Source organism: Falco rusticolus, chromosome 6, assembly GCF_015220075.1.
Source record: "Falco rusticolus isolate bFalRus1 chromosome 6, bFalRus1.pri, whole genome shotgun sequence".
Lineage (NCBI taxonomy): Eukaryota > Metazoa > Chordata > Aves > Falconiformes > Falconidae > Falco > Falco rusticolus.
In genome coordinates, this window is record NC_051192.1 from 68,045,234 (window position 1) to 68,112,858 (window position 67,625).

Sequence of the window (67,625 nt, forward strand, 5' to 3'; positions counted from 1 at the left end):
TTATAGTGACCTAATCCATTGAATTTGCTGATAGGTGGATTTTTCAATACAGGGTTTTTTCGTTCTTTCAATTAAGGTGTCTGCTACTATGGGTAATAATTGGGTGTGGAGCCAATGCTGTCCATTCTTCTTCCTCTTCATTCAGAACATTGCTGCAAGCCTCACTTTGCCAGTCCAAGCACTGCTGTAGTCACTGGATTTGTTAAGGAACTAGAAGCATTTTAACAGCAATTTGCACCCCATTTATTTAACTTAACTAATGTAATAGTTGTGGACTTGCTTTCCTGTGTGACCCTAGATGACCTAGGTAACCTTGACAGTGGGTGGTGATGGCTGGCATCCATTAATCACTCCTTTACCATGGTTACAGTTTTGCTACCCTTCAGGAAACTTCCTGTAAGTATCTACATGGATGCTACCTGCTTTCTTGGAGAGTTTGAAAGACGGGTTCTAAAGTCAGAATTTGGTTTATTACTGCGCTGAGCTCTTCACCCATTGTGCTGACTGAAAGTCTCTTGATTGGGGACTGCAAGGAACCATCCCTCCTGCAGGCAGAATGCAGGCTCTGAAAGGACACACCATTGCCTAGGAAGCTGCCCATTACTAAAGATGCAAATAATGTGAAAATCAGGGAAAGGTATGGAGAGAGCTGAGAGGGACCTCCCCTAGCCTTTAAATTGAGGAGGAACATAGGTGACTTAAAGTTGCTTGTAAGAAGTTAAAAGGTTTGGAAAAAGCAGTATCTGTAATTTTCAGTTGTTACAGCTGTCAGGTGACAGGAGTCAGGCTTAAAATTCCTTTCCTTTTCACCACTTGCTGCCTTGCTCTTCTGTAGCAAAAAGCTGCTGAAGGATGGCAGTAGCTAGGATGACAAGAAGCAGGACTCTGGTTTGTAGTCCTGTATTCTAGAGGCTTCATTCTGCACTCGCAGGATGGTTGAAGGTGGAAGGGACCTCCCTGCTTAAGCAGGGCTAGCTGCAGTGAGTTGTCCAGAACCATGTCAAGATGGCTTTTGAATATCTCCAAGGAAAAAGACTCTGCCAGCTTTCTGGGCAACCTGTGCCAGTGCTTGGTCACCCTCACAGTTACAACATGCATTTCCTTGTGTTCAGAAGGAACCTCTTGTGTTCCAGTTGGTGCCCAATGCCTCTGGCTCTTTCAGTGCCCGGTGACACAAGCCTGGCTCCATCCTCTTTCCACCTTGCCTTCAGGTATTTATATACAGCAATGAGATTCCTCTGAGCCTTCTCTTCCCAAGGCTGAACAGGCCCTGCACTCTCAGCCTCACCCCACGGGAGAGCTGCGCCAGCCCCCTAATCGTCTTCATGGCCCTTCACTGGACTCCCTCCAGGAAGTGATTCCACATCTCTCTCCGAGTACTGAGGAGCCCAGAACTGGACACAGCACTCGGGTGAGGCCTCACCAGTAAAGGGGAAGGACTGCCTCCCTCCACCTGCTGGCAACACTCCTCCTGGTGTAGCGCAGGATATCACTAACCTTATATGTGGCAAGGGCACATTCAATTTGGTGTCCACCAGGACCTCCAGCTCCAAAAGCCAGTAAGGTAGACTTTCAAACTTTTTTCTATGTACAAAAAAAACCCCAAAAAACCACAACACATGGGCATGCTTGCCCTAAGAAGCATTTCAGTGCAAGTATATACATTATTTATTCTTTTTTACATATTAAAGACTGAGTATAGAATCACACTGTCATGAGCAGTGTTAACCTTTTAACACTTGGCAAAACTCAGCTTTGGGAGTCATTCCACAAGCTAGTTAAATATTTAGTGAATATATTACTTAAACTAGACACATAACTTATACCATGTAGTTAGTTCTAATCAAGCTATGCTATCAGATGCATAAGAAGATAAGAGTTTAATTGTATCACCTAAGCAAAAAGCTAAGGCAGTAATTTTGATCAACAGGATTTGTATTGTGGTGGTTGGTTTTGGTTGGTTTTTTTTTTTTTAATTCTGTTCATGAGATGGAAAGGGGAAAGGACTTCACCTTCAGGAAAACAATCTTGTTAATGTCTCGCCTGTAGTAAAGAATGTATTTTGATAACTGGAATCAATCACATTGCTCTTTACACCAGCACTTACTCATGCAACCTGAAGTGTTGTAACCCATGAGAAGGGTTATGCCTTAAAGTAAAACCTCCTGTCTTTGGGCTCCTGTGTGCTGGCCGTCATATGCAAAGAGGGGCAGGCACATTCTCCTAAAGCAGGAACGGTGCCTTGAAATATGTACCAAATCTACAGCTTTCTTCTGCTCCTCATCTTTTGTCCCAAGACCTGGATATACATACAGATTTTGCAGTGGCAAAGGTAAGAAACCATGTTCTAACTGTGGCCCCTACATGATTACTTCACGATCTCAGGTGATTTGGGTTTTATTTCATTCTAGTCCTGAAAAACAACCACCGATTCAAAAGCAATAGAGGCATTCTCTACTGCAGTCCACAAGGAGCCTGAAATTACAATTTTGAAAAATGGACCTTCCTTCCCCCTCCCCAACACCTGCCCCACTGGGAGTCCTTACCTCCAAACCCTGTCTCTGAGAGACTCCCGGCTTCTTGTATTACATTTTCTCCCAACAGTTTTGTTCTCCTGTTTCTGGGACAAGACAGTAGGCATGGACCTGTTCAGAAAGCACCAAGTGAGCCTTTCCATTTTGATGTCAGACAGGACTAAGTCTGGAAAAAGCAGAAGTGCAGAACCCTGCTCTTTCCCAGGGATGGGGAGCAGAGGAAACAGAAATTCATAAACTCACTTTTGGAGAAGGAAGAAGCAGAAATGTGAGAACAAAACTAGCTCAAAGAGATACCCCCTAGGAAGAGGATTGACAGACTTGGGGCATTTTGTGTCCTGGAAGGCAGAAGCAATGCAGGCTAGCAGAGAGGGGAGAGTGGAAGGGAGAATAGTAGCACAATGTTTTAGATTTGCCTGTTGCACAAATTAGCATATCTGCAGCTTTGTCAGTGGCAAAGAAAGAACTGTATTAGCTAAACAGTCTAGTATGAGTGTGTCTTTGAGCCAATAATAAGCATGAAAGCTCTTCATTCACTTGTAGAGAAAGGAGGCAATGAATAGGAGGGAAAATTTATTAATTTTGCATTTATGCTATTGCTCTCTAACCTCTTTGTCATGTATATGTACATATAGAAAGTGAGGCAGAGTATACATACTTCTTAAGCCACATCACTTGAAGTTAGACAACTGCCCTAGAAGCCGATTTCATCAAAAACCTTCAAACTTCACAAAATTGGTCAACTTCAGCATCTGATAAATCTGGGTTATGGGACTTCTGTGTAACAAACTAAGTACTTCATAGCTTCTGAGAGAAGACACGGAGTCACTCTGCAGTGGCTAGAGAGAAACAGGACAGTACGTCAAGCAGCATCCTGGAAACGGCCTCAGGTGCTTACCTTTCGCCCAGAGAGTTGAGCAAGACTTACCTCCAGCAAGGTCAAGCATACATGTCTTCTGGGAGCTTATCATCTGCACTCTTACTTTGAAAAGCTGAGGAGACCTCACCTCTTTCAGAGTCCATGAGAGGTCCTGTTTCATGCCAAATTTTCAGTTAGAACACGAATTTGGGGGACTCCCTGTCCTGAAAGCTACATTTGAGACTGTGTTGTATCCCATGTCACATTCACCCTCCTCTCCCCTGTGCCATGGCAGGCAGTGATGCAGCATCAGCCAGTCAGTTCAAGTTGCTGATCCAACCAAAATGAGATAATTATTTTTAGGGGTAATATTTGTGGAACCATTCTTCCTCAGTCTTTTCAGCTGAACCTACTGCACTCCCACATAGTAATTAATTTTCTTTAGCCCTCAGTCAGTATTTAATCACGGGGCTAGATGATTAAGGGTCAGAACATCACGGCCAAAAGTGGGCAGCACCTGCCTAGCCATGTGGCATTGTATGACGAAGCATATGTCCTTAGGAGAGGGGACTACAGTCCCACCTCCTGTTTTCCCAATAAGCAGTCTTGATGAAAAGAATTTTTTTTTCCTTCTATACGTTGGGGGTCAGTGTAAGCCTAGACCCTTAACATCCAACTAAGGCTGCCAATTCAATACAAAGATACCACATCAATAAAGCAAACTATCAAATGTTTGTAAATAGTTGTTAAATTTTGGTTCAGAATATTGAAGTATTAGCTAATTATGCTATTCATTTGCACTGTTTCTATGCTTTCAGCTGCAAGGCTCAGGTCCAGCCCCTTAAGAGACACTGAAACTTAATTCCCAACTCCTGCAAAGTTCGGTAGGATGAAGGTTACCTTTAAAGTTTAGTTTCTGTACCCGAGGACATGACAGGTAAGTGGATTCAGAATGTGAGAGGTGAGAATGCCAGTGAAGGTGGGTTTCTTTTGGTTCCCATGGGCTGTTCTCTGTGCAACGCGCAGATTTGTCCCCACTGCCTTTCAGACATGGTGGCAATGCTTATTTCCCACAGGTTTATGTGTACATTTTTCTACAAATATGAATAAAACATGTTCAGCTTTACATTTGATGTACTTCATGGGTACTTAGCCATTGCGCCTTCAGCTGAAAGCCCTTCTAACAATTTTCAAAGCATACACAAACAGTCGTCACAATTCTAAATTTCCTTAATTTTTATATGCTCTTTCCACTTGAATACTATATTCCTATGGTATTTATAACAAAATAATAATGGAAGAACACTTAATTTGCTGAAGTCAGTTGTCATTCCCACATAATGCTTAGATGACAGAACAAACTTCTGCATGCTTGGAGCACCTCTCCCCCCGTTTCGGTCCCTGTTACTCCCTCAGACATAGCAGTTATTTTTAGACTTTTTCCTGCTGGAGACTTGTAAAGCTGTAAACCTGTAGTCCTTTTCTTAACTTGATGGTGTCCCTTTAGAACTTGGCTAATTTATAAAAGCAATACTTTGGCAGTATTTTCCTAAGTCGCCAAAACTAGATATACTCTACTACACCGCGGCAGCCCTGTAGCGGCGTACCCCAGCCTGTGACTCTGCTGGGTTTCCCTACTCGGCCTGATCCAGCGCCTTCAGCCGCAGCCCCTCTCCTCCTCCTGCACTGAAGCATAACCGTGTTCAAACAGCCACTGGGCAGAAGTGAGACCACCACTAACCAGGACGGTGTTGCTCCACTGCCTAGTTAGCCATTTCGCATCAAGCACAACAACTTTTAACAAGTGAGGTGGCGAGCACCCCGACCTGGAACACCTGCGCACTCCCCAAAGCCTGCGAACAAGGCTCTGTGTGCGAGGCCTTCAACCGGCTGCAGGTACGTGCATCATAGCCACAGGGAGAGACATCGGGCCACCCACCTCATGCACTTCTGCCAAGGAGGCTCTCACGTGTATTTTGAGAATCAGGCTCCACCAGTACGTCTGTGAGGACCCTTCGTCCAGCTTCTGATTGCTCGAAAGAGCATGCCTGGGGCAGGAGGTGGAAGCCAGGCGCAGAGCACTCAAACCACCGTCTTGCCCATTCCCAAACTGTCAAGTTCAAAGTGATGCTTCTTAAATTTCCAGATTCACAGGTTTAGAGGAATAAAACAAACCAAACCCAACCAATGAAAAATCAACCTTTAGCATGTCATTCATCTGCTAAGAGGGGGGAAAAGAAACATTATCCCAACGCTAACGGGGAATCATCAGGGAGGCCAGGAAGGAGACGGAAGGATGGAGAAAGCTCTTAGAGATCTCAGGAATCTGGTAAGACAGCAGAGAAGGGGAGGAGGCTGAAAGTACAGTATTTGAAGAAGAAACAGGATACTGGATGGAGCCCTTTAGTTCAGCTACAACTTCAATAGTTTAATCTCACCAGCACTTAAGTTCTTACTGCAGGCTGGCCAGATATGCTTTCTACTAATCCCCCATCTAAAGGTACAGTCTTCTACCACCTGCACTCACCACCTACATTTTTGATCAATTAAGTCTAATTTATAGGCATAGTAGTATGGAACAGATCTAGAGAAGTCCTTGCTGTGAGTTAGCGCACCGACGTTAAAGGCACCCAAAACCTTCGTTTTGTACCTGTGCACAGGGCACATTCTTTCCAACTGCTCATCACTGCCAAAAATCATGTTCTTGAAGAGGATAATCAAGAAAAAACACTGGGAAAGAGGACTAGCTGTATGCTAGTTCTGATCCTCTAACACTAAAGCCCTGGCCTAATAGCGAAGATTAGTACTACCCACCCTAGGAACACTTTCAGATCTTCTGGACTTCTTACTTCTCTTTATACCATGCTTTATTCCTCAATGCCAGAACATCTGCTCCTTCACTTGTCTTGAAAATCTTCTCCTGTCCCCAGTGCAGCCAGTTCTCACCACAGAGGTCAGGAGCTCAGATCTTCTACTGTGGCTAAAGATGCCAACAGGCCGTCCACCTTGGCAAGAAGGGTTTGGTTCAACATGCATGAGCTCTCTGGCAGGCAGCAGCATGACAGCCACACTGTACGGGCAGGTTAACATGCTTCAGGAGATGGTAGAGTTTATAAAAGGAAAAAAGAGCAAGGAGGTATTTCATTAGGTCTCCAATTTTCACAATAGCCTATGTGCAGCATTACTGTATCTGCAGAATGACTTCTGAGAATCTTGTGCCCCATCCTATCAAACAATAGTTTACTTCCTAATGGGAAATGATGCTTGACTTGTTTTCCTTTGTTTGTCCTGCCAAATGCTGGTTGCCAAGTTTCTGTCTAAATGTTCAAAAGATAAACTGTTCACAGGCGTTAAACTGAAGGCAAGTCTGCCTAAAAGTGGGTGTCTATCATGACAGAAACAGCAAAGACTAGGTCTTTATGTAATCAGAGAGGACTGCCTTTGTATATGGGGACAAGTACAAAAATAAAACAAAGCAAAGAATAATTAATATTCATTATCTTGCACATAAGGAAGCTTTAGCAGTAAAATAATAACAATATACCAAGTACAGTACTTGGATTCTGCATACATGAGTCTCCCCTCCTTTCTCCAGCATGAACACACGCACCACAGTATTTTCTCCATCTCTCCAACACCAGAAGCCTTTAGCACCATAATCTTATGCAGAACTGCAAGACTCCTGAACAAACCAGATGATCAAGACAACAGCATTTGGGGGTTCAAGGAAAGAAGTACAAGGCAAGACAGGCCAGAAGACAGAAAGGAACCGTTCTGTATCAAATCTGAACTGGTTTACTATACAACCTCAAATATTTAAACCAGCCAATTCTCTGAAAAAATTATTTTAACTCAACTGTGTAGTCAGTCTTCCCAGTACAAGGGGTTAGAACAACTAGAAAGCAAAATATGAAATCATTATTTTCAATAATGGACAAATTAGTTTTACAAAATACAGCTGTGCATTTTTCTCTGCAGAAAGTAATGCTTTTTCTTTTCCAATAGCAAACTCAGAGTTCAAAACATGTTATTAAGCTTTCACTAGTGTTATTTGGGTCTCAAAAGCGCAAAAAAATTAAGTGCCAGCCTAGCTTTTACTTATATTATGGCCTTGAAAAGAATATAGTCACTTTCTTGCATCTTTTAGTAAATACTAGACACAGAACAGGAAAGTTTTCTTCACAAATACAGAGCAGGTATTTCTTTAATCAGTAGCAGTGATAACAGTTGCTAAGTATCATATGAAAAACATCATCTCCTCACACTTTGTTTACTATTATATTTTTCATATAATTTTCCATTATTGAAATCCCAATTTTCTGATTGTTTTCATACTCTTTTATTACTTTGTAACTATGTAAGAAACATTTTCTTTCCACTATTATGCTGGTTGCATTTACAATAAATGCCACTCTCAATTTCTACACTGGATTCTTTGCCTATCTGTCCAATTCCGTCTTGTATGCTACAAAGCAGTCATGCTACAAGAAATTTTTGAGAGACAGACAGATATCTAATAATACACACCTTTGTAAACTATCACCAGTGACTAAACCTTTTAGGAAATCACTTTTCTTCTTCATAGTGCTGGTTTCATTTCCCAGATACATCAGAAACCAACGAGCAGGCATTTAGGAAAAAAAACAACCAACACACCTTCATGTTCTTTTCAGACTATACAGAGGCAGGGACCTATAGTTTTGTCACGTGACATTTATATAAATTAACAAGCACTTCAAAATTTTTCAAAATTGAGGCAGATGCCAGGCCAAATTCACCTGGGCTGTGGGAACAGCTACGCTCAAAATTTGGCAAGGTCCTTGACTACCCAGGATCTGGAAATGCAAGTCCCTCCGCTTCCTTTCGCTAGCCCAGATGTACGCCTGACCCACCTGGGTACAGTCAGAGGCATCTCGATATAAGGGGTTTTTCCCCCTAAGAATGTAACTTGTATGAATAAAATTTTCTGTTTCCGCTAGTTCACACACTCTTGGTAAGAAACATTTTGCCTCAATGTCCCCTGCTAAGTCTATTTAAACAACAACAAAGCCAGCGGACTAAAGTGGAAGAACGAGAAGCTGACAATACACTTCTTTCTATAGCTGATCTACTGGTAACAGCAGCTGCATCTCACTTCTGTCACAGTCCAGGACGTGCAGGTCTCACCTCATTACGGGGCCAGTGTATGCAAGAGCATTCCAGGTCTTCCAGTTTACATGTAGCTGGTGAAATCCTTAGGGAAAGAATGCAGCTCTGCCCAAGCTTTCATAACAGCCAATAAATTAAAAAAAAAAAAAGTTTAAACCAATAAATACCGGCAAAAAAAAAAAAAAAAAAAAATTGCTGTTTGTCAAACCCAATGACTTCTTTCCTGTGAAAGCAACGCATCATGCTTTAAATTGAGGATGCCGCAGCTTCTGAGATGGCATGATGCGCTGAGTTTGGACAATCACAGCTATTACTTCCTTGGCTGTATTCTACAAAGATGCACACAACGTCCACACAGATGGAAACAATTCACATGACAAATAAAATGGGACAAAAAAAATAATAGAAGAATAAGGCATTTCAGTTCAAACTAAATCTTTATTCATATGGAAAATAACTACTTTTCTTTTTGCAAATGATGCTAATAAATAAAAATACTCAGAAAGAACTTTGCTTAGAGTTAAGTGACTAGTTACAGCCACATGAAGCTTTTAATTCCCGTTAAAACCACGCCAACAATCATGCAGATTGGCTATGAGAAAGCAATATAAACTATATTTTATTTTGTGCAATCTTATCATAAATCTTAATGCTACCTTCCTCTAAACCATTTCACATAGATTGAAATGCAACTTCAAAACAAATACTAAGGGACATATTCTACACTTATTCCACATATGGAGCCGTGTATAGCTTAAGCCCGTAAATGTATAATGTAGTCAAGCATCTAAAAAAAGGTAAAAGAAAAAGAGGACCCCATTCTGAAAATTCAGACAAGTTTATAAACATAAAAGCTCACACCAGTGAGTTCTCAACAGACAAATACATTATTAAAGCATAACAATAAATTATATTAAATTTAATAACGTTCATCCTTAGAATGGTTATTTCTGAGAAATACCACTTGAAAAGCACACCAAAAACTTTCATCACTAGGATTAAACCTTAAGTTTACATATCTCAATTTCCCACTTCGATGCAATTTTGTTTTACAATAGGCTTCAGCGTTGTGAGCATATTCTTTACCGTACATTTAAAAACAAATTGAAAAATGCTGCAGTTAAGCTGTGCATCAAACACATCATCAAGGTGAGAAACAGGCACTTGACAGTATAATGTGCAAGGCAAAACCTTTACTCATCACAGTATAAATAGTTTCTTCAGGAGTGAAATTAAAAGTTCTCAGCCCATCTTTGAGAGCAAAACATTGAGGGCTGCTAGCAGATCTTTTTCCATTCTTTTAGGTCAGCACCAACAACCAAATTAAATACTAGCTCATGCCTTAGAGGGTATTCCATGAACTATAAAATGCAGCATACTTTACCCAAGAATACTCATTCTTTCCTATAATTAACCTCAGCATACGTACTTGCCAAAGGCAAATACAGAGTTTATTCACAGACTAAATGATGCGATATAAATGCTAACTCTTTCTCCTCTAGTCGTATTTTTCTTAATATATAATGCCAATTTTACAAATACATTTGCCAGTTATAAGATCCTGTTTTGTAACACAAAACGCTGATGTTCTTTTATATAAACTTAAGAACATTGCCTTTTAATATCCTACTAATACTGGGGGAAAAAACAAAGCCAAAGACATTTTGCTACAGTTTCCCTCCAGGCACATCTCAACAGGAATCTCAAAAAAATAGCTATGCAGGAACTGTAAGCCAGAAATATTTACGTGAAATGGAAGAGAGAGGTGAGATCTAAGAAAGGGGTAATGTGGCCGTAACAGAAACATGGTACAACCTTAGAAGAAAAGTGCATGCATCCCTTTTCATCAGCATAAGCTTCTTGCAAAAACACGTTTACAAGACATCCATTACACAAAGGTAGATGGTTTCTTTCAAAAATGCTGATTTTCTCCGAAATGCTAACCTGACCTTCCGACTGTACCGGCCATACTGCTAGGCAGTCAACAAGTTTTCAGTTCTGTTACACCAGTTTAACAATCAGGGGAGAAAAGGCCTACTGTTCATTTTTTCTGAAACTTTTGGTTTGATTTTTTTCCATGAATGTTAAAGTAGTATTTATATAGGTCATATAAACAAAATGGAAACCAACTTTGGATCTGACATCAGCCGCGCTGCTAATGAGAGACAATATGCTAGAAAGAGGCACTTTTAGTATCGTATATACATTTCAAATCTCAAGTTTAACACTTCACCTTCTTTTACCAAAAAATTAAAGTATCAGTAGCTAGTAAGACAGAGCTTTATAACAACAATGCTTCAGAAGTTGTATGCATGCACATACTTGCAATGGCTCAGTTACTCAGTTACCCTGAAAATGCGGGAGTGTAATTCAATCACTGCTTATGGGGCAGGAGGGGAAGGAACAACACAGTACAAGACAAAAAAGTTGTTTATAGAACAAGGATCGGCTACTGTAAAAAATGAAAATGTATGCCCTTCCATAAGAAGCAACTTATCCCTAGATTCAGCACTATGGGTACTGAATATAGAGATCATCTTATACTCTACTAACTGCTGCTTTCCAAATTTTCAATCATTTTTATTTTTGGCATAACACGTGTCTTAAAAAGTGAGAAGCTTAGCTTTGTCAAACAATGTTCAATATATACATATGTTAAAAAAAAAACCAAACAAAAACCCCAACAAACTCTGGAAGACCCATTTGACCTGACTATTGGTGAAGATCCTGTGGCGGAAGGAGTTACATTAGAATAGTATTTTCCTATTTCATACGCAGTATAGCACATTGTGACAGTTGAGCATCTTGTTTGCACAAGCTGAAGCATATGCTGAGGCTGAAGATTTGGAAAACAGTCTACTAAGTATAAGCATTCTCCCTGCAAGCGACATATCAGTATTCTTAGTTAAAAAGGGACAGCATCAAAACTAAAATTTTGAGTGACCCTCAAACACCAGAAAAAAACCCAGGACCTCAAGCTAGTGGAAGTTCCTACATAAGGCAGTCAAATTTACAACCAGTGTATACATTCACTAAGGAATTACATTTTTTTGGTAAAACCAACAATCCAACATACTGCAGAGTCTGAATGTGAAATATAGGCACAAAATAGATTCTCTGTTTTTTCTTTAAGTGTGGAAAACATAGCTATTTAACAATGTAATAGGAAAATTTACTATCAGATGAGCAAAAATTTGTAACAATCTGAATAAAACAAAGTACTGTATAAAGGTGCAATATTGAGCAGATTTGATTTTGGTTTAACCATACAAGTAAATCATGGAACCTTTCTCTTCTTATCTATAAAGCATTTCACATTACTAGTATCATTCTAGTTCTTCCCAGTTGTCAGTAAGGTTACCTTTGCTTTGACGTCTAATACTAACCAGCTTTCCAGCTGATTTGATACTCCACCTGGAACTGTTTCCTGAGCTGGCCAGGTTTGTGTATTTTGTGGAGCCTTTGGTTTCATCTTCCCAGCCTGACCAGGCTGTATAGTCATTTAAAGTAGTTGCTGCATCACTGGTAGAGTCAGCAGTGGTAATCTGCGGTGGTTCCCATCCCTCAATCTCATCTGGTTTCCTAGATGGGACATTCTGCTTTATCACCAAACTGTCCCAAAAACCTGGCTTCTTTTCAGACTTCGTCTCCTCCTTTAACTTTAGATTTGTTCTAGAAAGTAAGTGATGAGGTGATTAATTTCTTCATTTAACAATGCACTTAATACCCCACCCGCCCCATGAATTACACAGAACTGCCTTTGGAACTGTATTAAGTATTTTAGCCTGCGTTAGAACAATTTAGAACTTTAATCAAACTAACCCAAAAAACAAACCCAGAGGAAGGACAGTAGAAGGAATATGAAAATGTTTTTCCTACCACCAGCTTTAACAATCGCTCACTATGTTCCTCAGTTTCATATACCTCTTATCACCTTGCCAGTTAAACATTATATCCTAAAATAGTTGATGCACACAGCATTAGGGCTTTTAAAGATACCGGCATTTATTTCATAAAGAACTACACAATATTTTGAAAACAGTTGTTTTGTATTTATGGTAAGAATACCCAAAATTCCCCTCCCAAAAACAAGAGAAAAAACCAACCTTAGTTGTAATTTCTCTCTCAATGAGACATTGGAAAGGCTACTCATATTACCACCTTTCTTACCCCATTAAGCACCTTCAATCTGAATTATTTCATATTTACAGTGTGGAGTACTTAAAATACAGAATGTCAAACATTTATGCATAAGTTTACATGCAGGGTTATGTATGTAATCAAATAATGGACCATAAGGAAAGGCTGAATACCGGTGGTGAAACACACAGCTTTCAGGGTTCAATGAGCTAAACAGCAAATTAAAAACATTATCTGCTAATAGCATACAAATTCCTTCTCCACAAATAAAACCACCACTGAATTTTTTTAAAATATTTCTATTAAAAAAGCTTTTTTCCATTAATGAAAGCTTGACAGTAGCATATTTAAAAACAAGCAACTGAACCAACACTTTTAAATTACTTTACTGAATTCTGGATTTATGATTATTCAGAATTTTCATATTGCTAAAGCCAGTCACAGACTCTGAACACTCTTCTCATATTTTATGAGTAGTGCACTTGAAAAGTTGCATTTTTCTTTCAAAGTAAAGTAAAAACTATGATATACAATTCTAGGAAAATTTCCCCAAACTTAAAATACAGGCCATTTTCACAGTAATGCTAAAATAGCTCTCCACATTTGTGGTAGCTCTGTTTTCATACTTCTGCTCTCTCACCGGGTACTTGATTCTTATATTCAGCATCAATTGCAAAGGATCCTTCAAGCAACCTAGCGTCCTAATAACACCATAAAATTGTACAGGGACAGTAGCTGGGAACTTTTGGAAAGTTTTATTGAACAGGTTCAAATGGAAATGTATGTATTTACATTCTAAATCACTTTGACATATATATACACACACATATATATGTTTTCACACACACACACACATCCATGCACATATATATATACACACACATGCATACTGAAATATATATATTTCAAAGTAAACTGGAAAGAAAACATACTATAGCAAGTCTTATCAAAGCTAATATTTGGCTGGAACAGCTATACTGATGAGTAGCACATTTTTCCTATTTGTAACTAAGGTAGGTAGGTAGCATGCGTAGGTAAAGCCTACACGTACTTGTAACAGCAAAACTGTACTGGGAAGAGGTCTGTTCTGTTCAGAGAACAGCTCTAACCGTACCAGCAGTGCAACTGTTCCAAGCAAACACCTCAGCTCTGACAGGAAAGATTTGCGCATCCTGGCACAGCTACTTCACTTTTTTACATGTAGACAAGACTTCAAAGGAGAAAGTAAAGCATGTAAAAAAAAAAGGAATTTCTAAACCAAACCATCACTAATCCTTAAGAGGAAAGGGTGGAAATGACCCTTTTTACTCAGAAACCTTTACTCCTTTTCTACAGAAAAAAATCATCATGCAGCTAAATCCCCTTTTCTTCCTGACAGACCAAAAAAGGTTATCAACAATATCCATCCTGTCCTAATACAGCATGCCTTATTCATCGTAAGCTTAACATCTATGTGATTTGGAAATGCACATAAACCTTCTTCTGTGATTTAACTTCGAGAAGTTGAACACTACTGTTTCTCAGTGTCTACTTTCACTACTTTGCACAGCTATTTTCTGTTCCAGTTTGTGTATCTTAATAGCAGATAGACCAATTGGTTTGACTCACCCTTTGGATTTTGGAGATTTACATTCTGCTAGCAATTGCTGTTCATCATCTTTATTGAACATAGACGTCACTTCCTTCCAGCCTCGGAAACTCGCACCTTGAACCTATACAGAAAAGTAAACATCCTCAGAAATGTGAGTTACAGACTTACAAGCACAGAGTGCGGCTGCCAGGCAGCAGCAGCCCTACCTCTGGTGTGCTGCCCAGCTGGGGGCACAGCAGCTCTGTGCAGCCCGCAGAGGACAGCCACATCCTCGAGTCAGCTGGGTTACTGCAGCAAGAGCCCTTTCCTGCAGAGCAATGACTACAAAACCTTGCCGGTTTGCAGAGTGATGCAAGTGATGGTGCCAGTGTGTACAGCTGGGCTCCTGGATGCTCTTCTGCAGGCAGGAGCTGCTGGCTTCATTTTAATATATCACATTAAGAAGGGAATCTAGGCAGCTTAGGGAACAGTTTCAGAGGCTTCAGTAGACAGAAATTAAATGAACAGCTACTGCTAGAAGGGGCTACAACAGATAGGACAGCCAGATGAATTATGAAACTCTTAAGATTTAACCTGCTTCGCACTCAACGTTCCTATTTTTAACTCACCAAAACTACTACTTCTGGCCCCAGGAGCAAAAAGGGTGAGAGCACTGGCTAACCAGTGGAATATAACACGTGACACTGGTGCACTACTGTGTAGTCTCTAAATTTACTGTGACCATTAAAGGTGTAGCATAAATTACTATTTCAACATTATTAAAGGTTTTATTCCCTCTCCCCTAAAGCAAAATAAAACAGGTAGTGGCTTTTTGTATGTTGATAGCATGCTTAGGGACTCTTAACAGAAATGCTCGCGTGCATGTCAAGCACAGAGCATGAAAGCTGCTGTTCTTTCTTGCAGGATCTAGGAAGAATGGCAGAGCAAGTCTATCAATGTTACTTGATTACATTAAAAAATAAAACAATATATTATGAGGCATAATAAACAATCACAACAAAATCGTAGTTGTCGATACAAGCAGAGGCTAATTATTATACTTCATCCTTTTTGCAGAACTCATTGGTGCAAATAGTATCAATTTAACATTTAGGTTTTAACTGATTACAGTTTGTAACTGGTATGTCCGCATAGGCCTTAAAACACGTGAAACGCCACCTACAAATTGAGCACAAACACCAGACAGGAAAATACTGGTACCGCCAACTCCTCACCTGGAAGATACCCACAACCTCCACCATTTACAGCACCCTTGTTATTGCATGTTAGGCATGGAGTATTTCCATCTCCTGTTCCCCCATCTCACTCTGTCCTACACCTTCACTTCTCGCCCACCTTCCCTACTCACATCCGAACTGCCTCAGCCACTCCAGCTCAGGAGACATAGCAGGTCCATTTTAGGGTCAGGAGGGAGGTCTAACCTAGACTCAGTTTCACTTTGGTTAGATGCAAACATGGATCCAGCTTTGGGCAAAGCTCTGGAGAACTCTGGAAGAGGGAAGGCTGAGCAAGCCCAGAGCAATTTCCAGCTCTTGTTCATGATATATGGACAGACCAGGTGCATGAGAGACAGGTTCACCACAACCCAGGCCTCCACAACTGTGCTGCTCGCGTCTTAAACCCATACCTAGTCTCACCATAAACCACAGCATTCCTCATGGCTTCACAAGCAAATGAACAGCTTCTATGTATTTTTTCCCCACTATCACAATAAAGTGAGTACAGACATAATAAGCAAACTCTCACGTTTAATTTAAACATACACTTTCTATTTTTAATTGTGTTAAAAATATAGAGACAGCCAATTTCAACTTTGCATCCCTGTGGCTGAGTCGCCATACCCATCTCAAAGATGACTGGTACTGTCGATAGTATAAACCAAAACCTGACAAACTGCAGATGATACCTTCAAACAGGTACCTCGCTATACAAAATCCTTGTGTTTAAACTATCAGCCTCTCCAAGCAGTACTCAACATTCAGCGCTTCCGTGGTGCAAATAATGGTCTAAAACGTCAATTTCAGTCTATAAAAGGCTTAACCCCGTTATCTGTTTTTGTTGGTTCAGTTTAATTCTTGAAGAAGTCTAACATAATGACTTGTTACCCTGATTCGGCTTCCTCTTACTGGAGAGTACTTCATCCACAACAAACTTCCAAAAAAAAAAAAAAAAAAAAAAAAAGAAGAAAATAATCTCCAAGAAGTTAGCTCCTGAAGGATGAAGTTTGTTTAAAGAAAGAAAGAAGAAAAAAAAGAGAGAAAAAAGAGACACACCCTAGAAAGCACTTAGCTTTTCATACGTTCAAAAAATCCTTCACCTTCTGTTATCTAATTATACTATTTTAGGCCTTTTGTAGGAAGGAACCTTTGCTACTATAGGCAAACCCACAATTAAAAGCAGCACATAGGAACTTACTGCCTTAATCCTTTAGGCCTTTAAACTGGAAAAAGACCCAGTTATACCTCAGTGATCTAATTTATATATGTTTGTCTTTCTTCACTAATGATGTTTCATCAAGCCATTGCCACATAATATATCTGTAGATTAAAAAGAAAAACAAAAAAACCAAAACACCTTGTTACTGGTTTTCAGATCGCAATTTAATATAGAGAACCATCTTAAATCATACATGCCTTTACAGAACAGCATCAATGAAAGACTATTTGGATATAAGCATTCATTATTTATTGGGGTCCAGCAGAGGGCTACAAGGATGGCAAGGGGACTGGAGCATCTCCCTTGTGAGGGAAGGCTGAGAGAGCTGGGCCTGTTTAGCCTGGGGAAGGGAAGGCTGAGAGGGGATCTTACCGATGCCTGCAGGTACCTTAAGGGTGAGTGTCAAGAGGATGGGGCCGGGCTCTTTTCAGTGGTGCCCAGCAACTGGACAGGAGGTAACAGGCAGAAACTGCAACATAGGGAGTTCCAGCTGAGTAGAGGAAGAACTTCTTTCCTTTGAGGGTGGCAGAGGCCTGGCACAGGCTGCCCAGGGAGGCTGTGGAGTCTCCTTCTCTGGGGACATCCAAAACCTGCCCGGATAAGATCCTGTGCAACCTGCTCTGGGTGACCCTGCTTTAGCAGGGGGTTGCACTAGATCTCCAGAGGTGCCTTCCAACCCCAGCCATTCTGTGATTTATACACACACTTACACTCAATGTAAAAAAGGATATACCTACTTATACACCTTCTTTTAATCTAGAACATCATATGTACTTCACCGATACGATGCCAACCTTTGATGCATTGCTTTGTATACCCAAGCAAACCTCCAGGAAAAAAAGGAAAAAAACACCCCACAACCAAAACTATTTCATAATAAAAGCCTGTTAATATCTAGCCACAAGCTTTCCATATTTTTAACTTTAGATGTTTTAAAATTTAGGCCCTATTCTGACTTACAGGTATCTTTAAGAAAAATTATTAGAAAAGTTCTGTTCATCGTCAAGCAGATAGCATGTACAGGTCTCCAGCTAAAATTTTACAAACTCTGCACTCTTTCTACCGGTATGTAAATCAGTACCTATGTAGACACTATACCATTCCTTCAATATTCTCATAAACAAGTACTCTCACAATGGATACATGGCATTTGGTAGGTACATACAAGGTTAATAATTGTGTAGCAGATTCTAATTTATTTATTCTTTTGACAACTAGTCCTCAGGGGAAACAGACAATAAACCTTTAAGACATACTTCCACCACTTAATTATTTCGGGTTTCCAAAGGAAACACTGCCAGGATAACCTACATAACAGCACCAACGTCCAAGTAGACCATATTTTGCTAATATGTGATAAAACTCACTGCACAAAGGCTACTGCATATTAAATGGACTAGGCTTAAAAAAACCCCGTAAGTGCAAGAGTAAAACCAGAACCTCTGCCTACCACGCTTAAGCCTCCTCTTCTACATCTGCCCGAACCAGCGCTGATCTTCTGAAGCATCTTTTCACTCAACTGAAAAGAGGCAAACACCTCACTCTTGACAGTCTTCTCAGTGGTGCCATACTTAAGAACATAAATCTTAGCAAAGGAGGAGGTCAAAGAGGCTTTTTTCTAACTACTGAACTGTTTAAGACAACAATCCTTGGTTTTGACTAGGGCTGTCATCTAACTTTCTCATGCCCTAAAAAAAATTCCTCAAAACATCTGCATTTCTGTATTTCTTCCAGTGTTCTTCAAAGACTCTTAACCTACTGACAAGCACCACCACCAATGTAGCTTGAACAGAACTGCATCTGCTGGTAGGTGTAGCTGAGGAAGGAGATCTTGAAACCACCATTTTTTGAAACCATGTTTGACATGCAGCAGCTGCAAAACCAAAAAACGCAGGAACCATCATTTTTATTATGCCAAATTCAGACAGCAGACCCAGAAATGGATACTCTCTATTTAGAGGGATGCACCCCTCTAGTATCTCAAAACAATGACTCTTGATGTTAGGGGAAGAGGCTCTAGAAACTGGCTATGCTACGCTCTCCCTGAACAGCATCTCCCATCACCACAGTCAAAGACAGACTGCCAGAGTAGATGGGCCAGTCCCTCAATCAGCCAGGAATTTCTTACATTCTTACAGAGCACACAGAGAAAGACTCAGATTCTAGAACAACTGGCTTTCTTGCAATGGATTTCAAAGGAAGGTCATTTTAAGTAAAGAAGAGATGACACTTGAGTAAGCAGAGTCCTCACCACACCAGAGATTTTGTTTTATGTAAAAAGATTAAAGTTATGCAAAGTATGAGAATACAGTACTGATATGGGCTTAAAAGCATCAAGCCACTTGCAGAAGTTCCGTATTTCAATTTTAGGATGTAATTGTCTACACAAACCTCACAATTACTACTGCTAAAATTTTCAAAAAAGTTTATATACCTAACTATCTTGTATTCTCAAACCTTTGAGGTATTTTTGCATGTGTCAGAGGAAAAAGAAATAATTCAACATTCAAAGTTCACAGAATCACACAGCCTTTACAGCTGGAAGGGACCTCTGGAGACCATCTAGTCCAACACCACTGTTCAAAGCAGGGTCAGCTCGAGCAGATTGCCAAGGATCACACACAGCTGGGTTTTTAATATCTCCACAGCTGAAGAATCCACAAACTCTCTGGGCAACCTGTTCCAGGGCTTGACCACCCTCACTGTGAAAACATTTTTTTTATTATGTTTAAATTATGTTTCCTTTATTTCAGTTTGTGCCCATTGCCTCTTGCCCATTCACTGAGCACCACTGAGAAGAGTCAAGAGTGTATCTTTACACCCACCCCACTGCTGGCATACATTCAGAAACCCTTCTTGTTGCTCTTCATTTTCCTCACCAGATTTAACTCTAGGTGGGCTTCATCTTTCCTAACACCACCCCTGCATGCTCAAAGAGTATTTCTATATTCCCCCCAGGTCACTTGACCCTGCTTCCACCTCCTGTATGATTCCTTTTAAATGTTTGACATTTTTCAGGAACATCTTGTTCATGCAGACCAGCCTCTTTTGCCACCTTTGCTGCTTTCTCTGCTTGATGGTTGGGCTACTCTTAAGCCTGGAGGATGTGATTTTAGAAAAACCAAAGCTGATTGACACCACTAGAACAGAACCAGGTGTACAGTCAAAATTCCAGGTTAAAAATAATTAATAAAATCAAATGAAATGCACATAAGGGACTGCTAAGAAGAGAGCGCACTATTAAGAAGAACTAGCATTGTAACATCAGATGTTAGAAAGTCAAAGCCTTTAGAGGAGCAGGTTGGGTGCTGCAGTCTACTATTTTTCATAAATGCCAGTGAGAAACAAAGCAGAAAATTCCTGAGATGCTATTTCAGTATTCTGTGAAGTAGAATTATGGCTGGTCTCATACCAGTTTGACTACGAGAGCACAGAGCATGCCTGTCAGAACAGCCATTAATAAAGTTTCTCCCATATCTTCCATTTTAGATCATGAAAATCCATGAAGCTCAATGCCCTATGCAGTTATCTAAAAGGGTCAGTAGAAGTGAAATTACACCTGCATATTAATCAACTGGCAGACTACAGAAAACCCATCATCATTGTCTGTCCCAACAGGCATCTTAAAAAGCTCAAGCCCAGAGCACAGATTCTTCCCCTTCAGTAGAGGGAATTCCAGCTTATGAAGTACTCTTTCTCCACCATTTAAAGCTGCCATTTAATTAGCGTACCTTCTAAAGCTGGGAGTGCAAGTAGTCACTTCTAGAATATCATGTAAAGGATGCAGTCTGTATCACTAGTCAAACTGTCTGCTGTTTCTCCCTCTTCCTCCCCTCCCCTCTGTTTTGCCAATGCTTCAGTATCAGTGCCCATCTGTCAGGCAGATTCCCAAAGAGAAATCTCACAAGGTGGCAGATCTAGTTTATCAGACACTGCTGCTGAAAAGGGTCAAAAAAGTCCATTGCCTGCTCACATTAATACTGCCTTCCTTATGCTATGGTTTTGAACTTGTGTGATGCTGTGAAAAACCAGTTCAACTCAATAAGCCAGTAGAAATCTAACTCATTCATTTTTTGCATTCTTGTGGATTAGTGATAAGAATCAGCTCATTAAAAGATGCCAGTCACCAAAGAATGTGGAAGTTAGGGGCAATAGCACCTTTTCTGTAGCAGCAACTACTTTATCAGCTCAAGCACCCTCTGGAAGTTGCAGTCATCTATCCACTTTCTTCCATACATACAGCTTTGCACATACCGTATGGCTTCCCCAAACTGACCCCCTAAGCTTCATTCTATAAACTCAACCTTTATAGTAAGAGTTTTGTGCTCTGTTACCTATATTAGTTCAAGTGAATCACCTGTACATAAACTGTGTATGTTAACTACGATTTTCCTTTCTTTAGATAGAACAGGGAACAAATGTCTGCTGACAGTTAACTTTATGAAGTGCCACAGAAAGGGACAGCTCCTCTGAAAATGGAAGTATCCTACAAAACTGAGAGGTATTATTACCAAAAATGACTTTCGGTATACCATTTTTCACCGCATCAACAAACTCTGCTGATGTACGTGACTCTCAGCTTCCCACACTTGGTAAATGGGCAATGAGTAATAAAAGAACAATTGAAGAAGTCTACTGCAAAACAGTATAGCATCACTGAGATGACTTTTCAGTTAATTTTACCATCAAAGGTACATAGTTCATCTTTAGAGCTTTGCTAGAGGGCAAAAAGGTTCACAAAAAATTAGGCTAAAAGGCAACAAACCAGGAATACTAACAGTCAGGTACAAACTAAAGAAGCAGATCAGTGCTAAAAAAAATAAAAAAAAAAGTACACTGCACAAAAAAAGTATGTAGATATAGATGAACATGTACTCCAGAGGAAGACTGTGTAAATTTAAACTGAAAACTGTTAAATTCATCCATCAGATGGATGTGGTTAACATACATGAACACCTTATTCTGGGAGGAAAAGAAGCACAGAATCCAATCAAGTCAAAGAATAATAGCAAGGATTTGGGACGCTATGTGGAGGTACAAGACAAACAGTTTACATTTCAAAGCACGAGATTAAAGCCTGTTTGAATATGACTCTGACTTTACTGGTACCCACTTAGAAAGCAGCACCATTTTACTTTCAATACATTCCTGTTAAGACTTTTCTCCTTCCTAACTGCCTGGCAAGCAGGGCTCTGGAGCAAAGAAGTCATTCCCTGCAGGCTAGAACAACCCACATGACAGAGTCCTAGCAACCGAAAAAGAGCAATTACAGGGGATTCTTGCTGTATACCTGCAGTGAGAATCAGCATGTTCAATGCCATTGTGCAGTTAAGCAGCTAATCCCTAAAAGTCACTACTCAGCATGTATGAAATGAGATTTCCAGAAATTTATACTTGGGCCAAGTTTTAGCAGACCTTCACAAGTATTTTCACAGAGGATTGACAACTGGTGAATCAAAATCCTCCAGCAAAGTAGAGGCACTCCACAAAACACTTCCATTCTTTTTGTTTACATTTATATAAAAAAAATAAATCTGTATTTTCCTCTCAACCTTGCCTGAGAAGAAACAATTGTTTGTTCCACAGCTTCCCTCCCTCCTCCTCCTGAAAAAAATGAACCTAAAATAAAAAGCTAGAGATGGAATTTTCCATATAAGTACCTTACAGTTCAATAAAGTTACAACAAAGTGTTTTGTAATAAAAAAAAAAAAATGCCTGTCAGCTTTAATTAAAGAAGCATTGTTCCTACATTATAGGAAACATATTCATAACATGCAAGAAATCAAATAACAGAAATGTGAAAAAAAACCACCCCCTCCAAATTTGTCTTCCAGATATCAAAACATTTTGGGGGCTGGGGGGTGAAATTTCTCAACTGTCGGTGGGCAAAGTTACTCTATTCTGGGGCACACACACAAAGTGAATCTCCAAGATTTACCCCTACCAGAATGTCCCAACGCCTCCAATTTAGTTATTACAATTATCTACTTTGTTTCTCAGAACTCTGTGTCTTTTCAAAAGCTGGCCTAAAAACAACCATAGATGAAGTCTGTGCTGTGCTTTTAATACAGAAGCTCAGCACGCAGGTGAGACCCCCCAAGCCAAGCTTTGCAGAGACCAAAGGGCCAGGTGCAGCGTGAACATGGGTTCCAGAGTTCTGCATTTCGCAGAAAACCACTAGAGGGTTCACAGTTCCTCACTTCCAGATGTCAGGAGAGCCTTTTTAACCAGTTATACCTGCCTTTCAGGAGAGCTGTGAGGAGGGAACTAGAAAAATTCAGCACTGCAGTTAGCCTGTCCTCGCTGCTAAGTGGGCAGCTTCCTGCATGAGCAGAAACTAAGACCGTCTTCCAACCTCCACCTTCAGCTAGTAGGACCAGCTCCCACTTTTGCGCCTCCAAACCTAGGTCAAAGGTTTTCCTCAGCAAACGGGCATCAGGATTGTCCTAAAACTCGGGCTTTAAGAGACCAGGAATGCTGTCTCTCAGCAGGGCAGACACACCCTTTACCCACTGCCCCTTTCTTCAAGAACTTCATTGTTGTTCTTTACCATAATGGTTCAACACAAAAGACTTTTATTCATGACACATGCACATGGAAAAGGCCACACATATAATTAATCAGTATTTTATTAACATATTCAAATATTTTTGAACTTCTGGAATATCACTGTACTGACAACTTCTAAGACCACAGAACAACCAAATAAAATATAGAAGTGCTTTCAGAAACAGTAATAGAGAAGATGAGAAGGATAAGGTGCTTTTTCTGTGAATACATTTTTAAGACAACAGCGTTTTACTTTAAAACACAAAAGTACTGCAGCTCAGTGGTTTGCCTAAGTGACTTTTTTTTAAGTCAAGACACACACTTAGGAAGCCTTCCTGAATGACTAAGTAAGGGGCAAAAAAGTTTCAATATAAAATAGATTAATTTTAAGATTATTTTCCTAAACATTCATAATCTGGCATAAAATAAACAGTAATTTCTGTTTTCATTAAAAAGAATACATTTCTTCTAAAAAGTAGAAAAAGGTATAGTACAATCTGACTTTATTTTCAGCAAAAATCATGCTGCATCTGAAGTAGAACAAAAAGAAGTAGCAAAGACAGATGTTCAGTTTATACATATTAATGTAAACTATCCTATTACACTAATGAACCTATTTTTATATGCTTTTCTCTATACCTACGGAATTTCAAAACAAACTCTAGCATATCGTAACAACTTCCAGTTCTTTCATCTTCTACTCACGTATTTTAAGAACATTAAAGAAGATTCTTGGACACATATCAAGGTAAAATATTGAACTTGTATGCCCACACTTCTTTTCAGAAAGAGATAAGAAATAAAGTCCTTAACCTCTTGTGGTCAGAGAGTACGCTGAGCTACATATAATGGAATGAATACCCCAAATACCTTCTACATTTCATGTTTTCATTGCTAGCTATAGCTAGCATTTAGTGCTTCCTTAGACTTCATTTATTCCTGTGGCTTATTTTCATTTTGTGTTTTAATATCTATCATGTGGAAGAAAAAAAAAAAATTAAGATACCTTCCCCTCCCCATTAATGAAAGGAAATAAGGCAACTTTCTAACACTGCATTGCTAATATTACTTCAGTGAGAACCCCATGACCAAGGATCATACGTAATTACAAAATCATCAGTGAAGTACATAAACATCGTCCTTAATCAGGCTGTACATGAAGAACAGGTAGCTTCTTAACATACATTGACTGAAATATACATGATATAAAAAGTTACACTTCCAAAGAACAGATATTTACCTTTGTTGCAAGCTGTGACACTGAAGATGAAACTTCATCATGAAGAAGCTGGTCTTTATTCTCAAAAAAAGGATAAAGATAAAAAAGGCCCATAATCAGTTTTGGTTTGACAGTTAGCAGTGGTACATTTTAGAATATTCATAAATGCTTTTATTCTATTCAGCCCCTCATAAAAGAAAATTGAGAAAATACAATCACAATGCAAAACTAAGCAAAACCACTACTAAAATAAGAAATGTGAATAAAACTACACTTAGAATGATGAAAAATGCTGCACAAGATGTAAAAAGCAAAACCAAACCCCTACAAACCCCAAAATCCCCCACCCCAGAGATCAAGAAAACCCTTGCATCATAACAATTTCAGTATAATTGAAATTAAAGATTTAAATTGATCTTAATAATTCTGTCTGTATTTTCTGGATCTTCACTGATTTTCTGAACACCACACTAGATGGTGGTCTATGCAGTATCTGTAGGCTGGGGGAAGAGGAACGTCACAAAATTATTTCCTCCTTCACATTAAAAAGCATTACATTTCCTGAACTAAGGGACAGACTTTTGCCCACATTTTTTTCCCTGACATTTGTAGCTACAGGTTTCTGAAGAAAACCAGAGTACTGATGATGCCTGTGAAGGTAATTCAGTAGGATAGTATTTCTGTCCATCTCTGAATTAGGCTGGTGTCTTAGTATACTCAGGCCATCCTGTTACTGTCAACGTTCTCTTCAAGACAGGGAAGTAAGATCATTGTCAGGAGTACTTTAGAGGCCAAAGAAAGATATAGAAAATGGGGCATCATGTACAGGAATTATATAATTTTCTCTTTATTCAGTCTGTGTTTTAATGAGAAAAACATTACTTCCCCCCCCCCCCCCCTACACAGACCTCCAAATATAAACAGTCCCCAAGTACAAAACAAGAACAGCTACCTGTAACTGAAAATACTTAACTCCAGTTCCAAGAAAAAACAGAATTACAACAGAATGGTTTATGTAAAGCATCTCTGAAGTGGCAGTTTGACAGAATCCCCTTTGTTCACTTTGTTCATTTTTTGCTTATTTCAGCCACTTACTGTTTCAAAACCAAATTTATCAACTCCTTCCTTTCCAACTAAAGTATATGCTATGGAGTAGATATGGTCTTTACTCTGTAAGCTTTATTTTTGTTTTAAGGTAATTCCACACACATATCCCAAGACCCAAAACACACAGTATCCCAGCTCCAACATGTTACCAAAGACCTCCTTCACAGCATCAGAAAGAGGTGAGAAAGCTGGCACGAGAAGCATTAGGTACTTCTAGTCATGTGGGGGCCCAGATGTACCTGCTTCATCTTGAGAGACTATCTTCGAATCCCATGCATTTTTTTTTATTTAATTGCCTACTAATGTCTCCATTTACTTTATAGGCAATACTTTATATTTTACAAGGGACAAGGACAGAGTTTGGAGCGTTTCTAGAATGAGTATGAAGACCATCCCATTATAGTTCTATAATAATTGTATGTCGAAACAGAGTGACTTGTAAATAGCTAGCTTTACTTGTTGGGGTAGAAAAAAGTCAGGAACTTCTATTATCATCCAAAATGAGAATACTGCTTCCTGTGGATCTTAACAAGCTATTTAATTCCTGTATTTCAGTTAGCTGTCTTTAACACAGGAGGATATAATTGTAGATGGAATACCAAAAATGACAAAGTTAAGATTCATGTAGCACTCTTAAAATGAAACTAAATTACTTTTTCCCTTAGTTTGGTTTATGTATTTCCCTTTAAGAGAATCATTGGCAATATTTTAAATGGAACATACCATTTCAGAAGTTTCCTTATTTCTCTTCAACACTCTCAGCCCTTAAACTTTTGGATGACGTTGCAAAGCCTTAGACTGACTCTGCTTTGACACAGGGTAAGAGCTAGAGAATATTACATCTGGTTTGTACAGATTTTTCCAAAGAATAAAAAAAAAACCAACAAGGACTAGAAAAGCTTCAAGTGGAAGTATGTTAAGAGGAGAAATTATCTCAGATATCCAAAGCTGGCAGAGCTGTCTGTTTTAACAACCAACAATACTGTCTCCAGAACAAACAAGACACACTTAGTACCTTCCAAAGAAATAATGCCTCTCATTTTAATTCTTCCAGCTCTCCAAATATCTTAGGAAGGATAATAAAAATGTAATAGTGCATAAAGAGACTTCATGCTTGACTGCAGAGAAAAGATGGAAGCATGAAGGTGCATAGCTTTTAGCAAGCCAGAGCACAAGGAAGCAAGAGCACGAAGCAACTTTCACAGTGAAAGCATTTAGAGGAAAACCACGAGATGCAATGGGCACTTCATACGGCTAGGGAATCAGCATAATAAAATATGAATACCATTGTTGATAAAAGATGTAATTCACAATAAATAGCAGACAAAAAGGGGTATTTACTTGCTTCTTTAAAAGCATGACAACTAGGGCCGTGTTTCTCTGTTAATACAGTGCTACACCTACTGGGCGTACAAGGTGCTGCCTCAGAAGGAGTAAGAGTAGTTTGCAGTAACTATGCTCATGCAGCAGAGGCTGATGGTAAGAAGACAACACAAAGTTAAAAGATATGAAATATAAAGATTAAAAGATACAAAACCCTCAAGAAAGCAAATGGTGAGAATCCAATACCTAAAGTACATTTTTTTGCAGTGGAAGACCCATCAAGCATCCATAGCATTCTTTTAAGATACACTGCCTAAGAAAAGGAGACTTTGACAACTGCAGCTGCTTGTGATGTCCATCCCTACATCCCATGTGCTCAACAGTAACTCTTGATTGAAACTGGCCACTATGTTTCAATGCAGTAGTCTGAAAGAGACCAGATTCCTCACGTTTTGTGGAAAATCCATCACTAATGAAAGCAGAGAGAAGCAGACTAATGCCCCACAGCAGGAAGAGAGCGCGGGAGGAGCATGTTTGGGGATCTGGACCCAGCCATGGCCCACACTGCAGGGAGAAACCTGCATACAGTGGTGATGGGTTGTGCATTAAAAAAAAATATGACAGAGGGAAAGAGGAGAGGGAGGGAGGGGAACAGTGCAACCACTGGGAAGACCTGAGGAGAAAAGACAAGACCTCATATACAACCTGTCTTCACTTGTTACCCCCAGAATAGTTTCTGGTTTTCAGTGATACCCTTTAGTTCACCCTCTTCTGATACATATTCTCTATTTTTGTTACCATTCGGAGATCAGGGAGCCCATGATTTGTTTTTTCAAATTTGCTTTAGGGAACTGTACAGCTACATGTAGAGTAAAGATCAGTTTTCTTTATCATGCTGAGTAATGCATGCTGATGCTGAACACTTACAAATTATTTCAGTGTATTTTAATCTGGGCAGTTTACAATTATGACAATTCAATTTTTACTTCAATTTAAAAGAAAAATGCAAAACATTTAGTGTTTAGTAACTAATAGCTAACTAAATGCTAAAGCTAGTGGGAAATGCTGATCAGCAACTTGAATAGCCTTCCAGTTCTGGCAGGGGAAGGTTGGTATGTGCAGTGTGTTTTCATAAGGAAACAAGTGCCCTTTTGTTGGACATACTGCAAACCATAAGGTACTCAAGGGATTAATTCAACCAGCACACAAACCTTTTTGTACAGAGATCAAAATTGTAATCTGCTTCCCTCAGCTTCCTTTGTGGTAAAGTAATTAATTAAGTCTCTTTAGATCATTCACTTTCATAATTCAGGCCAAGAAGAGGAACATGGGACATGAAAGAGTTAAGGCAAATAATAACATCATCTCGCCCCGCATGCCCTTCTTTTGCTCTAGTACATAAAATGGTATATTATCGATTTTCTCTACCCAGTTGTGGAACCATCCTATCATACACACATTAGCTGTCAAAGCCAAGCACACATAAGAGTAAACAAGCTATTATAAAAAGAGTAGGTCCTTTTGGTGCAATTTCTCGCCCTTCTGCTGACCTATTACGTTGCCTCTGCCTATCATCACATCTCATCAAGGACTGAGCGCAATTTAAAGTCTAGATTACCATGTCTGTAAATGCAAATTAGATGATGAACCACAAACGTATAATTTAAGTGGAAAAAACCCAAAACAAACACCTCCTCAAGAGATACACTCCAGGGTAGAATTTAACATAATTCCCAGTATTCCACAAACCCCACTAAAAAAAAATAAATAAAATACAGTGATAGGAGAGGGGAAGGTTAAAAAAAATATATTGAAAAAAATCTCTCCGGAAATCACAAACCTGAAAGTTAACCTCTGCAGCTGGAAAGATTCCCAAAACACTGATTACAAACCAAACAGTTCAACAACTATATATACACAGCCTACCACAAAGGGCACCGATTCGGAAGAGGCGATCATGCTGCCAGATCATCATCTTAAAATACAGCTAACAAAAGAAACCATTTCCTTGGGTTTGAGTAGGATCTTGCTGTAACATCAAATGAAACAAACAAGACTAAAGCAGATTATTAATGAAAAGTCACTCTGCTTAATCTAATTTTAAACTGAATCAAAACCAATACAAAATGCACTCAAACATGGGTAACAAGGACATTATCAGCAGATCATCAGTGGCATCAGGCCTCATTTTCTTTGCTGCACCTATAATATACACCTGGAAAAATTCAACGCATGGGTATGCGCTTTCTGAGTCAAGAAATTGAGGCAACAGTCATCAAATGCAAATGGGCACTAAAAGAGCTATACTATTTTCAACATATTCTTTAAACATAGCTGAAAAATAGAGCTGAAATGTACGTGAACACTCCCACAAGACTGAACATGTCCTTTAAGGAAAACCAAGGTTTGCAATGTTAACAAATAAAGGATGCGTTACCCAGTCATACATAGCTTTCTTCTGGGACACGAGGCTACCTGTTCAGCAGATGTAACTGCCACGCTGAACTGTGAATTGCCTCTGCTCCTTTCTGCTGAGGTAGCCTAGACTGAGATCGAGACCATTAGTCTTGTCTGTATTTCATCTACTGCTAGATCTCAGTCTTTCATTTGTATGTCCCTAAAGCAAGTGAGTGAACCAAACTAGCCATCTGGGCAGGTGGTGTAAATTGAAAATTTCCTATTAATATCACCAATGAAAAATATTAACCTAGGCATTTCTAAAGTCTGTTCATGCACAAGAGTAATTTGGTATTTTAAACTAATTTTTCTCTTCCATCAAAAAATACTTTCCTACTCCAGATTGCAGACTACACTTAGAGAAACATCTACGTTAGACAATAACCCATTTCAAAATGCCACTGTGACTAAACAGTTTCTGGCAAGTGACTGGCAAGTTTCCTCTGCCAGTCTTTGGCAAAACTGAAAATACTTTGCCCATAAAGAAAATGTTAAAGAATGTTAAAGTGTGTTATAGAATTATACTTTCATCTTGGGATATATTTAGTAGACAATACTAATCTTGAAACATGCTTCTAAAATAGAATTCATCAGACCACTTCTATAAGAACTTACTTCACTCCCCTGACTTTAAAAAGTACAGGTGACTATTTCACATACAGCAGACAAAACCCATCCAATGTATTTAAAAATGTTTCCATCTCCTAGGCCCAAGTCTTTTGTAGCCACCTATTATCTACCAGACCAACTGGAAGATGAAAGGCAATATTCCTGTGTTTTCACCTTCCAAATTATTATTAATACTAAGTGAATGCAGATGATGCTCTTTCCTTCAGCATCCACAGCTGTGAAGAACTTGTTTAGCATTTTCACAAACCGTTTCGTTCAATCACTTTAGTTATTGCTTCATATTCCATTACATTTTAAAATAGATTATCTAAATTATTTCTGTATTTTTACTGCCAATTGATATAAATGCCCAAACATACTGGAGAAGATTACTTTCAGAATGTAAGTATTTACAAAAGAATACTTCTGCAGTTCTGCATTTCCTTACAAAGAGAAACATCAGCACACCAGATACCTATGCTCTCTGGTTTTACATCAATACACGATGTCATTCTATTAATTGTTCACAACTGTGCATCTCCATAGTAAGTGATTATAATACATCTTACTCAGATTTTGCTTCTCTCAAATATTTTTGGAAGAATGTTATTAAAGATTAAACACCTTAAAAATATTTTAAAAAGCTCAGCTCATTAAGAATTTAGTTTTGCCCAATTTAGAATATTCCAAACATTCTTCAAGAAATGGAAACAGCTGTATTAAGATCAAAATACCATCAGTGTCAAAGTTGAAATAAAGTAACAAGTTCAAATAATCGATTTCACTTCAATTGCTGTGACAATTCAAATATTCCAGTGAAGCTTTCAATTTTGATGAAATTTCTGATTGGAAATCTGACAATTATTTTTAATAACTTATCCATACTAGAAGTTCATATTTGCTTTTTTCTGATCCGGAAAACAAACCAAGGGATGCTAATTCAAAAGACATTAGCTGACATAGAATTTTTATTCAGTCATGGCATTTGCAATTAAATTGTGCATCTTTAAAAAAGCTCTTGCACGAGCAATTGCAATATTTTCATAGTATAGTTTCTGCAAAACAGGTTGAACGCATTATTTTTGGTTATAGTGCTCACCAGCACATGCACTGCTTCCTTTTGACACGCAGCTTTTATCAGCGCTTGCAGTGTTCACACAGACCCATCCTGGAGCTTCTCATAAAGAACCAGCAGCAAAACTTGTTGGAAATGTACCTCTGATGATGACAGAAATGAAAACCAGTCTATCTGGTAAAGTGTTCGGTAACTTCTAATAACTCTACTTATGTCATGGATGTCCTCACACAACCTGGCAAATAGTTTCTATAAAAGTGAGGAAAAAAAGTATAGACCTATTCCACTAGTAAAGAACTATATAGATTAAACAATTAATGCTTTCCCAAAAAGCAATATATTTTAGTTTGTATATTAATGGTAGCAAGTCCAGCACTGCCAGGACACCATGGCTCCAGAAACCTTGCAAAACCCCATGAAGATACAACAAATAGCTTAGGGAAAATAGACCTCACACGATGTGGAGGAAAAGACAGTGGTTTTGTGGATCAGTGAAAGGTGGTAATTCTGTATTAGGCTGGAGGGGAGGAAGACAGACAAGGCTGCTGGCAAACCGAGGAGACTGGAGCCAGTAAAGCAGAACTGGCTCAAGGAAAGATACAAGTGATAAAAATGACAAATGGGGGAAAGGAAGGGGATGTACTAAGAAAAACCCTGAAAGCAAGGACAGAGATTTAAATGTAAATTTCCTGAAACAAAGGGAGGCCTGCTGAAGAAACAGAAACCGAAGGGTAAGGATGACTTAAAGTTTATGCCATAAGCAACAGTATTAATACCAGCAATGGGATTTACAGGGACTAGGGGATGGGGAAACAGAGTAGGTATTAGAAGCTGCAGAGGAAGTAATTGCCATCAGGATGGGAAGCGAGGGTCTGCACAAGAATTTCAGCTGTCTAGACAGAAAGCAAAATAATAATAATTAAAAAAAAAAAGCAGACCTGGACTTTATAGAGGGAACAACAGTAAAGTATTGGACACAAATTCTCTTTTGCACAATATATAAAAACCACTGACAGCCTTCAGCTTACAGGCTTCACTGAAAGAAAAAATTAAGATACTGGTGTTGTCTACAGTAGGAGACAAACCAGACAGTATGTGCTTTGTAGGACTTATAAGATCAGAATAAATCAACTGGGGGGGGGGATACTAGATGAGAAGTAGATCTGATCTGGGTCAACTGTGTAAAGATGACAGTGTAAATTAGAAAGTGAAGCACCTCAGAAATGAAAGGGATTTAAGAAAAAAAGAAAAAAGAAAAAAAGAAAGCCTAAAGCCCCCCCAAAACATTGTTAGCTCTGCAGAGTTCCAGGAAGATGGTGAGAAACAGGACCCACTCAAGGAGCTGTGAAAAATGAATGTGACAAGCAGAAGGAAAAGCAAGAAAGTCAAGCCAAGGAAGGGCTCAGGAAAGTCTTCACCATCAGTCCCACAATGGTACGTTCAAGAGTGATGACATAATACAGGTGATGGATTTTAGCCAGCAAAATGTCACTAAAGTGTCACAAGAACAACTCTGATGAAAGGAAGAGAACAGGCTAACGGAAAGAAGAAGGTATGAAGGAATTGTAACAGTACTGCAGGTGATGCCCAAGACCCAGTGAAACAGTTGGAAAGTGAAGGAAAGGCATTAGCTGAGCTACATATAATGGAATGAATACCCCAAATACCTTCTACATTTCATGTTTTCATTGCTAGCTATAGCTAGCATTTAGTGCTTCCTTAGACTTCATTTCATTTATTCCTGTGGCTTCTTATTTCCATTTTGTGTTTTAATATCTATCATGTGGAAGAAAAAAAAAAAACTTAAGATACTTTCCCCTCCCCATTAATGAAAGGAAATAAGGATAAGCATTGACTGCTTTATTTTTTAATTAAAAAACTACCCTTATTCAACATATTAATAGAACATAAGAAATGCTGCTCAGCTCCCACTCATTCCTGCAGGGCCCGTCTGAGTTCGAGTCATTCCAAGATGAAAGCCAGTATTAAAATTGTACCAGAGACTTTAAATATCTTCATTAAAATAGATAACTAAAATTCTGTATAGGCAACTTTAAAAACACCCATTGAGCAAGTCTAAACAAATTTCAGTGTAAAATGTGGTTTTGCACATATTCTCTTTGAACATAACAAAAAAATACAATTAGGGAGAACAGATCAAGGCTAAGGATCTGAAATATTCTTAAATGAAAGATAAAAGTTCCAGCAGATAATATAGGTCAGCCCAACACCCAGCCACTACCCTAATATACAGATGTGTTTTAAAGTCAAGTGCCATTTTATGTCAGTTACATGAGATATTGACACAGCATTGACATCTCTGAGGACAGATTAGATGGTAGTAGGATTGAATCAAGGAAAATTTTGCACAACTGCCAAAACATTGCCTTTCCAGAAGTCAAAACCCAACAGTTTTCCCTTTCCACAAACACAACTATAGTTTGAAACATAATGACTATATTACAAACGAATGCAAGTTTGGCATGCATCACTGTACATTTCTAACATAATTTGAGACACACACACAAAACGCACATTGATTTCATTTTATACATGTGTACTATTCATGTCTGTTAAGTTGCCTTCATGTATTAATCGTAACTTTAGCCAATAAAGCACTTTCATTGCATAAATTAAAAATATTTCTGCTTCAAAGCAGTAATTAAAATTAACTTCTAAGATTCAGTCTAAAACTGTCTGATCTAAAAAAAAATATACAATAATCCACACATTTATTTAAACAAGTACTGTTTCAAAATTTACTTGTCTTTCTTATCTCAGGAAGCACCTTACTATTTTAAGTAAGTGTCAACAATCCAAAGTACTTGAATGTATGCAGAAACTCTTGCTAAAGACTGGCCAGAGGCTGACCATTCCCTCTCATTGCAATTTTCATGTTCTCAAAATTTGTTTTTGTTCTCCCCTGGAACAAAATCAAACCATTCCGTATTCCACAAAACCAGAACTGTCAAAACTTCTCTTTTTATATCAAACTATTTCTATTTAAAAACTACAAACTTCTACAGATTCAAACGTCTGCTTGTATAAGCCCTGATCAGGCTTCCGTATCTAAACAGCATGATTAAAATTTCTGTAGAGTAACAAAGGGGTTTTTGTTGTTTTGATTTTTTTTTTAACTTACGTTAGCCTAATTCTTTGTTGCTGTCTGCTACTGCAATGTCCTAATTATTAGGTTGCACAGTGAGAACTCCTTCACTCTTTCTCAGCTTTGAAGAAACAACTTACAGCACCAACATTTCATTACACTAGAACACTTTCAATCTGGTCTGTTTTTAATGACACAGATGTGACTACCAATTTCTTCTCTTTGAAGTAAAAAGTTTCAGCGTTTTTTATAGCATAAATGGTAGAAGCTTAAGAATTTTCTTCCCGCTTGCCCATTAAAAATGAAAATAAAGACAAAAGATAGTTGTTGGGGAAAGCAACATAAAAATCAAAGTCAAAATGGGCTGGCTACAGTTCATCTTCTCTTTTACCAAATGGTGTATCAGAAAAAAAACTAGAGGAAATGAAATCTAACAGTAAACTTCTGCATGAAATTTAATGCTGGGCTTCCCTAATTTACTAAAAAGCACTCAAACAAATTATCTGGATGTTGGCCCTCAAGACAGAGAATTAGGGAAGACCTGGATTCTCTTCTTGATGAGGTAACCCTTCATTCACATCTTAAGCAAGCTGTAGCTTGACAATTTAAAACAGCACAGAGGCTGAGGAAGACCAAGACTTACTCATGCACAGCTAAGGTACCAAGAGAACTGCCCCTGTAACTCCTCCAAGCTCTGGTGGTGTGACTGTCCTCCAGAGCCAGGGGTCTGGGTGATGCAGGTCAGGACACAGCAGCAGCAAAGCGCAGATCATTATCAAACCCCCCTACATGCTACTGGATTTCACTCCCTTGCAGTCATATTACTGGGAGCAAAACCAGGTTCTGATGAAATAACAAAAATGTCAAAGCCTAAAAGCAAGGCCCTTGAACCAGATCAGCTATAACAAGCTGAACAGGTGCATTCCGTTACCTCGTGCTTTCTTGGCACCTAGGCCATTTTTTAGACATACCATATCTATGGCTGACCTAGAAGCTGCCTTTGATAGATCACGAGAATTTACAATGTTAATCAGGTGGTCGTAGTTTTCCATAAAGTCTATCCTTCCTTAAAGTGTACATAAACCATAAAATAACTACATTTAATTGTTTGGCGGGATTGCTGTTTGGGTTTGGGTTTTTTTTCCCCGTCTTGATTTTAGCAGGCAAAACAATTAATAGCTTATGGTCTTCACTGTTTCTGTGCCAAGCTATACTACAGCCTTCCTAACTCTCCTGAATCCTTTATCTTCAAGAATATTTCATTTAGTGCCTTAGAACAATTTATTTTTTCCCTGCCACTTCAAATTCCAAAAAAGTATGTTTTATTCCAGTGCCACTAGTAACAGACATTATGGGAGCTGGAAAGGAATTTTTGTAAAATTGATTAAAATGGCAAACCATTTGCACCAGAAATCATTGCCATCACCATTATAACTTGAGACTGCCACTACTGGAACAGAAGCCCAGGACAGCAAAGATAATACGACAGGACAAAAACCCCACCAAATAAGCAAATAAACAAACAAAACGCCAATCTCTTTCTGTTGCTAAAGTACAGTATTGGGAGAACTGTCATGACAAAAGTCTGAAGAATCATATTCTGACTGGAAGGTTAAGGTCAAGAGCCTCAGAGGTGTTCTGGAGCATTTGTGGTAGAGAAGAAAAGTAAATCCAGTGGGATTTAATGGAAGCTTTCAGTGATCTTTGGTGTTCAAAGAGGGTTTCAGGAGGTAAGCAAGTCTAGGAGAGCTGTGGACAGCACAAACCAGCAGCTTAGTGAAAATCATGGAAGTTTCCAAACACCTGAGGATAGGAACTGTAGGAGGGAGAGGTCAGACGTATGACAAGTTGTGGGAGATACTTCAGGTCACCTTCAACCCCACAATCCTCCTTCATTCCCTGAAGGGGGTCCCTAAAAACGTGCATCTGTTATTCCTTCTCCCATGGGAGAAGAACCCATTCATCCACATCAGTCTTCACAGCTGCTGTCAAACAAGTCGCAAGGACTAGGGCATTTCTGTCCACTGCACAGGGGAAAGGACAAGGCAAGGCTGAACTGGGGAGCAGACTGGTGATTTTGGCTAATGGAAATGATTTTGGAAAATGGAGGGAGTAACTGCTGCAATGGGAAGAGGCTGCTCTTCAGCAGTAGCCACACGTGTTGACAACCCATACCAGATGTCAATGGAAAACTCAAGCAGAAGGTAGATCACCCAGACACACTCCAGCTCTTCCAGCAAGGCAGGCAAGACAGACATAGGGCAGGAAGTTGGGTGGGGGTTTGTACCTTCTATTGAATACAAACCTCACCGGTCCGCAGCTCTGGGCAACTGCTTGCTTTAGATATGCAGGTCTCCTCCAGCCTCTCGCACAACATCTAAAGATACTCTGTGGCAGTACGGGCCAGCCTAACAGGCTTCTGAGCTGGATTGATGTCTAGCTGTTACCAAGTTTTTGAAACCAAGTCAACAAACGTTCTTTTAGTTATTTTGCCTGATGCTCAACTGATACCCTTCTTTTCAGGTCGTATTTGTTAGGCAACCGGTACTTTGAGAAGGTCACTGCTGCTATTTAACTTACCATTTAACAAGGGAAGCTTTCAAGTACGATTGTGGCTATTTAAAAGGTAGCCAACCACCATTATCGAAACTATAGAAAACCCAGTCCTGCCAAAACGTCAATGCTCTACAGAAACGGGCACACATCTGCAAATGAAGATTGTGTTCTTACAAATCACTGTTTAACGTATTACGCTTAACAGATGGGTTGCAGTGCCCCTGCCTAGGGCTGGAAGAAAGCAGCCTGCGGTACGAAGCCAAGGAATGAAGGGCAGCAAGTCCCAGCAACACCGGAGGCCGGCTGCTGGAGGGAAGCAGGGGAGGGCAGACCAGCCAGCTCCCCGGGAACCAGGCTGGAGCCGCACGCCCCGCGCAGACACCCGCCTCTGCGAGCACGGCCAGCCCGCCGGCACATCCCGGGCCGGGAAAAGTGATTACTCATGCCGCCGGAGAGCAGCGGAGCGGGAGCGGGGCCGCGCCGCACGATCCCCCGGCCCCGCGGGGCTCCGCCGCCGCCATCCCCGCCCGCCGGCGGCTCCGCGCTCCTACCTGGGGGGCCGCGAAGGCGGCGGCAGCGCAGGCGGCGGCCGGCGGCGGGCCGTGGGGACGCGTCTCCTCCTCCTCGGGCGAGTCGTCCAGCAGAACTTTGCTGCTCTTGTTGAGCTTCCACATGGCGGGCGCAGGGGTGGCGGCTCCCGCCTCCGTTCGTCCCGGCAGCGAGAGGGCCGAGGCGGCAGCAGGCGCTGCCTCCGCAGCCCCGGCTGGGGCGGCTCGGGCTGGGCACGGCAGGGCCGGGCACGGCTCGGCTCGCAGGGCTGTCACCCCGCCGGGGGCTCCCGGGGCGGGAGGGAGGAGCGCTGCCTGCCGGTGCCGGGAGCCCGCCCCCCGCGACCGCCTCGCCTCGCCTGGCCCGGCGGCCTGCTGGCGGCCCCGGGCCGCCGCGCCGCTGCCCCGGCCCCGCCGCCCCGCCCGGCGGCTGAGGGGAGCCGGCTGTGAGGAGGGACGTCCCGCCCGCAGCGGCGAGGCGGGCAGGGGGCGGAGGGGGGCGCCTCCCCGCTGTGCCGCTCCTCACCTGCCACCTCTCCCCGCCGGAGCCGCCACCGCCCGCAGCCGCTGCGCCGCCGCTGCCATGTTTGCGGGGGCGGGGGCGGGGGCGGGAGGGGGAAACTTTCCCATCACCACGGCAACCGGCGCGGCGCCGGCCGCGCTCTGACAGCGCCGGGCCCTCGGGGCGGGGGTCGGCCCTCCCGCACGGGCGCCTGGTGGCACCCTCGGCCTCGCCCCGCCGGGGGAGAGCCCGCACAGCCCTCCGCCGGCACAGGAGGGGCCCCCGGGGAGAAGGCCCCGCTGGGGGCCCACCCAGGTCCCTCAGAAGAGGGGCCGGCGGGCGCTGCTCCAGCAGCGGGGGCCGCGGGCAGCGCGGGGCACTCAGAAGCGGGGTCGGGCTGGTCGTGGCGCCGGGGGTGGTGGCGCCCACCCAGCGCCGTAGAGACCCGGCCCCACCTGCCGTGGCCCTGGCGTACCCGCCCGTGTCACCACCGGCCCCCTCGCACACGGCTCCCCCGGGGCGCGCCTGGGGCAGGGCAGGCCCCGGAGCCGTGCCCGGCAGCCGGAGCCAGGCCAGGCACACGCACCGCCCCCCCGCCCACGGAGCCCTACGCCAGGGCAGGAAAGCCTGGAGCTTCCATCGGGATGGAGTCCAGTGCGGCCCAGTAGCTCCCAGTTCGGTGGCTGAACGATCCATGTTTAACACCCTACACAGTAGCTAGTATTTTCGAAGTTTCTTGTTTTCAAGCAGATGTGTTAGCGTACCTTTCCATAAAAATTCCCACCCAGGCACTCTTTTATCCATTATTTTGACCTGTAAGTTAGGGTCAGATGTCCAAAGAACCGTGAAAGTATTTTATAAAGCCTTTTTTGGTTGTTCTGCTTGCTTAACGTTACTGTGATTTCTCCAGTGAAAGGCCATAAGACGCTCAAAGATCCCTCATGACAGACTTGCAAGGCTTGTTCTGACCGCCTGAGCTCTTCAGGGCCCAGCAGCAGCAATTCGGCAGCAGCAGTGCTTGATGTTCTCGGCTGCAATGCGCTCCTACCTGCTCAGCTGGAAAAGGGCTCACCCTGGGGCTGGAACCGGCTCCCACAGGCCGGTTGCTCTGTGTGATGCCCGTGCGTAAGTGGAGTTGCTTTAACTCCCCCCCCCCATTAGTGACTTATGAACACCCACGGAGTCAAAGTTTACAAATGAATGAAAAAAAACTACTTTTTTTGTGTCATAAAGCATCCTTAACAGTAACAGCTAACTTCAGAGGCATCATGGTTTTAACTATAATCTCACTTTTGTACTGATGAAGGATTTCTGTAATGGCTTAGGAATGCTGTGTAGCTAACTGCACAAAAGACACATCCACTTCACTTGAACATGAAATCACAGATTTTACACCAGCGCAGTTTAGCCCTCTGTTTTGGAAATTAACTTCACAAAATTATATCGATGTGCATAAAGCAAGAGTGCAAGGGTTTGAAGGACTGGAAAAGCCTTTAGTTTTACAACAGTCTTCCAAACAAAATCTCCTTCGTCTCATTTTCAATCCCTTCTCCTGCAAGACTAAGAGCTACTAAAAAGTGAAGCACAGAATTCCCTTTCACATCTAGCGTTAATATTAACCACATCTCAAGAGAGCAGGAGACAAAACACATTCCCAGTTATTGAAGACAGATCAGGTTTAGCATGGGTTTCCTCTAGAAGGCTGGGTCAATTTATAACTAGTTCTTTAACCTCTCACTCCTTCTTCACATTTATGAACAAAAATTTTTAGTAGGCAGAGCTGAATGTTTCTAGTTTACAATGACAGGTGTTTGGGTAACTTTAAGTAGTAAACAATCATCGCATTTGATTTGAGTGCTGTATTTAGACCCTCAAAAGGATCTAATAAATTATTAGTCACCATGTGACACTACTATTTTAATCCAGTGCCTTTCTTATGCTGTTTTTCTTAATGGTTATCTGAAACACCATTAGGCTTGAATCCTGCAAATTCTTATGATTTTGCTCAGTTTTGGTCTCATGAAGAAACTACACAACATTCCCAATACACACAAATAAGATTAACTACATGCATTTGGTCTTTTTTAGTTATATTAAACTTTTCATTTATTTTCTCCTTGGATTTTCTGTTAAGATTTTGGACTTGGGTGTGAAATCCTGGCTTTACTTTGGTCACTGAAAGTCAGCCCAGTTGACTTCTGAGAGGTGAGAATTTCAGTCCAGATTTTCTATTTGTCTTCAAGATCCCAAGGCATGGTTGAGCACTAACTCTTGTGCTTCTATAAAGAATATTATTTTCTGCTGATCCGTTCTACAGACTTTGTGCTTACAAATTTATTATTTCCTTTTAAAATTAATTATACACATCTAATCAAAATATTTTTCCAGAGTAAGAAGCTGACATCCACAGACTGGAACTGCCTAGAATCAAAAAGAATACAAAACACTTAAATACAAGTTTATTTCCCTAAGCAACTTCGTTGTCATGTTTCCCTAAGTTGTATGCAGGGGAAGGCTGTGAAATCCTGTTTGAGAAACTTTTTGCATGGTATTTAAGGTATTATGAACATCTTCATAATACGGAAATAATCTTCATTATGAGGAAAAAGTGATGATTTTACTTCTGAACACTGATCCTGTCTCCCTTAAGGGAGACAAGCACAAGCAGAGCAGCAGGGGGAAAGCGAGAGAAGTAACAGAAAACGCAGCCTTTGTCTCTGACTCCTATGGAAGACTGAGCTGTTCTGAAAACAAAGCCAGACAACATAGTGTTAGCAGCCACTTTAAGAACTGGGGAAACATTGTTACTGAAAAACCTGTTTCTCCTTTGCTCATTTACTCCAAACTCTCACCCAGGGGAGAAAAGGGTGGAATTCTTCGGTGGACTAAACCAGGCTCCCAGGAGACAAAGCAAAACCGAGAAACATAGGAAAGAGCGGTAAAGAGATGATCCCTTGTATCATACCAACTAACTGCGTAACACTTAGTGGCTATAGCATACTTCAGCGGCTCCAGGCTGCAGGCCCTTTGGATATTGCTGTGCTCTTAGGTACCTGCACAGTGGTGTCAGGTACTGTATCTATCCCAATAGCTCCCAGGGTTTGCCTTTCAAACCCCTGTTGCTGTTCATGGCATGTCTCGCTTACCTGTCCTACAATCAGTATCTTACACGAGGGGGCTATCACCCTTCACTTGGCAGACTAACCTTGCTGTAACTGCCTGCTCTGAAAAGTTTGCAAGCCTTGCAGAAGGGAACACAGCTGCAGTGCTCCTGCTCTGAGCAAAAAGAAGCCCAGATACAGTGAGCCACGTTGCATCGGAGACCGCACATCCACTACTGCTGCCACCACTGGCAACCTTCTCAGCTGCACTTGGAACTCAGTGTTTAACCAAGGTGTTGGAGACTATTGCCGGCAAGATGAGGTTCACCACTTCCCAGCAGTGTTAGCATGCACCACAAGCATTAGAGAGACATCCTTGCCCTCCCACAGCGGCCCGTTGTTCACCATTTTATGGTGAAAACTGTCTTTATGGAACTGTGCCAGAATATAGCGCAGACATTGGAGTAGCCATATATCCATTCCTGGATTCCTACCCCTATTTAGAACCAAGTGTTTTTCACTTTCTGGAAGCTAATAGTGCCAGAGTCCTAGGCTGGATTCATTTCATGAAATTTTAAATGCCTAGACATCTAATCTCAGTTACTCTCCCTTTCCAACTGGTGCAGAGAAATACTGTGTGGTTTTGCCTTTTTCATTTTAGCATTCTTGGGTGTTTACTGTAGGCATCTAGCTATAACCATACCAAAGTTTCCAAAAATAAGCAATGCCAGGGCTACTGCCCTGAACTGTTCTTCCGAACTGCAGACAGGGAGGAAGGTTCAGCAACTAGCAATAAACGAGTCCAAGGATGGCAAGACTTTCTTCTTCGTGTTTTCCCCCATAATTTCTAGCAGTTCCCTAGCAATACTTTAAGCTAAAACATATCTAATAGGTGTGAGAGAATACATATTGTGTGATATGATACACAAATTTTATGAACGTGAATTCTGAATGACTACAGTACATGTTCTGCAAGTTATCACAATGTCCAAGCTCATTCAAATAAAATACTTGTATTTCACCCTTCTATACACATGCGTAAGTCACATTCATTACAGAAAAGCTGTTGTAGAGCAATTTGAAGGTTACATTTTAATTTTTTGGAACTTCAATGTAATTCTCAGTTGAAGCAAATTGTAAAATATAGTGGTTCTATGAGGCAGAGAACACCCCAAAATGGTCTAACCTTATTTTCTGAACTCTTAAATGACTATTTTACACCTTGCCAATAGAAAAGTGAGATCCAAACCTCTAAGGGGAAAGAAATCTTCTGTCTCTAGCCAAACTCCAATCTTAATAATAAAAAATTCAATTTGCTTTAAAATACTGACATGTATAGGAAAGCTGTTTGTGGCTTCGCACACAACTTATTCAGTGTACACTTTGTCCAAAGAAAGTGTGTGTGAGAGAAACGCAAATACTTCTGGAAAGTATACTTATTAAAAAAAAAAATTGACAGCTGGGTGGATCAACTGGAGGTCAGTTCAAGAAATACCAAGAAGTCTTAGAGGAGGCAGATTTAATGCATGCAAATGCATACTAAATTAATTTATACTCTGTCATTACGATTTATTATAGAGATTTTATGTCCCCAGGGATGACATGGCAAAAATAGAAGGTGGCCAGAACTGATGACAAAGTCTGTTACACGTGGAAAAATACTTTTACAAAGATAGATTAATACTGTCCTTTAAGCTAGAAATAAATAGGAGGAAATGGAATAAATGTACACAGAAAAAGACTGGAAAGGTAGGTAGACCTAATAGAATTGCCTCTTCTTATCAGATATAAACAAGGAGGCATCCATTTAGTCAAAAGATAATGGATTTATAACTGAAGAAGGAAACAGATTATTTTCTCAACTGTGTAATTGTGCAGTGTGTGAACTCATTTCCAAGGAATGTCACTGAAGCATTATTCAAGAAACAGGAAGTTTATGAGGATAACAAAAACATCAGGTAACACAAGTAAAACCAAAAAAGTGAATATGATGTATAGGCTCAGATTTCAGGGAATATGCTAGTTTCACAAGCTAGATGTTAATAAAAAAGCTTTATGAGAATATGTTCCATTATTTCCTACTGCAGGATTTCTTGCTGTAAATCAAATTAGTGACCTCTACTGGAAACAGAATATTAGATAAAGCATACCACTACCTAACCTCTCTGGTCTTACATTCCTTTTCTTTTCCACAAGTCTTTTTCAAAATTTGCTCCTAGGCACAAAACAGTTAAAATAAAAAGACCTGTAACAGTGCTGTTCTCTGCAATATGTACATCGGATAGAAGTGCACTCAGAAGACTGCAAGCACTAACATTTTTTTTGTCTGCAGGAAACAAATGTCATAAACCGAAGTGGGTGCTGTTCCCCATTTTTTGAGGTGTGCTGTATTTTGTATTATGTTGGCCAGAAACAGTTTTTCAACAAATCTAGTGCATTTACAATTTTGAATTACCAAAAGCTAATGAAAATAAAATAACGCGAGACTGACTTTTGAATATTGAAACCAGAGGGTACAGTGCTCACGAGAGAGATTGCCCATGCTCACACAAGAATAGTAAATGTAATCAAACATGCATCATCTTCTAGACTACTTGATGATATGCTTTGCAGGAGAAGTTGTAAAGAGTTAAACCTAAAGAAATCTCCCCAGCATTTTATTTAAGTCAACAGTAAAACTTTGGTTGCAGATTCAAGTCTTTGCCTGGTGAACTGAAAATCTCGGCCTGAGATGTTTTCACTCGCATACCAGCACTCCAAACAGGCAAAGCACTTTTACTGCAGATAGAGCCTTTAGTTTTGTAGTTTCACCATTATTTGGGCAAAACAAAGTGTATTGGGGGGAAAAAATGAGACTGATTTGCCTACACACAGCTATCTAACAGTGCAGCTGCTCTGGCCGTGAATGACATCGCTACACTACTGCTATAGCAGAGATGGCCTCAGTTTTCTTCAGGGACCCAATTCTTACCTACAGTTTTGGTCCAAATTTACAGTGCAAGGACTCTGAAGAGTGCAAAGCTCACCCCCACATTCTCTCCTTGCTCAGAGCATTATGAGGCCAGTTGTCACAAAAAAATCTTTGAAAAGACAGACAAGAAAGTGATTGACAAAGAAAAATATTCCAGAAACATTCCAGTTCAATGCTTCTTCTGCTGGTTGACATCAGCAGTGGAAAGATAACGAAACTGCTTAATGTGGAGGGAGAATCTCAAAGCACTGGCTTATGACTCTCCTGGGGCCAATTATTCTGCAAGTATTTCCCAGTGATGCAGTGAGCACATAAACTCTCACTAGACCATGCAGGAAGGACCTAAAAAGTTTTAATTAAGTGCTGTTTAATCCATGTTAGCTGTCATTCTCCCTTTTAAAAGAGCCAGGTGCTAGCCCAGCTGTAACCAAACCCCCAAGCCCTCTGAGCACAGAAAAGGCTGGAGGAAAAAAGAAATACAAGGAGAACAAAATGTGCTTCCAGAGGACAAGAAGGGTTAAGGGGAAGGTGTGTGAATGTCAGACTGAAAACTAGATTGAGGAGCAGCAGAGGAGGGCAGACCCCACCATCATCAACTGCTCCTGGAATGTGCCCAGGGAAGCAATAGATGCTGCCCACCAGTGCTCTCCTTGTTGACGTGAGAAGATTGGGGACTGGAAGTGGGTGATGCAGTTGGCAGGGTCCCTCCACCACTGAGTTTGCTTTTCCTGGTGGCATGAAAGGCCACTTTGGCCATGACCTAGGGGAGTCTGATGAATAGGTCCTGGTTTTACTGCCCATTGTTAGAAACATCTCAAGTGATCATTAAAGAAAGTGTGTTGGAAGAATAAATACTTTAATCTAGGCAAGATCAAAATACTGTTCTGCAATGAGAAAGCCTGGGTTTTTTTATGTCATGGGTGATTTAAGACAGAATTTTGTTTATTTGTAACTTCTACTCTTTCCTGACATTTAAAATGTGCCTTATTTGCAATATTAACAATGGGCTTCGGATGTGAGAAAACAAATTACATACTTCCTTTATCGTGCAGCTTCAGTGCAATGATCTGGAAGTACTCACTTATATATTAGTGAATTAATCCTGACAATGTATTTCTCAAGTAACATCTTCATAGCTGGAAACCGCTTCTTATCTTTTTTGCCTCTTTTTCAAAGTTTGCTGTTACTGGAATCAAAAAACAAATCCTGATTAATAATAAAGTGCTATATATGCTGGAAGCCAAAATACACAGATTTTTCTAGCAAGCTTTGTCAAATCTGTTACTAAGCAAGCAGCAATTTCTTGACTTCTCATTCTTGCTGTTTATCCATTAACCCACTTTCTTTTCCAATACCACATCTACACTAGCAAGTATTGTTGCAGAACTGTCAACAAGTAGTCATGGATTGTATATCTACAAATACATCTTTTTAAGAGATCAAAACCACAAATTATTCTCCTCTGAGCGATACAACCTCCCCAAAGCTACAGAAGCTTTTATCCAGCATGCAGCTGAACAGGAGCATGAATGTTGCCTCATTTATATTTTTCCTAACAATCTCCCAGTTCCACAATGCCCTGTTCCCTCAAAGCAATTGTCCCATTGAGGTTTTGATTTCATTTCCTGTAGGATCAATGTGATATGAAAACTTCATATTTGAGAAATACATTTTTATTTTCTCCACTGCTAGCCCAGATTGCAGGCAGGCAGACGTTGCAGACATTGCCTCACATAAATTGAGAAGACACTTAAATACCGTGCTTGTGGCTGGAGAGGAAGAAAGAGTATGAATTTCCTCTCCCCGGCGAGAAGGGAGTGTGTAAGGCTATTTATGGTGCAACTGTAGGAATAGCCACGTTTATGAGGAAAACAGAAGAGATGCAAACCCAAGGAATGAGAAGCAATATTGCTAAAAGACAAACATCCTTCTGGAACAGTAAAGGAATAACTTGCTTTAGTATGGCTGAATCAGGCCAAAAGTCCATTTGCCCCAGCATCCTGTCTCTGACAATGTTGTTTAAGAAAAGGAACAAGGCACAGAACAAGTTCAGGGTGATACTTCCCCTGGCATATCCTGCCCGCAGCAACTTCCTATCTAGAGGCCATATCAGCACCTTTGATTTTAATAAAACCTGATGGACTTTTTTTCCATGAATTTTCACTATGGATTCAACTTCTCACAGTGATGCATAAAAAGTATTTCCTTTTTTTTTTTTTTTTTTTCAGTTTAAGGAAAAAAACCACCCAACCACACAGACAACTTTGCTTTTAAACAACAGAACGGAAGTTAGGAATGTTATAATATGATGGGAAAGATAATATGGGACCAGGTTAGCCCAAAAATTCTATTCCTAGTCCTAGTGGTAGAACAGTGCCATTCACTGCAAAAAGTGTATATTGACACAGGACAGCCCCGTGCCCATCTGAACAGCCCTCTAATTGCAAAGCAACTCTGCACATAGCTAGGGTGCCCAGCACTTGGGTATGTGTTTGCTCTAGCAAAGACTTTCAGAGGATGATGGAACTTACAGTAATTTGGCTTTCTGTTGCTGGCAAAGGATAAAGGTCTAGGCCAAACTACTAAGCATCTGAAGTCTTATTGTCATTATAAGATCCAGACACATAATCTTTTGGCCTTTTAAATATGCAGCAATCTATAATCTGTGAATATGAGAATGCCAGTAGAATACAGAGTCCAGAAACTGAGAAATATGCTTGGTTTCTAATTTACATATATAATTATATGGTATACAATTATACATAGTATAGAAGCATACTGTGCAGACATAGAATTTTAGTTTTAAAAAAATGCAGTCAAATGCACTGAGAAATTAAAAGTTTAAAGGGAATTGTAAAAGTAACAATATATTAGCTAAGCAGCAAAACTGAGTCAATTATGTTACAGACGGAGTTAGGGTTATAGCTCATGAAATTATACCCATATATTTTCCATAGAATTCTGTAGAAAAAGACTTGCTTTTCATGGAAGTTTAAAATTCAAAACAATTTTAAAGCAAGATATTGTCACCTCAATAAAACTACATGGGAATCTCTTATTCGGAATGAAACATTTTCCAATTAAGAATTTTGCTTACTGTACTTTGGAAGCTTTAAAAAGTAAACTAAATTATATTTACTCCTCATATATGTAGTCTTACTTTTAAATTGACCTTGATTTCACGTTGTTTACTTTGCTTCTGAAGTAAAGTATGCACAATTAAATTAAAAGTGCTTTAATTCTGAACTAATGTCCACACAGGATTAAAGGGAGTTTTATTAATACACTTCAAAGACACACCTGTAGTTAATTCAGGTCATTTTCCTGAATACTCCTACATAATCAAGGCTAGTATGACACACAAATCTGAGAAACTCTGCTGTAGCTTTGGATAATGACAGGATAAGGAAGAGAGGTTTAAATATTTCTGCAGAAGTCATTACTCAGTTTTGATTATTAATTAGTTTTCTAATAGTGTATGCAGGGGTTAGTGCATTTGTCTATATTTACCTAGAGTGTTTGCTATTCCTATTAATTTTCTTTAGCATGAAAAAAATACGTTCCCATCCACAGGCTAATGATACAAGACTCAGTTGCTTTTTATTTCTATGCTGTCTTGGTTTAAACTCATCTGGCAACCAAGTATCACACAGCCACTTGCTCACTCACCCCCCACCCCAGCAGGATGGGGAGGAGAATCAGGAAAAAGGTAAAACTTGTGGCTTGAAATAAGAACAATTTAATAATTAAAATAAAATATAATAATAATAATAATAACAACAATTGTAATGAAAAGGAGAGGGTGAAATAAAACCCAAAAGAGAAAAAAAAGTGATGCACAATACAATTGCTCACTACCCACTGACCGATGCCCAACCAGTCCCCAAGCAGTGATCAGTGGCCCCCAGCCATCCCCCCCCCCCCCCCCCCCCCCCCCAGTTTACATGCTGAACATGATGCTCTATGGTATGGATTATGTATGGCTAGTTCAGGTCAGCTGTCCTGGCTACGCTCCCTCCCAGCTTTTTGTGCACCTGCTCGCTGGCAGAGCATGGGAAACTTGAAAAGTCCATGATTTAGAGTAAGCACTGCTTAGCAACAGCTAAAACATCAGTGTGCTATCAACATTATTCTCATACTAAATCCAAAACACTACATTTTACCAGCTACTAAGAAGAAAATTAACTCTCCCAGCTGAAACCAGGACATACGCTTAGGTCAAATTGCTGAAATCTTGGTCTTATTAATATAGTTGATAAAAGTTTTCATTGACTTTAGCAGAGATTGTCTTTTAATTCAAAATAACTCGATACAGAACGGAGAGAAAAAAACTGCACATGTACATTGTAGGAATATCAATGCAATCTAAACAGGTATTTTAGGAGTTTAGCTCTTGGTAAGACCTCTATGGATTGATCGAGATGTTTGTAATTTGAAGTTTCCTAATCTGTTGATAAAATCATTAATAATCCACCCAAGTAGTTTTATTCTCTCTTACGCCTTTGAGATCAATATTAAAAATGAGACTTGGTTACTCAGTTAAATTTCACAAGTGAAAGATTCACTTCAGTTGGTTCAAAACCCAGCTAAAGGAGCGGGTTTTTCCCCCTCTCTGTTCCCTCTTCATCACACCAGTAACACCAGATACATGACATGGAAGTAGAGCTTGCGTTTGCTCTGTTTCTTCTGGCAGAGACTAACATAAAATTTTTCTGAATTAAAGTTTGAAATGAGGGATGTAGATTTTAGTGGATGTTGGACTGGCCTCTTTAATTGTCTTCTGGTAAAATTCGGGGGGGGGGTGGTATTTTTTTTCAAATGTATTTGACCTGAACAGTTCCAGCAACTCTCCAACTGCAAAAAAAACCCCAAAACCCACAAAACCTGTCTACTGAGGCACCTCCCACTTGATGACAAGCTGAGCTCCAAAACTGGAGCTCCAGCCCCCTGAAAATGCTGGTCTACTCTTCTGCGGATGTTTGAGTTTTCTGCATAGTGCTGTACGTGTAAGAAGTAGTCGTGTTAGAGTTCAAAGTAGAAGCATCATCTAATCATGACATTTTTTGTTAAAGTTAGTCCTTGGAGACCACTTTATAGGAGCACTTTTACCAATTTTCTACATACTTCATCCAATCATGTAGATGATCTACATTTAGGAAACCTAGATAGCAGTTTATGTGGCTGAGTCATGGCTGATTTGCTTGTCTCTAACCTCACCTTGATTGACAGTAGTTTTCTCAGCATTTAATTATTCTGAAACGAGTATTCAAATGCAAAGTGTTTCCAAAATTTTCAGGTTCTCAACAATCAATTACTGCTTGTGGCTGTTCTCAATAGACTGTAAATCCAGTGTGAATCACCAAGGAAACTGGCATATTACTACCTTACAATTTTCTTAGCATATCTCCAGTGAGACATAAATCTACAAATAATCTAGATTTTCCACTTTTTTATGGCACTTAAAATTTTAGCTGGAAATAGATTTTTCCCCAGGTGTTCACTGGTAATATGCTCAGTCATACTTGACAGAAGGGTCTACTGTAAAGCAGATACAGGTGAGATAGTTACTTTCTAGAAACTATCTCTTTTGTGTGTGATGCTTAATGTAGGTCAGGTAACAGAGACTACGTCCCTCATACTTTGGAGTAAGGGAATATAAAGCCACAAGGGGTTTATTCCAGTTGAGGAATTCAGTTTAGGCTGAAGCTGGAGAGATTTATACTGGCTGAGAATTTGCTTATGCTTTAAGAAGATTACTTTGATTTAGAGAGTTCAGAGATTTTAGCAAAGGCTTCAATTAGAACAGTTTATCTTCTCTGGGTAAATTTTCATACCAGTACTCATTTCTCATAAGAATTTTGTAACTTAAATTTGCATAGTTTTTACTTAGATTTAAAGCAATGTAATTTAATTTTTGTCTTAGCTTCCCCTTCTATTAATTCATCTACTGTTGCCGAGTGTACATGTTCACATATAGTTATAGTGTAAAATCACTAGCTTCTTTGAAATTCCACTGTATCCTCCTCATGGGTTTAGTAGTCTCAATGCGTACTTTGCATAAATCCTTTTGCTTTTAATGTCATGATAACTTACTATCTAGTGTAGTTTTAAATTTGGTCAGGATCCTAAATCTACTGCTAGCAACAAAAAGGAAAGAAAAACCTATCAGTCACTTGGGACAGAGAAATTCATATGCTTCAGGAAAGGTGAAGATCAGTATCAAAACTAGTAAGCTTACATTTACTATGAGGACAAACGTTTAGATTTACCAATGACATTGCAAATAATTCCCTGTGGTCTGTTGTGTTGTTGTATAGATAGTACTGTAATCTCATAATCCTGCTTCTGCAAAACTGTTTTTAAATCTTCATGTTAGATTTGGTGCTTGGCCTGTTGATCTTGAAGGTAAACAGCTGTTATGTGTGTGTGCAAAGTCAGTCGTCCTGCAGTTTGCTCTTAAGAAATACCTAGTAAGTAAAGTTTCCTTTGGATTTCAAAGCAAATAACATCTGGTTTAGTCATCTTGTGCAAGGTTTCTGGATGAGTTCAGCAGCATAGGAGCCTGCAGTTGATCGGTTTGCCGCTGCCTTTAAAGGCAAATATTGAACTCTTTCAGATGGTGTAGGATAACTCAGCTATCAAGCCACCAAATTAATCAATTTATACATCATAGATTTTAACAGTCCTCTTTTGTTTTCTTTGCAAAGAAAGGCTTGGCATCTTAATACGTTATTGTACCGCGTCTTTCTGTGTAAGCTGATGAAAACCCAGCAGTGAGGTCATTTCAGTGGGAAGGCAGCACATCCCATTAACCTAGACTGGGAGCTGGGTACCTGTAGTTTGCAATTCAGAAAGACTGCTTTCCAGCACTGTTTAAACTAAGCAGCAAACTCCCTAAGCACAGGGCTGTACTATGGCTTCCCTGGGTTTAGCAACACCCGGTTGGGGGTAGATGGGAGGCTGGTGCCTGCTTACCTCCTCTGCAGCCTGGTGTTAACAAGGAAACCATCTTATTTCTGTCAGGCTCCCTCAAATAGGTTTTGGTTGTCTGGCCGGCAGCAAGTCTTTTCAGTCTGCACAGGTGCAGCAAGGGCAATGCATCAGATGGGTGATGCAACATGGAGAGCCGGTGGTGGTACATCAACTCCCAGTTTGTTCAGCGACCAGCGTGCCTATCTTAACCCACTGCCAGTATTCCTCATGTTACTGAAGAGAACCCTGCAAAAGGCAGGACCTGAGCCCACAAAATAAATGAGGAATTCCTCCCGTGACTCTTTATAAACCTCTGGTTGCTGCCTAGCAGAAGTCAAGCTGCTTCTGTCTTCACTGCCACTGCAAGGAGGAATGAGAACTTTTTAGGGGACATATACTCGAATATATAAACTGTTCCATATTTTTCTTTAATTACTTGAGCCTTGTGTTCTGCAGAGATCTGGAAGCATAATTTTATAATGTAGTTTATGAAAACTTGGCCATTATATTACCAACAACAACAAGACTAGGCAAACAAAAGTTCATAACCTAATTACATAAAAGTCCAAAGAAACTCTGGTTGTCATACGTATATGCAGAGTTTTTCTCCATTAAACGAGCCCACAGGGAAATGCCTGAGTAAACAAGTGAATTACACTAGCATATGAATCAATAGATCTAGTCAATAAAAATACCCATTCTAGTGCTGACCCCCCTCTATGAAAAAAGTCACTGTTGTTTCTCCTGAGGGTCTGTGGAAAAATTAATATAACATTAAAAAGCCTAGCTTTTGCCTTTCAGTACAATCCCAAACATATGCATGACATGAGTGAGGGAACAGCTCACAGAGACCTTGTGACCAAAAGATATTTGGCTTTTTGTTTATTTGGGTTTTTTGTCTTGCTTTCTAAGGGCAGAAGTTAATAATGTTGCAGTCTTAGATGAGAAACACCATGTCTAAATTACGCAAACACAGCTGGAGAGTGACTTAGATGATGAATACTCCTTACCCACCCATACTGGCGGGGCAGCTGCATTTCTAATGAGTTATTCCTAGATATGCTTACTAGACATGTAAATTACAATGAAATACACTCTAGAAATGCAATATAGTCTAAATGAATATTGGTTCCATGTGGTCCCACAGCCCATGTGATGTCTGTGTGGGGGAGTTCCTCGTTATTCCAGTAAAATTACATCTCTGCAGGTACAGTGGTGTTTCTCTGCAGGCAGACGTTGCTCCTGAAGCAACATTAGTTAGATGAGCAGTAGAAAATAAGTTGATTTCAGGGTAAATGTCCATTTTTGCCAGTGTAACTAGTAAAAAACAGTGGCTCTTCCAGTACATTTCTTTACCTTGACAAAGTGATACTTGGCAGCTTAGTAAAGTGCATTGGCTAATAAGACAAAGTAGCGTCCATAGCACCAATGTGTAGTACCAGGGTAAGACACTTCAGTTTTGCTTCCCATTCTGATTCTGCAACATAGGATAACGAATGAGAGCTATTGTTGCAGCAATCTATAATTTCAGCCTCAGAATGAACAAAACTACTGTCCATTCTAAAAGAAAAGAAGTCACATTTTCTATTTAATGGAACATTTATTCATTTTTTATACATTTGTCAAAATGATTGTTAGTGTAGTATTGTGCTATAAATCTGTATACTGTTAAGTTTAAAATAATCTGTAAGAACTCTGTCACGCTCATTGCTATTGCCCCTTTTTGTTATCTGCTAACTTATAATTCCCATCTGTGAATGATTAAGACATCTATGAGTAAGTAATGTTATAAAATGCATAAATATTCCAAGAAAATAGTTTTGTCCTGTGTCTTCCCATAGTATTAATCTCCTAGAAAACGGAAGTGAGAGTTTTAACTTTAGCGTGGAAGAATGATTTACAGTGCCTTACAAAATGCAACTTGTAACAGAATGAAGACGCTTTTCATCACAGAGAGACGCTGGTATTCAAAACTTTCGTACCGATATCCTTGATTTTTATGTGATCAGTAATGCTGCTTTGTTAGTTACAATGTAAGAAAAGAACACTTTAAGATAACATTGCACTTTACGTCTCAACCAAAAACCTGAGAGCACAGGACGTATGCTATGCCATCAGAAATAACAGAGTCCCTCATGATTATTTAGTGCAAGCAGAAAAACAAAGTCTTTTGTAGCATTTGCTCTTTAGATAATGAATACTTTGTGTGGTTGGAGGTGTTCCATGAAACGTGACCCTACAGCAAAGTTATTTCTCTTGCCCATTACAATCATCAGTAGCTGTTTCATAGAATCACATAATCGTAGAATCATTAGGTTGGAAAAGACCTTTAAGATTGAGTCCAACCATAAACCTAACACTACCAAGTCCACCACTAAACCATGTCCCTAGAGTGTCACATCTACACAGCTTTTAAATACCTCCAGGGACAATGACCTAACCACTTCCCTGGGCAGCCTGCTCAGCCTGTTTCAGTGCTTGATAACCCTTTCGGTGAATAAATTTTTCCTAATATCCAATCTAAACCTCCCCTGGCACAACTTGAGGCCGTTTCCTCCTGTCTTATCGCTTGTTACTTGGGAGAAGATACTGACACCCACCTCACTACAACCTCTTTTCAGGTAGTTGTAGTGTGATAAGGTCTCCCCTGAGCCACCTTTTCTCCAGGCTAAACAACCACAGTTCCCTCAGCTGCTCCTTATAAGATTTGTGCTCTAAACATTTCAATTTAAACTATTGTATAGAAATCTAAAGCTTATGACTTAGCACTGCCAGTGGCTATGCTGATGTTACCAGGCTGCTGCAACATTTGAGTCTTTTAGGGAGGCTTGCAAGTAGTGGCTTGAAGCTATTACATTGTGGATGAAAACTGCATGGAAGCTCAGTGAGTTCTTATTGAGCTGCCATTGCTGAAAAGATTTTGGCTGATAATAATTTCACCTATGTTATACTAACACAGAAAAAAATTATGTGAGTATTATTAAAGTTATGACATAAACTGTAGAAAGCAAAAAAAGCAGAAGGGTAAATTTTATATCCATCCAAAACTGCTGTATGTTGTGTACAATATGACTTACAAAATGGTCAGCGTTACTCACTGAGCTAAAAATGTTGTTATATCCAAATACAGTGTAACAGCCTAAGTTGAAGATGTCGAGTTTGTAGATCTTAGAGCTTTGTGTAGCCTGATTTTTTCTTAAATGTTCATCTGGATATAGAAAGGCATAGGGTTATAGGGGAAAAAAAATCATTAAAAAACCCCACTCAGATGAGCCATTATTCTATGTATTTTTTTTCTGTGGAACCACTCAATTAGTAAAAATACATTTTTCTGGTGATAAAAGCTACTTCAATTAGTCTGGGGTTCTTTTGCTCCTTGCAAATACTAGAAGGATGGAGAATTTGGCTTTTGTGAAGGTTGCTGGGCTAGGTTTGCAAAGCAGAGCTTCTGACCCCCAAGATTTTGTACTGGACCTGAGCTGCTCATCCCACATGCGCACCAGGCTCGCCTTCCCTGTGCTTCAGTTTCCACAGAAAGCATCCCCAAACCTGCAGGCTGGTAGGCAGTCACAACATGGCCCAGGCGAGTTCCCTGTGATGTGCCCCTGGGTGTGAGCACACCTAGCAGCACATCCAGACGCAGCCTCCCAGAGACAAAGCAGAAGTGCAAGACGAGTAGGAAGGGGAAAAAAGAGACTGGGGGGGGGGGGGGGGAAGGCAGTTGAAATCAAGGCTAGAGAAAAGCAGTGCAATTAGATCCTCAGTATTATAAAGCACCTCGTTTTGCTACCTCACAAAGCTGAAGCAGGAGAAAAATCTAATCAAATCTAGAAGAATACTTGTCTTAGTCCTAGGAAGAAGGAAGAAAGCAGATCAAATAAACAAACATCAGAGAATGAAAAGTTCAGATGACAAAAATGGAATATGAAGTGTTTATTTGTTATTACTGCAGTCATTGATGTCAAGTTTAAACTTTTTGTTCTGTGACTCTTACCAAATCTCAATTAATTTACTTGCAAAACTGCTATACTGCTTACCTAGCAGAAGCCCTCCAGATATAAATAGGTGGGTTACAGTCATGATTTGGTTCAATGTTTCAGAAGTCCTTTTTGAGATTTCTGAGTAACAGGCACAGAAGAACTATAAAATATTGTTGTTGTTTTTACTCTGATCTTTGGTGAGGTCATGTATTAGGGACCTGACATAATGGAAATAATGACAGTGACCCATTTCAATCAAATTCTGTATTGCTCATGTGGGAAGAGTTTTGACTAAGAACTTGCAGAGTTTATCCATAAATGTAAGCACAAGGGAGGACCATGTTAGCATATTTAAGGAGGGAAAAAAGCATGATGAATATCTTAGGAGCTATATATTAATTTATTTTTTTTTTTAATCCATGCTTAGACACCTAAAGGGTATGGAATTTAAAGCTGCTGAACACTTCCAGATGTCACCATCTTCAAAGGATTCCAGGAATACCGTAGCCCCTCAGCACCAGGAAAGAACTGGCCTGATACTTAACTATGGATTCAAGTAACATCAGACATGCAGCTTTGAAGATACTGTCTGAAACCTCTGGATATCTGAAACACCAAAAAAACCCCACCCCAAATCCTCTATTAGTAGCACTTAGCTTTTCTAATCCTTGGAATATTTATGGGACAGCTTTCAGTAAATATTAGTAAAACCACAAGGAAAAGCGGTTTCTCCTTTTCTATGTGGTGAAATAACCACCTAAATCTCATTCTTTTAGACCAACAGTTGTCAATGCTCTAGCAGAAATGCTAACTGCCAAAATAAAAATGTCAGGCTGGAGTCAGCAGACCCAGAACACTGTAAATATTGAATCTCATGGAAAGAAATGCAGCGTGGGAGTAACCTTTTACTCCCTTCTGCATTCTTCTAGGTGCTTTCTGCCCTTTTGCATAGTTGTGAGCAGTTGAACATAAAGCAAAGCCCTGTCAGAGGCTCTGGAGCAATGCTGGAAGCAGAGCAGGGCAGGTGACTCCGTTTGCTTCGCATCCAAATAGTTTAAAAGGTACCTTTAGCCACAGTGCATGTGATCTGTGTTTGTGCTGCCTGGAGTATGGCTGAGAGAAGATGCTCATCGACTAATAATGCAAGGTGGAGGTTTTTCTGCCCTAAAGAGACCCTATACCATGCTCTTAACCACCGCAGAGACAGCCTGGGCTTCGGGATGCATCCATGCTGGGTCAGTCAGAGGTGCTCAAATCAGCTTTCAGCACATCTTGTGTACAGGAGGCATCCAGCTAGTGCAAAGACCAGAACAGATAGTCCCTGAGATTTACATACCAATAAACAGAAAATACCCTTCTGCCTTCTGCTGAGATTTGGTCCTTTCCTTCAAAGCCAGTGGAATTCTTACTGCTTTCTCTTTAGTGCCTGATGGCTGGTGATTGAAGTACGTGACACCACTTAAGTGAGCATATTGTACCTCTGTACACAGAAGACTGACTTAACAGCAGTAATAATACATCATATGCGTTTGTTTCCTGCTGACTTAATGAGAAAATTATATGCATTTGCTGTAGATTAAAATATCACAGCAAGCCAAGCCAAATGGATCACCAAATTAACTTGGATACCAGTACAATATTTCCTCTTCGTGCCATCAGATCCCTTTGGTTTTTCAGCCTTTCCCTGTTTATGTGAGGTTTGTTGGTAGAGCTTAACATAATTTCCCAAACTGCAAAAAGGGGAAAAAAAAAAAGTATCACATTTTTTGTCAGTATAATTTGTTTAAATCTTTGTTTAAATCTTTAACAAAAAGCACTCCTAGCCAATATTACCATAGTATGGTGGTTTTTTCTAGGCTCAGGTTTAGCCTTTTGTAGACAATGGAGAAACAACAGTGGCTTTGGTCATGTTGGTATTTCTGCCGCTTCATCTCTGGTGTACCCGTGGGAATACGACATCCTTCCTCTCACAGTGCCAGACTACAGAGCAGTTCTGGTGTCTCTGAACATATGCAAAAAGGGGATTAAAACCTCTAAAGTGGGTATGATTGGTGACACAAACCAACCAGGTATGTTAGTTATTACATGAAGCAAGTAAGAGCTTCAGCAGGGGTATATAAGTACTTTATATTTGAATTGCATTAAAGCCTGAAAGGGCACCCTACTTCAGTACAAAAGCTTCAGTTACATCCAGGAACAAAAGAAAATACAAGGATTTTTTTACAAGATAAACCACCTTTCTTCAAGGTTGTTTTTTCGTTTTTTTTTTTGTTTTGTTTGTTTGTTTTTGGTTGGGTCTGTAGGATATCCTCCAGAGAAAATGAAAAACAGAGCGATAGGAGTGTGCAAAGCAAGCAGTATGGCTTTACAGTAGGAAGAGGAAAAGAAAAAGGTGGGTGGAGAGTATACTGATAATTACTGCTGCATAGGAAATGCAGAACTAGAGGTTTGAGGCTTTTTGAAAGAAACTAAATCCAACCTGTATTTGCATTGCTACTCTACTAGAGTTCACAAAGACTTCCTCTACCATTAAAAACTGTCCCTGTCCCTGAAGGACCAAAGAGACCTCTTCCAGCGGAGAGGCGCAATCATACCCATGTGAGCTGCAGGGCTGACATGATGGCTCTGAGCAGACGAGACCAGGGGAGCACTTTCTCCCACATCCAAGGTGGTGGCCTGAGCACCAGCCTGGCTGGGAAGGGGTGGCTCTCTGCTTATGGGGCAGCTCCATGTGGTTTGAATAGTCAAGGTCAATGAACTGGACCCCAAACCCCAGTGATTAGAGCCCTCATCCTGATCTCAAAGGAAGTAGTAATTATCTCATCCACTTTACAGAACTCTTTCCCAGTGCCCCACCATCTATTAAAAAAGCACTTTTGTGACTGGACAGATACCTTTTATTCCTCTGAAAACAGTGATTAAAAAAGCAAACATCCACACCACCTTTCCTACGCCACATCTCCAAGACACATCGCATGAAACAGAATGGCTGGTTTCATGCAATCTGAAGAATGACTTCGCAATTTCAGGCAAAAATTGGGCCATATTTCAACACGTGCACACACACTTAGACACACTTTGTCAAGGTTTGTATTGTTTATGTATAGTTTTGTCTCTGTGCTATCACTATATTGCTTTAGTAAATGCACTGAGTCCAAAGGGAAACCCCACCCCTAGGATGATGTTACCATCTTGTGTTTTTCAAAATTAGCACTAAGTTATGCCTCCTGTGAAATTTGGTGTGAAATTCCTCTGAAAAGACAGATAACATGCAAGAGCAATGGACCACGGAGGAGAAAGCAGTGAGGGGAGGAGTGCCACAGTTCAGCGATGTAAGAGATGCTGGTGGTGCCCTCAGCACTATTGCACCAGGGACCTGCAGCCTCAGCATATTCTCCCACCATGCTTGGGAGCTGCTTTTCACTGATACCAGCTTTAGCTATCATCAGCAAACAATCCTTCTTCACTTCAGCCTCCAAATGTTTAGCTAGGTTTTAGTCAGATTTGCTCAGGAACTCCTGAGATGTTTTTGTTTGACTGAGAGTTGGTCAGGTCCTGCTTGGAGCAGATGTCAGAGGGCTGCTCAGAGAGCAGAGCTGGCCTGAAGCTACTTGCCCATCACATGGGGCTGGTGTCAGCTCCCCTGCCCAAACCAGGCTCCAGCACCATCAGATGCCCTCAGCCATTTACTCAGATCAGTTCTGCCTGCCTGCACTCAGGGATGCAAGGGGGCTACTGGACTCCTACTAAGGCAAGGGAGGTATAATTTCTAGAAGAAAATGTGTAGAAATACAAAATTCCCCAGAAATATCTTCCAGAACAATGGAAATATGGGAAAATTAGAAATACCTGAAGCAGCTACATGCTTACCAAACCCACACTTCATTAAGTTCTTCAGAAATGATATATATCTTGTAGGTATAAAATGAAATTATAGATATTGTGTAGCTCAAAAAACCTTCTATACATCTTTCAGAAATAAGTATATTTTGATTTTGGAATATGACAAATACACTTTTTATGGCATTCATAGCTATAAGGAATGTGAAGTTACTTATATATATACTGTATTTGTTATAACATATGTTTGTAATAATAGGAAAATAGTAGAAATGCTGAAAAGAAGGCTGTTGACTCACTAGCAAAAAGGAAAGCTATAATTGTATATGTAAATAGGTTGCAATGCAATAAAGGGGAAAAAATGTATTTCTATAGAAGAAGCTAGGAAAATGATTACGCAAATATTTAATGCTTTCTTTTATACAGTCATTATACTGTAAATAAAAATCAGATAATTATCTCACTGTTCAGTCCAAGAAAAAATGTTTCACACGAGAGTTTTATTTCAATTTGTCTTCAGATCTCTGTGGCAGGTGAGGAAGGAGAATAGGAGTGGGAAAAGAAAAGTAATTTTTCTCTGAGAACTTACTTCTTTTTCCAGACTCACAGATCTGTTTGGAACACCCTTGCCTTTAGTGTTCTTTAAAAAAAAAAAAAAAAAAAGAAAAAAGAAAAAAGAAAATCAAAAACATTAAGATAAACTGTTCTTGAGTGACTAGTGAGAAGATCCCATACTGAATTTTGGCCTTATAGAAAGGGATGCAGAAGAGTTCTTTGTGTGTAAGGCATTATAGGGCAAATGGGAAGCAGAAATTCATATTTTCAGTATATTCCTTATGCATTCAGGCTACCACTATAAAAATAACTGCAGGTCTGCCAAAGCACGAGAGAGAGGAGGTCAAGCTAAAATATCCTAGCAGGACCGATGGACATAGGCCTGTTCATCATCACATGTACTCAGACCTGTGCACTGAGACATGTGTGTTCAAGGACAGAATCTTTTTCTGTGCAAGAACCCCCCCCCCCGAACCCCTCCAGGAGCTCCATGAAGGGCTGGTAGTGGCGGCTTTCCGCACTCCACCCTAGATCTGACAGCACTTCGCGCTTTGGCGATGCAAAACTTGGCCACCCTGATGCTGCTGGAAGACCTCAGATTGCCTGCCCTCAGGGCTCCTCAGTGCTTGGAAAGTCTCTGAAATAGCTATTCCAGAACATTATTTGGGCGTACATCCTCTCTGGATGCTCCTATTTCAGAATTGGAGTGCTTTTTTGGATTGACTGTAATCCATCCTCAGAGCTCATTGAGAAACAGTGTGGCTGCATGGAGACTTAAACCAAAATAGCTATTAAAAAAAAATAAATGTATTCTGGAATAATAATTACAGCTCTCATTTCTACATCAGATACAGTTCTTCAAGAATACCTCTTCCAGTGTATTTCCACATGGAGATGAGCTCTGAGCATTGTACCACCTGTGTTTTCCTCAATCAGGTGAAGAAAAATCCCTTTGCTGAAGTTCTGAGAAACAAAATGAAACCCCTTTAAAATAAAATGCTGCTCTAAAGTGCAATTATTTTGACAATAGATCAATCAAAGGTGTCATACTTTATTTCTGGTGCCTGAAGAGATGAATTCTGAGCTGTAGCTTCTGTTGTTGCGTCATTGAGTTACTCATTGCCTTAAACTTAACTAAAGATGATTCATGGGCAATTAAAAAATGGCAAGGAAGAGAAATGCCATTTAGGATGCTGAAATAATATAGCAGTTTGTTTGGTTGTTGTTGTTACTCAGATTGGGTTTTACAGGTACTGACAACAGGTGCTGGACCCTGGTACTCAAGGGGTAATCTCAAGCTGTGTGCGTGGGTCTCAAGATCTCATTTAAACCACAATGACCTGATTGTTCAGACACCCCGGTGGAGCTAGTAGGCTTGCCAGGTGGGGGAACTGGGGCAGCAGGTGGGCATCAGCTCAAACTCAGGCTCACCAGCAAGGCAGCGTGGATACAGCCAGCTTAAACCACACTGCCCAGTCCTCATGCTAGGGAACGATTTGCTGAATTTCTACAACTGTGTCCAGGCAGTGCACAGCGGCCAGAGCCAGCTCTGTGCCCTTGTGCCTGAAGGACACTGCCCAGGGAGCCCTTTGTAGCTTTTGGTTTTGGTGTTTGCCCCACGCAGCTCCACAGTGAGATGCCAACTGGAACAAAAACGCCGCTGGACTGAAGGAGTCAGCCAGCTGTGGTACATACCGCAGTAAGGACCACTATCAATTTAATATATTTTCGAGTAACAGAATGTAAAAACGGGTGTCAGAAAGCACTGGAGGAAAGGCACTGGTGCCGTGAGCTTAAGGTACTTGGGCAGCTACCCTTCCTCCACAGCCAGCAGTTCCTTGGAAGACAAGTCAGAGCAGCCACCAAGCTGACACACTCTGAAGTGCTCTCTTAGAAGAGACTTCCTCCCTGTTGCTGTAAAGGAAGATCACCTAGCTCTCAAACAGGTGCTCCATTCAAATCTGTAATAAAATTATAGCATACAGTAACAATGGGAAGGCTGAACTTTCCCTAAATCTATGCTCGAGACCAGAAAGGTATGATGCTACGCCTGTCAGAAGACAGATGTCAGGCTGTCGGGACTCTCATAGTTGCTGCTGGAAGGCCAATGGTAATAAATGACTCTAAAGTCAGTCTATTAATTTCTTTACTAGTGCTGGCCAAAAATAGGCCACTTCTATTTGTAGCAGAGAGATAAATACTGGATGAGTACAGAGGAATAAATTGCTGTTGTGAATTATGAGTGAATGGGTGTTGAAAATGCATAAATTATAGATATGAAATGCTTATGCAAATTATATTCCTCCATCCAATTATTTACTTAGTGGAAGCACTTATACAGTATCTGTACAGGGTGACTGCACTGGTGGAAATGGTCCTGCTGACATACAACCTGTAAGCATTAGGAGTAAATAACTTCAGTTATAAATGACATTGTCTTCCTTTCAGGAATTTCAAAGCTTTTCTTAATATTAAATAGCATCTTAAGGTGGTCCTCAGAAATACAGGGATGGGCAATTTCCTTGGTGGGAATGGTGGCAGGCACAAGTAGCAGCAGCAACAAAGGGGCTGGGAACAGCGCAAGCCCCCCAGCTACTGTAGGCTGCAGCGGTGGTGCAGGGGACCTGTGCTCTCTGCGTGAGAGACTCATTGACTCCCCTTAGCACACTGAGGTGACAGTCATCCCCTGAAGGCACTGCTAAAGCATTGCTTTGCAGGAGGTCGGGTGAAATCCAGCAAATCTATCTTTGTTTTTCAAGCTGGTCACATACAATTCTCACTGGGTTTTATGGTTACCCTGACTGCTCTCTCTTCAGGCTAAATAAGCAAACAACTAAATATTCCACTGCTCAGCCAGACCTAACACAATGGCAGTGGCTGCCAAGGACTAGACTGAACATAAACGCTAAGACTGGGAATTAATTAGTTCAGGGCTTATATGTGAGTGTGTGCCTTACAGACCAGGCAGGACTGCAGCAGAAAGCCATGCAGACAAGGAGTCCAATTTGCAAGTCAGAAAACTAGAAGAACACTTTTTGGACAGAGTGCTAGTGGAAGGCCACATCTGGAAATATGAAAGAGGAAATTGGCTCTGTATGATCTTCATGCTCATGAGAATATTATTTGCCAATAAATATTATCATACACAAGAAATAGCTGACTGTCATAATATTCTCCTGTTGAGAAGGGTGCACAAGTTGCTGCATACAACGCAGATGCTTGCGATGAAAAGAGTGAAAGTACCATGTCTGATCTGTTGTGTTGGAGGACTCAGGTATTTAAAAGTTGCCCGTTAACTTGAGATCAGAAAACTTTGATATCCCAGCTATTTAGCTCTGCTGAAACCACCTACAGCCCCGCTGAAGCCTGGCAGCACTGACACAGCCCTTACTGCAGCCCAGCCCAAGGCACAGACTTACCAATCGCTCAGCTGCACCCAGCAGGAACTCTTAACTCGTCCTTTGCTGAGGGCTGCAGCGATGAAGAATCTTTTGCTGCTATGTGGGATTTTTAGGTGTATGTCTCATTTGTTGAAATAAAACCATAATTCACACAAAAAGCTTTCATGCAAAACTTGCTAACTTGGAAATAAGATGATTTCACTCTTACCAGATATCCTGCCAACACCTGTAACGCATTAGCCATGTGCATATAGAAGCTAATGGGGGATATATAGAGATATATATATAAAAATAAAGTCTAGGTAGCACAGGACTTTATTTGCTATAAGACACAGGAGCCCCCCCAGCCCTTCCCCCCTTGAAGGATGAGTGAAGAACCATCCACCAAGATCCCATCTCCTCACCAATAGGACTAACACTCAACTCATGGCATGTTTGATCCAAGAGCAGATGTGTTAATCATCAGTGTGAGACACCAAACCTCTAACAGGTTACTATATTTTGCTGTGCTTGTATGCAAAGGATGCCCTTGTCTTCAAGTGTCCTTGCCTCTATCATCCACAGCCGTCTTGATCTCACAAAATGACAACTCCCCTTGCAACTATTGCTTTCCTGGAGGGCTAGCCTGAGATTAATTATTAGTTTTAAGTGTATTGAGCAATAAACAGGTTTCAGTGGGTTAAATAGCTATTGGCAGCTACCATTTCTCAGCTTCAGAATGGTACAGGTGCCTGAGTGTTTTCTAGAGCAAGTGACCACTGATTATTATTAATGTATGACATTAACATTAAGTAGTAATGATGGCTGAATTATTTTTTCTGAAATGTAATGAACACAGAGGGTGCATATTAGTGAGGAATAAATAAGCAGTAAATCCTAAAGTAATCCATGGAACGAGTATTGTCATGCAGAGGCTTTCCTTTTCTCTTTCAAGTTCCCAAATCTAATTACACTTTTCTAATTTTCCTCCCTTCCTACTCTGTTTCCTCCTTATCATTCCGATTTCTGCTTAAAATTTTCTGCTTCTTTGCGCATTTATTTTCAGCAAAGTGGAACAAAATCCTGTGGTCCTTCATTTTACTGGTGATTTGTAGCAAAATCAGAAGGAGAAAGTACAGCAGAGAAGGAAACAGAAGCACACTGAAATTCCTGCTAACTACTGTCCTCACTAACGTTCATATTTGTTTGATTTACACACATTCTAATTAATACAAATAGTAAAGGGGAGAACTCATCAGTGAAGCTAAAAAAGTTTCCAAGTTGCATTCACATGTTTATTGCTTTGCTAAAACCCACATCCCCTAATCGGCTTCACAGATTATTCCTTGCATTCATAATGCCCCACTGACAACAAAATCTTAAATGAGCTGCTGCAGTGGAAGAGATAAAATCTATATAGAAGATCCCGGTGTTAATATATGTCTGTGTTCCTAGTGTCAGGAAAAATAAGGCTCAAATGAGTAGTTTTTCTGCAAGTGAAAACCATCTTACTGATCAAAAATTGTACAAAGCTATATCCAAGGAACATGTTGTCCCACAGTTACTAATTTTTGAGTACAGTATGCAGCAATATCAATCACTCAAGTGAATGGAAACAATTTCTCAAAAAAAAAAATCCACAAAAACCCCTCACAACCAAAAAACAAAAAGAAAGAAAAAGAGAACGTGTAAAGTTACTCAAAAAAGAAAAAAAAAAACATTGTCATTCGAGGGAAAAACGTACCAAAGCATCAAACAGTATAAAAATTATTAGAGTATGAAATAGGAACATGTGCATTTTATCAGTTCCGTGCAATTCATTAGACTTTTCTCTGCCCTTACCAGTTCATACCATGATCAGAAATTTTGGAATAAGTAAACACTCCTCAATGACTTCCAGCTGTAAGAAATAGGTCTCAGAAGGATACAATCATCTATTCTGAATTCTTGAGCCCTGAGCAACAAATTTAATTTATCACATGTCACGTTAGATTGCAAGGCAGTCCAGGCTGCTATACAGGCTTCCACAATAGGAGGAGTGTGTATGTATTCAAATAAAAACATCTTCAGTCTACCGTGCAGTCAAGAAAGGCAATGCCTATTTATCATAGTCTCCTGATACTGGTTCAAAAGGACATTGCATTACAGACAGAAATATAGATATGGTCTACCTTCCCATCACCAACAGCGATGACAGGCCCACTGACAGACAATCTGAGTGTTCTCCTAAGCCCTCCATCCTCAAACCAATATTTCACTGGCTCAACATACCTATTGCATTGATAGACAGAAATATCCAGAGTTTATTGGAGGGCTCTTTACAATGTCCAGCCTTTTGCTCAAAAAGTGGTATCAGCACAGGCTGTCTTAAAGTAGCTTTCCCATCGTGTTGGACCGGTAGCTGAAGCCTACACCTCTTCACTGACCTTCTTTCTCCCCGAAGGCACATGTGCAATTGCGGATGTAGCCAATCTGGTCTTAAAAGCTCCTTGTTAGAGGAGGTGACACTGGTTAACACATCTTTTCTAGGTGTCTAACTAACCTGTGCATCACTCTTGCAGTCTCCAGGAACTGTGCTGCAAGAAGAAGGATCAGGGTCTTCATCCAGGTCTGATGGTCTTCCAGTAGACAGCTAGGTGCTGGCTCAGTGGAGAGGATCCACAGAAATCTTCCCCAGAAAGAGACTGATTGCAAGGTGGGAAGTATGGCTTATTTCTCCACCTGGAAAAGAATTTCAGCCTTGGCCACTCAACACCGGTTTGACTTGGGAAGATATCACATGTCAAATATCCTGTCTTATGTTCTGACCTTAGAATTTTCTTGGGGCTTACGCAAGTCTGTAGTTGCAGCTATGTTAGCAAATTGCCCTCCAGTGTGATACTTCTTTATGGAGTGCGACAACAGAAATAGCACAGTGCAGGCCAAAACACTGGGCAACATAGGAAGGCTTAAGCAGGAATTAATTTAGGTAGAAGAGTATTTGGATCTAATCCCAAATGCAGGAGTTCGGGTATTTCATTGTAGCACAGCTGTTCATATCAATGTGCCAGAAGCAAAAAGCATCAAGGAAGGTAGGAGAGCACAGATACTATGGCCTCAGGGGGTAGCACAAGGAAGAGAGGAGGTGCATTTGTAAAACATTTTATTCCTACTGTAATAATAAAAATAAGATTTTGCAATGGTATCAGCACCTAATGTAGCTACCGAAGTATGCTCCTGCACTAAGTCACTTCTTCCTTCTTGACCGCACAAGTCAAGGAAAAGGACCCCCCATGTAGATGGCATACATCCCTTCTCCGAAAGCAGCACCAAGCTCAAAGGCCTGAGGAAAAAATAGGTTATTTAATAATTAAATCTAGTTAGCATTCCAATCAGAGTGGAACAAAGGAAGTAAACAACTAATAATCTTATGCTAAGTAATCGGGATAATTAAGTTTGCATTTGTGTATTTAGAAAACCTCGCAGCTGCGTCAAGTTAGGAGGTTATACTCTCCTCCAGTTAATTTAAGAAAAGCCATACCTTGAAAGACTGTTTTTCTGGATAGATGAAGAAATTGCTGATGGACCCAGGTGGCTGTTTGATGCAACTGTTTTCCTGATGAGGGCAGGAATTACAGAGCAGATAGCAAGGTCTGTGCTGGGGGTTCTTAGCTTCCTTCCTTGCCCGGGGTGTGCCTGAAAAGTTGCCTTTATTTCCTCATCTTGAGTTATACTCTAGTTCCTGTTTTGACTTCGGTTTCTCTAGGCTCTGCACACTGGTGCTTTTCCTGTTTCCCCTCGGGAAGCAGCAGCTCACAGGCTCCGTCCACATGCGCCCGCCCTGCCTGTGCCCTGGTGTTGTGGGTTATGCCAAGGCTGCTCTGGTTTCTGCCATGCCAGCCGCTGAAGTGCCTTTTCTGTGTCTCACTACTACTTTAAACACAAGAGAGCTGCAGCTTTAGCGCGTCAGGATGTCGGGGGCGTGCGTTGCATTTTGCTGGGAGGGTTGGTTTTCTGGTTTTATTGGTAGCTCCAAATCCCCATCGCATGGCGGTTTGCTTGCATGTCTGATGACAGCGTCAGGAACAAAATGGGCTTCCGTTCTGAGTTTTTCTATATAGATATATAAAAAAATACATTGTATGTTCATATAGGGATGTCTGTGCATGTGCATACATCTTCCATGAGCTGTACATTGGAGCTGTTGTTGCTGTCCTGAGGTTTTGGATAAATAGCACATGGATGGTGTTCCTGGAAGGGGATCCAAAATCCAGTTACCTTGGAGGGAGTGCCTGGGCATGCTGTCATCTAGCCTTTCTGGCTCAGCTTAGTGGCTCCTGCCTCAGAGTGCCCTGAGAAAGGATGTAATATTCGTGAAGTCCTGAGTAAAATTAAGTTGCCAGTTGCTATCTGCTCTTCAGCTGCCCTGACACATTTGCCCAGACGTTTGTTATTTTCTTTTTATGGATTGTGTTTAATTCCCAGAAAATAGCTCAGACAAAACTTAAAAACTGAGTAAAGATTTCTGGAGATGTCTCCTTCCCTGGGAGTGGTGGCTGGTGTGAGATTTCCCCGAGAGTGGTGAGCTTTATGTCCTGGGATAAAGATGACGCATAGCATTCTTCAGAGCTGTGAAACTGCCTCGGTACAAGCACCTGAGAAGCTGATTATCTGTAGTGCTCAGAAAGTATTTCTTGGGCAGAATGTGCAGTTTCATACTTTCAAGATAATACCTACTGTTACATTGGCTTCTTAAGGGAACAAAACATTCAGAATTCTCTAGAAAAAAAAGGAGTGATATTCATTACGCAAAGGACAGCGTAGGGGTGGCAGAGACTTCAGGCAGGAATTTTGAGAAATAGCTTTGGGCTACTGGGCATGGGAAGAAATGTGTATAGACAGCCAAGAGCAGTGATTGATCTCCCAGTGTCCAACCACACTGACACTCATCTGATCACACCAGTTGGGGGGGGATGTCATTTTTTTTTTTCCGCGTTTTCCTCTGTACTTTTCCATGGAACTGCTTTCAGCTGAATTTTATGACAGTTTCTTCATTTAAATTGGCAGGAGTATTTTTTTTTAAGAAAA

At 40.5% G+C, this 67,625-nt stretch overlaps 1 protein-coding gene across 2 annotated transcripts; it reads right to left on the minus strand.

The window, feature by feature from the left end:
- Positions 1 to 8,959: 8,959 nt before the first annotated feature.
- LOC119149753 (testis development related protein) lies at positions 8,960 to 37,834 on the minus strand. Of its 2 annotated transcripts, XM_037391417.1 has the most exons (4): positions 37,261 to 37,834; positions 24,498 to 24,557; positions 14,290 to 14,393; positions 8,960 to 12,213 (listed from the first exon to the last, which is right to left on the minus strand). In XM_037391417.1, exons 1-4 carry the CDS (start codon positions 37,381 to 37,383, stop codon positions 11,868 to 11,870), a joined length of 633 nt encoding a protein of 210 aa, XP_037247314.1. In that variant the 5' UTR covers positions 37,384 to 37,834; the 3' UTR covers positions 8,960 to 11,867. The 2 variants fall into 2 exon arrangements, with proteins under 2 accessions (XP_037247314.1, XP_037247315.1); XM_037391418.1 differs by lacking the exon at positions 24,498 to 24,557.
- Positions 37,835 to 67,625: the final 29,791 nt, after the last annotated feature.

Coding starts and splice junctions, on each gene's coding strand:
- LOC119149753 (XM_037391417.1), bottom strand. CDS start 37,383: ATGTGGAAGCTCAACAAGAGCAGCAAAGTTCTGCTGGACGACTCGCCC. Junction 14,394..24,497: donor TGTCACAGCTTGCAACAAAG/GTAAATATCTGT, acceptor TTTTCTGTATAG/GTTCAAGGTGCGAGTTTCCG. Junction 12,214..14,289: donor AAATCTCCAAAATCCAAAGG/GTGAGTCAAACC, acceptor CTTACTTTCTAG/AACAAATCTAAAGTTAAAGG.